Source organism: Brassica napus, chromosome C1, assembly GCF_020379485.1.
Source record: "Brassica napus cultivar Da-Ae chromosome C1, Da-Ae, whole genome shotgun sequence".
Classification (NCBI taxonomy): domain Eukaryota; kingdom Viridiplantae; phylum Streptophyta; class Magnoliopsida; order Brassicales; family Brassicaceae; genus Brassica; species Brassica napus.
In genome coordinates, this window is record NC_063444.1 from 35,336,741 (window position 1) to 35,408,829 (window position 72,089).

A 72,089-nucleotide genomic window follows, 5' to 3' on the forward strand; every position below is an offset into this window, starting at 1 on the left:
TGCTGCCACCTAGAATTTTTGAAGTATCTGTGATTCTTTTTGCCTTTTGACCTGAGACTCAATAAACTAAAACAAAAAATAAGTAAACAAGAACAAAACCAACTTATATTGACACTTACCAGTGGGTTTCCTCCCACCAAGCGCTTGGTTTAAGTCACTAGCTTGACTTGGTGACAGGGATCAGTCGGGTTGATCATGAGGGCTTGTTCCAAAACAAGCTCCACAATCAGACATGTTCAACTTCAGAACTCTGCTCAGCAACCCCTTCACAGCAGCTTCTCCTTTCTCTTTCAGCTCATGTGTGAGAATTATTCTGACTTTAGAGAAAGGTTTAGATGTACCCTTGCACTTTACCTCATACTCAATGGATTTCTCATCACATAAGCGAGGTATCAAAGTCTTTGTAGGATCACCCTTGACCCTTTTCTTCTGGACTTTTTCATTCACCTTTGCATTCCCACTGAGTTTCTAAGTATCAGTGTGAGGATCTCCATCCAGGACTTCTTTGATCTCACTCTTATCTTCAAACTCCTTAGGAACAATTTTCGGTTGTTCTCCACTAACCACTGAGATGCAAGAAGCGTAGCGGATTTGTGATCTGGCTGGGACAGCCTTGTAGATGTTGGAGAAGGAGACTCTCTTATTAGATATGTCGACGACTGCTCCTACTGTAGCTATAAATGACCTTCCAAAGATTAAAGGAATCTCATGATCCTTGCTCATCTCAGCAACCTGAAATTCAGTATGGAGAATACAGTTCCCAACTTGGACAGAAAGGTTGCGAATTGTGCCATAAGGGACTGCCATGGAAGAGTGTGCAAAAGCCAGAGTCACCAGAGAAGGCTCAACATCAACAATGCCCAACTCGTCTACAATCGCTTTTGAGACAAGGTTCACACTAGACCCAGAATCCACAAAGAGCTTCCTTGAATTCCACTCGAGCAATGGAACAAGGAAAAACAAACTTTCCAGGGTCAAACAAGTTAAATTGATTAATTTTCAAAATACATTTGATAATTATTTTTAAAAGATTTTGTTAGAAAGAAATATCCTTTCTGTTTCAAATAAAAATATTTACTACAAAATTAGTTTCTATGTACAATATATTATAGTTTCTCTTTTAAAAATATTTTTTGTTGTTCTTAACAGTATCTCCAAATATCTCTTCTCTATTATGTAGGTCCAATATAATTTAATTCCATATATAAATTTCAAATTTAGAAATAAAACCAGAAATTATGTTGGTAAGTTCCATATATTCACTAAAACTAATAATATAAAATCTGTGTAACTACTTTAATAATGATATAATTTAATTTTAAATAGAATATTATTATATTGAACTAAATATGATAAATTCTATTTTATTTATAGTTATCGTTTATAAATGAAAAAAAAATTCTATTTTATTTTTATATATTTTATAATAATAATAAATCATGTTAAAATAAACTATTATATTGAACTAAATATGATAAATTATATTAAATTCATAAATTTATTTTCATAAATATAAATATTTATGTTAAAAATATAATATGATGACAGAACAGCTTAATATTCACAAACTATATAATACATGTATAAAAAAATTTACATATCTTAAAATTTTGTATATACAATAATATATTATCTAAAATGAATAAACGTAAAAAATATTGTTAAAAGAAAATTTAGCTTTGAAGGACAGTGGGTTAGAATTTAGTATAAATTAAACACAAAACAATTTTCAGATATGTTATTTTATGCATATATTAAATTTTTTAGTAACTAAATACAAACACAATAAGATAAATATATAATAAGAAGCGAAAAATGCATGTAACGATCTTAAACAATTCATTAATTATAACATATAAACTATGAAATTATTGTATTTGAAATACTTATATAAATATTTATATATATGATTAACGTTAAAAATGTATACCACCAATGATCTAAAATAAATATCTATGTATATAAATTGAAAAAATATCCGCGCGGGTGTGCGGGTCAAAATCTAGTTCCTCCATTAAACGATTGTTTTCTCGTTTTTAAATCGTGGTTTTTGTTTATATTGAATTATGTATAATATTTTATCAAATGTATGGTGTTGGTACGTTCATTCCAAAGAAGTTGAACGTTTTGAATTGATGATTGACATCTTCTAAGAGTATGTTATGGTTAAAGATTGATCCAGAGTCTCCATTTTCTGCCAACCTTCCTGATTAATAAAGAAAAGTAAAAAACCTCTTATAACTTTTTGTCAAACAAAACCTCGTATAATTTTTATATCGTCGAATGTTTTGAGTTTATCAACTAAAACATAGGTAAAAGTATACAAGATGATTAAATTAAGGGAAATTTGGCAAAAAGGAACAAAACAACTATACTCTTGTCCCTTAGAATTTAAACCAAAATCATTGTCCCTATAGTATAAACAATAATGAAAATCCAATTTTGCCATTTTCTTTAAAATACAGTTAATAAAATTAACATTTTACTTTAATGAAATAAGAAATATAAAGTAAAAAAAAAAACAGAACTCTATCGTCGTCTCCAACTTCTTTCTCAATCAAAAAGGCGATTTCGTTTTAGCCGTCAGACACCTTCTTTCTCTGGCCCGTCTAAGTTCGTCGGAAAGCTTCAACTCACCGTCACATCTCTTTGTCGTCCTCCTTCTTTTGTCTTTCCTCTTTGAGAACCACCGATTACAATCACTTTGTAATCTCCGCCGATTACAATCGGAGTTGTTCAATCTTCTTAGTTCTTTCTTAGGGTTTCAATTTGGGAGATTTTTAGGTTTGGGTTTCGATTTGTCTTGACTATCTATTTCTGTGTCTATGGGTTTTGATTTTGGTTGCCAATATGTTTTGTTCGTAGGGTTTTGATTTTCGTTGACTATTTGTCTCTGTTGCTGTATCAAGAGTCTTGATTATGACTATCTTGACAATTTGTTCCTGTCTTGAGTCTCTGTTTTTGTACCTGATTAATCTTTTCTCTGGTCTTCACTATAAGGTTTATCTTGTATTTGATTTATCTTGCCGCTGGTCTTGACTATCTTATTTATATTGTCTATGTGTTATAGTCTTGTTATAGTAGCTAATTTATATTGTTAATAATTTCTGTGTTACGATTTTGTTTCTCTTTGTAATGGTTCTTTGAGTTATGAGGCCAATGGAGGAGGAGAGAGCTCGGAGACAGTGGCTGCAGGATGATATGTTGTTGTATAGAGGTTTTATGAAGGTTAAGGAGAGGCGCTGCGCAGTTAAGGAGCGTATCAGTAAAATGAGTCAAGGGTTGTCTTTAAGGTTCTGCGTTTTTGGAACCAAAACCAGAAGGGCAACAAGGTTTAAACCTTTTTCTTGATTCCTCACTTAGCCTATATCCGCACCAGTTTGTTATCTAGGCAAGTTAAAACCTTTGTAGTTATTGTCTGTGTTTATGTAGATAGAAACACACTTGGTATCAGATTGGATTAGCCTTGACTAAAAACCACTACCTATATACTTGTCAGGAGCTTATGATGATGAGGACCTGGAACACTTATCAGTTTTCAGGTGAGGTTACTATGATAGTATAATTTGTTCTGAATTTATCTTTGTTCTTTACAGAGGAGTTGTTGTGTCAGAAGAACATTAGTGGTGGTGTGAAAAAGAATGGTGGTCAAGGCGATGTGGTGGTCGTTGGATTCACGTCTCACAGATTTAGGTTGGATGAAGAAGATCTCTGAGATCCAGTGAGAAGGTGGATTCACGGTTGAAGGGTCGTGATGACTAAGAAGATACACCATCGTTCCAGCTTTCTTATTTGCTCTTCTCGATACAATTTTGAGTCCCCCTGAACTCTGAAAGGCGAGTTGCCCTTTTCTTTTATTATTCTCTTTATTGTTAAGTCATTTATATATGTGCTGAGGCTTGTGTTTTGTGGTTCTGTTTCTAGGTTAGAGGAGATTGGCTTTTATTTCAACATGAGGTACTTTGAAGATACGGTAACAGTTGGTGAATTTGGATGATGTTGAGAAGGTGGTGGCCGTGAGCAAGAGGTGTGGTGGCCATGAAGATGGTTTAGATTTTTTTTTGTTTAGTGTAAACAATTTTTTTTTCTTTAGTTTGATAAACCGTTTTAATTTTGTAAACAATTTTGATTTATAAAAATATTTTAAATTTATTTTTTATTTGTATTTTGGGATTTATTTATTTTTGAATATTTCTTTTAAAAAGACCATATAAATGCTATTATAATGTTTACCCTATAATAACAAACTATTATAAATGCTATCATATAGTAAAACAACAATAGCATGTAAAAACTACATAATAGCATGTAAAAACTACTATAATATACATCAATAGATGTGCGTCCAACAGCAATAGACCAAAGTGTGGAAGAACTAGGAAAAAGAAAATAAATCTCACGATGCACATCCAAAATTGTTGCGGTAACGAAGAAGACTCACATTTTAATTTAAAAAAGAAATAAAAAAAGATTTAAGAGATTTAGGAAATATTTTCTAATCGTTTTTTCCTTAATTTTTGGATCTTGTTTAAAAATCTAGTAGAACTTACATTATACCAATGTTAGAAAAGAGATGAAGTCGTAGATAGGGAATATTGAGTTTATAGATAAAAGAAAACCGCGTAGAATGTATGTTCTGTCAAGACAGATATGAGAATATTTAGTATGTCCTGTAATCTACCAAAAATACAGTACATAGAAGAAATTGTAGATTTGTTATTCTTCCACACTAGATGGATATGTTTTCGGTGTATTGCGCATTCTACGTATGGTAGATCATTGTGTTTTCGGTGTATTGTGCATTTTTCGTATGGTAGATCATTGTGTCTTACCTAGACTGCATTTTCTAAGTCTCTGTAGATGGTAGATCTGGTATTCTAACACTTTTAGCCCATTTTTGAATTTACTATTCCAATTGTTTTTTGAATCCAAAAATATTTTTATATATGCACATGCTTGACTACTTCATATTTTATATTTTTCTTAATTTTTTTGCATTGTAAATATAATGATATGAATTTTTAGTTACAAAAAGGGTAATAAAAGTCCAAAAGTGAAAAAAAATTGATTTTATACTAAGGAGACAATAACATAGATTAGTTGTTCTTTTTTTTCCAAATTTTCCTTAAATTAAACATCTGTTATTTTACTAAGATGAGCCGTAAACTTAGAAAATATATGAGGGTGTTTGATTATAACATGTTGAATTTTTAAAGTTCACTTAATATAAATATCAAGTTGTATTTTAAAATCGTTTTTCAAAATAATGTTTCTTAAGCGAAAATTATTAAATATTAAAACTATTGACATCATCAGTAAAAAAAAAAAGCAAGCAGTTTGTAGTGATAATCCATATTTAGCTTTTGGGGTTAAATTAGGGGTGTTCAATCCGGATATCGGTTCGGTTTCGGTTCGGTTTTTTCGGGTTTTCGGTATTTCGGTTAGTAAAATATAACTACCATTCTAAATCCATATTTACTTCGGTTCGGTTCGGTTTATATACCGTCGGTTTTCGGTTTATTCGGTTTTATACCAAAAAACATAATTCTTTATTTTGGGATCATATTATATGAATTTTAGAGTCTTGTTGTCAACACATTCATTTATTAAAAAATATTATAAGTTTAAATAAAAGAACAAAAATAAAAAATGTTTCTATCATCTAATAAAATAATCAAATCTATAATTAAAATCAAAGCTCAAAATTTTGATAATAAAAATAAAAAACAAAAAATAAAACAGAAGCACGAAGCACAAAAAATAAGTTATTATATTCTTTCATATTTAACGTTCATCAAAGTCATGTTTCTTCTATTAAACACGAAACTCTATTCGTTTATAGATAAAAAAAAATTGTGAAGAATTTCCACTAATTGTTATCATCAAATTTATAATCTTTATTTCAATTTAGTCAATGCTAAATTAAAGCAAAAAGATCAAAAGAAGACTAAGAAAATAAGAAGCATGTTTGCGATGAATTGTTATTTAATTATAGTTCAAGTGTTTTACAAATCAGGACTATTTTACTACTGTAAAAAATATGGTAATAGTTATTAGCAAAAAAATTAACTTATGATTTTCATACGTTGTTATAAAATATATACATATTTACATGTTTCTATTTTTTTATCGGTTTTATTCGGTTTATTCGGTTTTATCGGTTATATACCGAACCATATCCAAATCCTACGGTTTTTTAAAAATCATATCCATTCGGTTTGTATGGTATATACCAAATCTAAACCATATTATCTATTTTGGTTTGGTTTGGTTCGGTACGGTTCGGTTTTGCCATATTGAACAGCCCTAGGTTAAATTAAGCACCAATGATTTATATACAGTACATCAAGAAAGAAAGTAAAAGTATCAAATGATAGAAAAGGAGGAAAGTCGAGAGAAGAAAGCTGGCAGGTATAAAAAAAAGAAGGCGAGTTATAAACGGCTTTTCTTTTTGTTTCGTTTGTCTTTTGTATTTTATACTCAGTACAATATTTACAGCCACTCAATACGATATCTCTAATATATTTGTAGTGTTATGAAAATAAAAGGAAAGTCTGTAATTTTATTAGACAATAAGGACTCTTTTATATAGGGAATTACATAAGTACGAAACTCTAATACAATATGGGTTAGGAAATACAAAGACATAAGAATATGGGCTTCCACCAGACCTTGGTTTATAACACTCCCCCTTGGAACACCATCTCCGAAGTGGTTTGTAATACGCTTTGGATGTTGCCTCATTAAAACCTTACCAGGAAAACCCAATGGGAGAAAACCATGGTGAAGGAAAAAGAGTACAACACGTATTACTCCCTCTGTTGAGTACATCTCTAGATGTCAGTAACGCCTTAGTAATTAGATCAACCAAATCCTCGCTTGAGTGAACTTGGACGGACAAACAACCTGTATCACCAAAATAATTTACCCATTTTCGGGTAGGTTAGTATCAAATGGACCCAAGTCTTTAGTTCCTTGTAGGCAACAAAATATGTATAATCTCGTTCTAGTGCATTTGGGTCGATCATGAGCTATATCTATCTAATAGATTACGGCAAATTATTTATCTAGCCTTGTATGGCTCACCAAATCCGCCAAAACTTATGGCACTTAGACATGGCATTTCGGGACCAAAGATCTCCTCATTTTCTTCATTAGGGTCGAAATTATCTTTTCTAAACTGAGAAACCTTATAATTATGGGACTTGTCAATTCGTAATCTTAGTCCATATCAAACTTCTTGAGCACGTTATTTATGTATGTCATTTGATGCATAAGGATTTTCTTTTCAAGGTACTCAATGTATAATCCAATATATAATCTTGTTTTCCCAAAACCTTTCATGTTGAATTCGAATTCTTTCTTGATGTGTTCTATCTTTTGGGAAATTTCTCCAGAGGTTCCTAGGATATTCAAGTCGTTCACATAAAGATATTCAATATTGTTCTCGAGAACTTAATGTGTTCGGTATTTCGATACCCTCTGGAACTTTCACATAAATTTCGTTATCCAGTGGACCGTATAGATATGTATTTTATTTGCCAGACTTATAAGGAATCGGAATGTCGTTGCATCCACCACATAGGAGTATGTCTCATTTATAATTGATTTCAGGTCTTTGTGAGAACCTTATGCAATTTCGCCATTCTTATTATGTTTTCTCACCAAAGACTTACTTATGTCCAACTGGTTTGACTACATCTCTTCTCTTAAGAGATTTCATATACCACGTCTTATAGCATTATCAATTTCCTTAATAAATTTCTCTAAGTAATTTCTCTGAGTGCACTCTATGATAGACGTTGGTTTCATGATCATCGCTTTTGTCAAGCGCTTTTGTATTCAAATATTATATCATCATCGACGTCGATATTATTTTACCGGTTCCATTTATAATCCAGATATGACATAATGCATTTAGATCTTATTATTTTCAGGTACTTGATCTTTATTCATGGTCATGTCTAAAGTTTCCTTTGGACAACCTTAATTTAGGATCTGCCATTTCAATTTTATGCTCTTCTCATTTTCGAGTAATACATGTATGGAACCGTCTTATCTTAACTAAGTCCAATATCAATTTTATTAGAGCATAACCCGCTGGTATATTTCAGTTTGGGTCATCAAACATGTCTGGCAATTGACTTGTTTAAGTTATGAGAATGATTCATTCTTTGGACTCTTATTCTATATTCATATTTGAGGATCATTATTCATTCTCGAAATCGTTTACCAGCTTATTATTTCTCTCCCTGATGTTGGATATACGGATTTATCTAATCCATGGCTTAGCCTTAATCATATATCTTGTGGCCTTATGTATTCTTATGGAGATTTATATCCAACGTATACACTTAATTCAATTTCAGATCCCATCTTATAACTTTGTGGTGGAACAACTTATTTAAGTTCTCTATATGGGAACATTAATTCTTGACCCTTTATCAAATTCATGGGAGAGTCTCTATTTGTTCTTTGGCTTTATGCGAACAAATTTTGCTGCAACTTATAAGGATTCATAAATCCACCGGTATCACCAATTACTCTTGCAAACTTATTGCAGACTTTGACAAGGATATGTACAACCATATGTCGTCACATATGATGGATGATCAGTCCATCCGTGGGTGATCAAGCCCACGAAATTCCTTGTTTATTTTTGAAATATCATGGTGAATACTCATATTATCAATTCTCTTATTCAAAGGGGCAGCATATCTTAAACCATTCAATAGTATGTCGCATACTTAACCGGAATGGCATGACCGGTTTGCCAATCATTAATCTCCATATAATCTTTCTGTTGTGCAATTTCGTTTTCAGATTTGATTTTGGCCGATTTCTATTTGGGCTATTGTTGTCGTGGATGCTTAACTTATTTTGGGATTTTGGGATTCTCTGATTCTCCCCCTCGAGAAATAACACTTAATGTTCATTTATCTCGTATTGAATCCCAAACTTAGGTAATTTAATATCAAATTTTGTTCTCTTAGACAATAATTTTGAAAACATCATGCATTACATAAATCAAAGTGTGCAACAAATAGTCAGAAATAAATTAAGTCTGATTAGATTAATAGAGATTTAAATTCGGCCAAAATAGATTATTCAAAGACTTTGGCCAAGGAATTTTGGCCAAGGGGATTCGGCCAAGATGATTTTACCAAAATGCTTTGGCCAAGAGATTCTATTAGTTTGACTAGATTTCATATTTGGCCGATAGAAATTTCAATTTGACCAAGCTTTTGCCTTCGGTCAAGGTCTTTTAAAAGATGGCCAAGAGAATTTAGACTTTGCATTTGATCAAGATTTAAGCTAGGCCAAGCTTCTACATTTGGCCAAGGCTTTAAAGATCATGCGATTGTTCATTAGGCCAAACATAAGTTTCGGCCAGGCCAAATCCGAATGGTTCTAGGATTCTTATAGATTTCAGCCAATGAGTAATTTTATGATCAGATTTTAATTTTTAAACAAGTAACCATGTCTTAAAATTTGGCTAAGATTTCATTTAGCCAAAGTTTTGAGAAACGATCCTACAAATGTTCATATGAACATGTATAGTCTTTGTCAAGCCAAATCCAAACAGTTTTAGGATTTGGTAATGTGTTTCGGATTTGCTAGATTTTTCAGCATATGATTCAAGGTTTAAAAACACATATAGGCCATGCAATGTAATCGAATCAAGTTTAGAATATGATGAAATTTTGATCCTACGACCAAGCTTTTAATCATGCGGATATGGTTTCATGCAATCTCTATGTTTTAAAAAAGCAAGACATCATTTTCAATCAAGTAATCAGCTAGAAAATCAGATTTGGATCATGTGAGCATGTGACTGAGCAAATTAAATCTAGGTTCCATGATGCATGCAATCGGATTTTATCTTTAACAATCAATCCATATTTTAATTTCTTAGCATGCGAGCTAGGCGATTAAACAAATCAAATTTTGGGTTTGAAGCATGCGAATCAGATTTGGTTAAGACATATGATTCAGATTTTAAACATATCATGTGATCAAGCAACCAAATCAAATTTCAATCAATAGCATGTGATCAAGGCAATTTCTATTTCTAATAGGATTTAATCATGCGATTTCAATTTCCTAGGTCTAATCGATTTTTAATCAATTAGCATATGAATAATTTCAATCAAATCATGAAATTTTATCCCTAGGTTTCATGTGATCAAATTCTGGAATTCTAATTTAAATTTATTAAGTTTAAAATTTTCAGGAAATTCCAATAAACATGCGATCAGATTTTAGGTTAAATTTCAAATTCTAATTCTAATAGGATTTAGACACAAGAACATGTAATTATTCTTAGTCTAATTATGCAACATCAAACATGTATTTATGCATGAAAAATATCAAGTTATACAAGCATAAAATCGGCCAAGACAAAAACCTTAATAACTTTGTAACAACCTTGTAACAATCTTCCTATTTTTTTTTAAGGGTTCTAGGTTTTAGCATGCAATTTCAGTTTTAATGTTTATGTTTCGATTTCTTACATTAAAACATGTAATTTCTATTAGAGATTAAATCAAAAAATTAGGTTTTATCAATCCTATCAAGTGATTAACAAAATCAGATTTTAAACCTAAACATGCGATTTAATTTTCTATGTCTAGCATGCGATTTTGATTTTAATGTTTAGCATATGATTTGCAAACCTAAAACCTGCAATTTCTATTAACAAACAGATCATACAATCAAGTTTTAATAATCCTAGAATGTGATTAGGTGGCCAAACAAATCAAATTTCAATTAAGCATGCGATTTGAAATTTTATGCCTAGCATGCGATTTCTAATTTTAAAAACATGCAATCAGATTTTCTTAAACAAACAATCATATTTTTAAAGCTTTAAACAGCATGTGAAAACAAGTTTTAGAAAGTTTTCATCAAGGGGGTTTTAATTTTAAAGGTATGCGATTTTTAGGTTTAAGCAAATTTGGTTTTTGATGTTTTGGAATTGTTTTTCAAGCATACCAAGTATGCGATCTGATTATTGACATAATCAGATCTGAAACTATAGTTTTACGTATATGATTCAAGTTTTAGAATTATTAGAATCATATTAGATAGTATAGGTTTATACAATTTTCGGTTTTAAGCATGACATTCGATTTTCATGTCATGCGATTTTAGGTTTAGATTAGTTCTTAGGTTTAAAACTTATGACCATGTTTTACTAAGTTTTAAACATATACTATATGATTTATAAGGATATAAATCGAATTATGTATTCATAGTTGGTTAGGTTTTGATTTCTATGATCACATATTAAGGTATATGTGATCGGTTCTCTCTTGTATGGTTCGAGTTTAATTACATTAAAATCGACCTCTAAGTAATTTTAAAGTTTGAGATAGTTTACCTATGAACTCCTTTTGATCTGAATGGAAAAGAGAGTTTGATCGCACGGACAGCAACTCCTCTCGGCTTGAACTCCTTGTTGATATTAGACTTGCACAGGAGTTGAGTTCGGCTAGAAAATCCTTGTTGGAATCGGATTTGGTTTCCAAATCAAATCGGCGCGCACTGTATCTGTGTGTGAGGGCGCGTCGGTGGTCAGATCGACAAGCGGTTTGCACTGACGGATTCGTCTCGGCGAGGGCTTCGATTTGATATCTTGATCGTTTTCTGGGTTCTCACGGTTTGAGATAACGGCCTTTTTGAAGTTTCGAGGCAGATTCCTTTGCGTTTAGGGTTTGATGATTTTCGGCTGAGTTGAAGAATATTTCGTGGGGGCTTAGGGCTAGAGGTTATCGTGCTGATAACGTGTTATGAAAATAAGGGGAAAGTCTGTAACTTTATTAGACAATAAGAAGCCCTTTATATAGGAAATTACATAAGTATAAAACTCTAATACAATATGGGCTAGGAAATACAAAGACATAAGAATATGGACATTCGAATATGGGCTTCCACCAGACCTTGGTCTAACATGTAGTTTATTATTATTTTTTTATTAGTACGATATTTTTTTATATATCTATTATATTTGTAGTTTATTATTCATTAATAAGGAACTATTATATATTTAGATGGTGAAGCATATATATAGATATAGCTTTGTTTAATTAAAACCAGTGAAATGTAGATCCTGGTTAAAACTTCTACCAGTTATAGCTAAAGAATAAGTAATAGCATCTTGTCATCTTGGTATGTAGGAATCTTGAAGTTGCGAAATCATTGTTGAAGTGCATTTATCTCTTTTAGTTCGGTTGATATGACTAGCCTAGCTTTAGGATCTCCAGTCGTGGCTATTAAATCCTTGCGTCCATTCTAAAATGTAAACATGTAGAATGAGAAAACATGTTTTGCATATCCCAATCAAATGCTTCAAGCTCAGAGTACAATGAAGATTATTTTCTTCTTTGATTTCTTGTACCCATTAATTTGATCTGTCATGTCTTATCTTTCCAAATTCATCTACATCCGCCAAATTGCGCTATAGAAATCCAAGCCATTCACCGGACATACCTTTTCAAGCCAATGGACATATCCATGTAATTAAAAACAAATTCGTTGTATTCGACCAGAATATTTCAAGTTCAAGTTGTATTTATTGAACCAGCATATGCAAGTTTAATAGTTAACGTCATCGTGTTATTTTTTGAGGCTTAATTTTTTATTTATATTACATGTACGTAGTAATAAAACAAGAAAATATATTTTATTGGCAACTGATATTATTTGTGATTCATCTTGAAATGAAAGTAAAATAAAAGAGGGGAAGCGTAGGTAGGTTTGATTAAGTTCATGAAAAGAGCGGCTTAGCTTGTGAACTCCTAAAAACTCATATCTATAATGGTTCGGAAGATACAAAATAATAAGAGAGGTGTTACACATGTGTTTTTACATGACTCCTTTTCAGTATTGTGGTCCTTGCTCGCCTTTAGTTTACGGAAAGAAAGAAATACAGTCTTTTTCCGACAAGAAATTCAGTAATTTGGAAATGAACCAATTCATTATGGGCCATGCATGGTTGAATAAGTTATTCTCAGTTGGAATATCACTGTTCGAATTCTTAGATTGTAAATTCAGCTATGGTTAGAGCAGATAAAATTAATATTTTAAGAAAACTACTATTTATTTAAATTAAAATGTTTTGAAAATGTTAAAGAATTTATAACTGACAAATATAAGAAAGGTTCTAAGAAATATCTCAAAAACAAATTGTAACAATGAACTCTTCTACGTTTCTCTATATATTTTTGTAATTATTGAGATACTTTATAAGTATTTTGTATAGAGATATTCTTAGTTACCCTTGATACTTTTTCTTCTTCTTTTTTTTTCTTAAAGTTACCCTTGATACTTGAAATCAAATTTTATTCAAAGTTCAAATATTTAGACGTATATGAACAAAAACAATTGAAAATTTTTGCAGGTCCTCGAGTAAAAATATAACTGTAGAATGTAAAACCCATTACCTATTAATCTTTATTATTAATAAAATTATACATTTTAGATGAAACTATACATAACTGTTTTCCGTATGTTTTTTTTATTTATAGCAATCTTTTAAAAAAAAAAAAAATACTGTAATGTCAGCTTCAAAGATATATAGAGGAGGAAACTAGAATAGAAACCTACTCTGTTCTTTATAATATTTTTGAATTAAGGCCATATATATAGAACACTAAAAGGTTAATCATAAAATAGTACAAAAAGAGAAAATTTCCTAAAATAACATTCCTAAAATAACATTTATTAAACAAGAAAAAGAAAACTAAATCACTTTAAACTATAATTCTTATGCTTAAATTCTGATCACTAAACCCTAAACTCAAATATAAAATATGTATTTATTGTATAATCTATAATTATATGTTCTTAAAATAATTTAGTTTTCTAATATGTCTAAATAATCTTATAGTTAAAAAGGAGTATACTTGTATTTTTACTTTTTAATGAATGTTATTTTGAGATTTTTTTTTCTTTTTGTGCTATTTTAGAACTAAAACATATGAGGGTATTTCTCTATAATTTTTAATTTCTTAAATTATTATTTTGGTTATTTTTCTGACAAAATATAATGTGTCGTTAGTTACTGCAATAGAAACAAATTATAACGAAAATACATTTGAAAAGCAATAATGCCCCCTTGCTAAACCTTGTGTACACATATAGACATGTGAGATCACTTTTTTCTTTTGAAAAAGGATGTGAGATCACTTTTGACTTTTCTATATAAGGCATCTCATTTCTTCAATTAATACACAAAGATCATATTTACCTTCATCTTTCTACTCTTTCACGTCTTGTGTTTTTAATATATTTCGTAAACCCTAGTAAGTCATACAAGACCAGCTATCTTTCATTTAATACATCCCATACTAAACACAGTGCCCTGCTTAGGTGCCGAGGGGCCTAAGGCGAATGAAGAAAATGGGGCCTTTTTCTATATATGTATTTTCAAATATTGTAATATAATTTTGAAATGAGAAAAAAAATCAAAATAAAAATAAAAATGTCTGTATTCTTTTTATTAAACTCTTTCACTTTCGCCTCAGTTCAAAAAAATATATCTTTCACTAGACTTTCATAATTTAGTTTTTAAATAACTTTTTTATTAGGTTCCTAACAAAATCATAATTGATTTTTTTTTATCTTTTTATGTTTTCAAACATAATTTTGATACCGGTGAGAGAAAATGAAAATGACACAATTGTAGAAAGTATATTTAAATCCTTAATTTTCAAATTGAATAGAAAATATATTTAAAACTAACTGACATTTGTATTTTTATTTATTTATTTATATTTTTTAATTTTCTGTTTGGAGATACATATTTTTGATTTGGAAACTTGACGAGATAAAAAAAAATTTGTTTTCCTAAAATCTTATTTAGAAAACAAGTAAAACTAAAATTAACTTAGGGTGTCAAACTTGGGATGAACACAAATATAATTTAATGTTGTATAGCTATAATCAGTATGATACACAATATTTCATGAAAATGAGGCTCCATAATTCGTATTATCTCTTGGGGGTCTAAGGCAATGGTCTTTTTAAATGTACATTAAGCACGCCTCTGACTTCTAGTGATGTTAATCTTTTTTTTTTGTTACAGGATTTTCTAGTGATGTTAACCGTTAAATTATATTTCATATATATATTTCAGTTTGAGAAAATATTTGTATAGACATGCATGTATATATGCATATTTGTTTAGGTTTATAATAACTTGTGTTCTACGTGTGTTTTTCCTTTCTTTCATGGATATGTTTTCAACTGACTCTGAAGCTCATAGATTATTGTCGTTAGGTCGTGTTGGAGTGATCAAGAAGTTAGACATAACACGTTTATAATCAAGTACAATATCAACATTTGGCGAAAAGAAAAGTACGAATATCAATGGATAAATATTACTCGGTACGTACGTTCTTCCCATCTCAAGCATTAATTTTTCTCGCATATATATTTTAAATTTATGTATATTACCCAACTCCTCTCAGGCATCGAACTTCTTCGGTAAACCCTTAGGCGGTCATGACAGTAACAGCTCCGGTATGATAGACTATACGCTCAACGGAGACCTTCAACCGCAAAAGCAACCAATGCTACAACAGCAGCCGCATCAACTGTCCCCTTCCGAATTTGGAGCAACGCCTTTTTTTGATAAAAAGACATTTATAGACATGATGCATTTTGCAGACTTCGGTCCGAAATTGGCGTTGAACCGGACCAATAACCAAGCCGTTCAAGAAACCGGGTTTGATCCGGTTTGCTTCTTGAAGTTCCCAGTCTTGAAGGAAAGGATAGAGGACCATATTCGAACCCAGCATCTCATGTCTTCTCATAGGACGCCTCAGGAGGGAGGTGAGTGCGGAGGAAACATTGGCTGCGTTTTTCTTGAAGACCAAGACAATAACTCCAGGCGACTCCGTTTTATTAGAGGAGGAGAAAATGAAGATAGGGACAACAATAATGTTACAACAAAGGAGGTGAACAGCAAGAGGAAGAGAGCTAGAACAAGCAAGACCATCGAAGAAGTGGAAAGCCAACGTATGACTCGTATCATGGTCGAAAGGAAACGTAGGAAGCAAATGAACGAGCATTTACGTGTCCTCAGGTCCCTCATGCCTGGCTCCTACGTTAAAAGGGTATGATATTCATAAATATATATGTACAACTAAACCTTGTGAGGGAGTGTGCTTATGCATAGTCGACGCTCCTACTCTAGGATTCAATCACTTGAAGAAGCTGAACTTTGGGCAATTTTATGGGCAGTTGAGAGTATGAAATCGTTGAGGCTTGACAACATAATTTTTGAGTCTTCCTGTGCTCACGCACGGCGCGTATTATATAACGGGGATGGTCAGGTATGTGCTCCTGAATCCTCTCGGGTGTCATATTCTATCAGATCTCAACTACATCTTTTGAGGGGTTGGAGCCTCAACCACATTCTCCCAGCAAGAAACTCTATAGCCTTGAGAATAGCGGAGAGTGTAACTTCTGATCATCGGTACCAATCTTATATAGCACGGAATGGTCCATCTTGGCTTCAGCACGCGATTGCAGGAGAAGCCTAGACCTTGGTCTTAGGAGCCACGTTCCTAGGGTCTAGATTCTTAGTGGCTGTCTCCTTGTCTTAGCTTCATCTTTTAATCTTTCCATATTAGTGTTTCCTCCCTATTGGGTTGGTTTTTTTTTGTTTCTGTTTGATAGGTGTTGACCTTTGTCCACCATGTTACATTTGGCTGTATCAGCCTTTGGATTTGAATGGTATTCTTTCAGTGTTAAAAAAAAAAAAAACCGTCTCAAACTATACGTAAATAAACTGAATGTTATGCATATAATAGGGAGACAAAGCCTCGATCATAGGAGGTGTAATAGAGTTTGTAAGAGAGCTCGAGGAACTCCTACCGTGTCTGGAATCACAAAAGCGTCGGAGAATCTTGGAAGAAACCGGTCATAGGCAAACAAGGGGCATGACCAGGCCAACAAATCCTTCTTCTTGCCCCGTAACTAGGGTAGCTAACCAAACTCAACCGCTCATAATTACCAAAAATATAACCGAGCTAGAGGGCGGAGGAGGACTTCTGGAGGAGATGACGGAGAACAAGTCATGTTTGGCTGACGTGGAGGTTAAGCTACTAGGGTTTGATGCCATGATCAAAATACTATCAAAAAGAAGACCAGGCCAATTACTCATGACTATGGCTGCTTTGGAAGATCTCCATCTCTCTATTCTTCACACTAGCATCACTACCATGGAACAAACCGTCCTCTACTCCTTCATTGTCAAGGCAAGTTCCACTTGCTTACATATAATAATACTAATAGGCGTTTAAGTACCAATATAATTACCAATTTTGCTGTGGCACTAAGATACACATTATTTAAGGGCCTAAAATAAATACATTATATTTGTTCATTAACCTCTTTATGTAGTAACTGCTAAAGGTTAACATGAGGTCGATGTAAACATGTGCAGATTACAAGTGAAACGAAGTTTACGGCGGAAGACATAGCCAGTTCCATTCAGCAAATATTTAGTTTTATTCATGGAAGTACTATCATGTAAGGATTTACATATTTGTCCCTATGTTAATACTATTTCGCTTAAAGATACTTTAATAATTTTATGTTGGTGACCTTAAAAACAAAAGTTGTGTTGGATGCATGTTGGTTGTCCTTTTGTTTTATTTATTTGCACATTTTAGATGTCATTATTTTATTGTGTTAGATTTGGTGTAGCATCAAGACTTAATTAAAATTTATGTTGTGGCATGTTCGCTTAATTTGTTTTTTTTTAGGTGCTAAATGTTAAAAACAATCTTATTTTTTTCCTGTAGAAGCATGAAACCCAAGGTCAAAATACGGTGGATTATCATTTTGATATCTTTTATTGCAATATTAATGAAAATAGAATACATTTAGAATCATTATATGGAAATAATTGGTCATACATTATACTACGAAAAATATCATGAAATAATGAAAACTAAATCTCGATCCGCGCAACCGCGCGGATTTTTGTTTTTATTTATTTTTATATAAACATTTTATTTTTAATTCTAAATTAGTATATATTATAATATATATGTGTCTATCAATTTTTAAAAAATAATAAGTTTACGGTATATTTTTTTATTGAATAGATTATTTCAAACTTTCACATGTATTTGTATCTTCTTCTATATATATATTTTTGGATTATTATTTCATTATTAAAAACGTAACTATATAAATAAAGATTAGTAAAATATTATTTTATTGTCATATTCAAAGATATTGTAACATTTCAAAAATTTAGAATTTTTTTAAAAAATTAAAATTTTCGCTTCATAGATTTATATTATCGAGCAAATAATTAAACATTTAATTTTTGTTTAATTTTAAAAATAGACTATATAGTTTAAAATTTGTTTTCATTGGTTTAATGTAGTAAAGATTAATCATTGTTAGATAATATGATTTTTGTTATTTAAAAAAAAATCATTATAATTTTAAAAGTTAACATCGACAAATATTTAAATGATTAACATATGGAGGTATAGTATTACAACATTAAATTATATCTATTTAATTTATACTATCTGTAAATCCAATGAATCATGTATTGTTTAAATCCAATTATTGATAGCCTAATAAAAAATTTTGGTAGGTCCAAAATTTAAATGATAAAATTAGAGATTAAATGTGACATGACTTTTTAGGAATATGTCAATTAGGTCCATTTTAAAAAAAAATCACACACGAATCAAGGTTGTGACTTCTGTTTTAATATATAAGATGTTAAAATTGAGTAAAAGTAAGTTAGACTAAACATACAATTAAAATATGAATCATAATCACGTGATCACATTTTGACCATCTAGATTTTAATAATCATAAATGTAAGCATAATATAGTTATAATTATATATTTATTATTTTTTATCTTATTTATTAAATTAAAAGTTAATTATACAATCGCTTCTACTAAAATTTTAAATTTCGTTTCGTATATATATGTTATGATTCCAATTTTAAAAACAATTATAAATGATAAAAATATCTTATAGTTAAAAACCTTACTTAACGATCAGTTGTTTGACAAAAAATTATGAACATAACCAGATTGTTTAGCTAATCTTATAGTTAGACTGATATAAATATTTTACTATGAATAACTTAACTTGCTAAATGTAAAATATTACAAATTAGTAATTTCTTATATAATTCCATTATTTGGTATGGCAATTTATAATTGATGTTTTATAACTTATGGGTGCTCATATATTGTTTTATCAAAATATGTAAAATGTTGAAAACCCTTGTCAGATGATTAATTTTTTTTATCTCTTGTATATTACAAAATCTAATTTATTAATTTAAGGTCCTATTTTTTATCTACTTAAAAATGTTGTCATTTAAGTTTTGGACCTATTCACATCTTATTAAAAATAAATTTAACATTTTTTACAATTCGGTTATACAATATTTATCCCATTAACACTAACAGAAATTAACCAATACGATATACTAATCAGATCTAAACGATTATATAAGCAAAAACTCATCATTAATCCAAACATTTACATACCACAGGATCATCTTTAAGTCGACAATGTGTGACGCAAGGGAAGAGCTATGCTCCACACTCATCTCTTTTCTCAGTTTCGTTACCTTCTCAAAGGAATAGCGATTGGCCTCTCCTTCATTCAATTCTGGTCTCTTGACCATACACTGAATACCCTTAAGACTGTGTCAACATAAATCGCTCAAAGGGTTATAAGGGATCACATACATCAGTTTAATGTTGCTTGGAAGGGTCCGAGATGGCTGCGAGAGACAATTAATTCAAAAGCTGGTGTTCTTTTTTTTTTTTTCAAAAGCTGGTGTTCAATAAGAAGACAATCGTAAAGTCCTTTCAATGATGGTTTTCAACTATGGGAGAAGGAGCTCTCTGTGCTCTGTTCTGCATTTCTTCATTTTTGAGCTGTTTTATTCTTAGCTGAAGCTGTATAACTTTTTATTTCTTATTTGAACCATTTTGATATGGTGAACAATTGATGATTCTATTTAGCAAAAAAAAAAAAAACAATTGATGATTCTAATAATAACCAGAGTTGAAAAACAACTTGAACAAATCTGTTACAGATTTTGTTATGTATATTTTCGAAATATTGTTACCAAAAATATTCCTTTTTAATATTTTAAATGTTTGGGCGTATATTGAATATAAATGGATGATTTTTAGGAAAATATTTAAAAGCATTAAAAAGAAGAAAATATACATAAGGTTAGGTATAAAGTATAAACAATAACCACAAAATAGGATAATAAACAATATGCTAAATAAGGTAAATAAAAGCAATACCATATTAATTATCGAAATATATAATTAGTTTAATTTGTTAATGAAATGGTTCTATTATGATTTTCTTACAGTAAATTTTTTACAGTAATTGTTTTTCAAAAATCTGTATGGTAACTTTTATTGTATCCATCCAACCATAACTTAGGAAATAGTTTTAAAATCTGAAGTAAAATCTTATATATATCAATAAACATGTGAAGGAAATATTCCATATCAGAACATTTTAGAAACCAAATCTAAATATTAACCTCAAAATGATAATAATTAAAATTTATATAATTAAAATTTATAGTTAATTTTTGCTAATGAAACAGTTATTTTTGGTTTAGTTATTCTAAGTTTAGTTATACAAATGGTTAATTTTGGTGAATGGAAGTTTTTTTTGACTAAAGATAGGTTTTATTATTTTATAGCAGGATAAAATCCATGCAACAGTCAAAAAGTTTTGTTATGTTATTGTTACCAATTAAAATACGATTACAAATAAATTTTAAAATAAAAGAAACAAAAAACAATCTTCTCAAAAAATTTATATAATAAATTAACTTAATACATAGTTATATTTGTTGATTTCATGATGAAAAACATAATCCGCGTTTCAACGCGGGTCATATTCTAGTATTAGTTTAAATGTTGGCCACCAAAAATAGTTAAGAAGATGAGCTAGTCCATTTTAACTAATAAAACATTAAAACGATTTGACACCTCAATTGAATGGACTATTCAGTCTAAGTTCATAAGCCTACAATTATATATATATATATCAAATTTAAAAATTTGACTGAAAATGTAAAAAATATATATATTCGCCAATATTACATGTGTTCTAACAAAAGGTTAGACCTATATTACTACTCTTTGATGATTTAGTTAAACAATTACGACATGTCATAACAAATGGCACAACTTTGAAAGAAAATAACAAATTCAAGTTTTATAACAAAGTGAAGCAAGCAGTGAGAATCAATTACATTTATGGGGCGTTGTTTCGTCTCGTGGGATAGTACTTCTCAATATTGGATTAATTTATCAGCAAAAAGTTGGGTCAATATCCGAAGTTTCATAAAACTAGTTGGCGACTGTTCTAAGAGCCTTTCTTGATGGGAAATAAATTAGCTTACATCAATGAAATAGTTAATAGTATTCTATTTCGATTTTTTTGGATGTCTTGAAAACCATAAGCAACATCTATTTTCAAAATTACCTGATGAAAAAAGTGTGATTCTAACAATGATAAATCGAAATGTTGAACCATGGTCAGCACATTGACTGAAGCGGTCATGATCTCTTCAGCTTGCACGGAATGAACCAAATCTCCAACTGATTCCACAAGGGCTTTAGTCTTAGATCTGGTCTATGTCCAAACCGAGAATAAGAGTGTATCATCAACTTGTTTGATATCTACTTCATGGGCTGGAAATACTTGGTTTCGACCATCTCAAATTGGCCTCGTTCAAAACCAAATCCGACATGTTCCTCATGCCCATTTGGTTGATGAAAATCCTTCTCCTGGTATAGGTTGAGCTTTGTTCCATCTTCCTCCATTCCAAGCTCCTTCATCGACCAACCCAGCTCGTATTGTGCTGGTCGCAAGCTGGCCCATATTCCTGGCAGATGAGATATTTTAGGAATTCCTAGGTTTGCGCCTATACATAGGGTATCTGCGACATGATTGTGTAATACTGAGGCTTCAGCTCGAAATTCTGCTTCTGAATCTCTGGAAGTCGAATAGCTGATTTGTTGCCGTAGTATTCATCTGGACGATTGTAGTCAGCCAGTGCCCTTGGTCGAGCAGCCTTTTCTACAGGTTGAGCAGCTCCTGTAGCATCAGTATCAGGGATTACATTCTCCTAAGCGTCTAGTTTCTGACATGTTGCATTACGCAGATGACCATCCTGGTCATACAGGTTTCCATTCTCGTCCTGTCTGAGAATAACAATCGCAACCATGTTTCGCGACTGGTGATCGATCGATGTACGCGGTGTAGTATCGATCGATGTCGAACGATGTAGATCGGTCGATGATGAAGGTCGGGTGTTGGTCGACAGTTGGGTGTGAGAATCGGTCGACGTGAAAGCTGCTGCGTCGAGCGATGTGGAACGTTGGTCTTTGCGGATCGTTCGTTCCAATTGAGCAGGATCTTCTGAGAATAGTAGGTGTTTGTCCTTGTTGCTTCTGGTACTGCTAGGCATGCACCTGAAAAGAAAAGAAAAAATTTTGTGTCAGAATGGGGGTAGAGAAAAGAATAAGAATTAATAACACTAAATCTAATAGCGATCAAAGCTCCCCGGCAACGGCGCCAAATTTGATACCACTCAAATTACCCTAAGGAGTGAATTACTCTCTCAAATAAGAGGTTCAGTTGCATTACTTAGGGATCGAATCCACAAGGAGCTAGGGAACCTATTATATCTAGTCAAATTATTAATTCTAAGTGTTTGTTGTTTTATGGTTTAAAAGTAAATAGCAATCCTAATTGAGCAAGTCTATTGCTCGACTAACAAGATGATTGGGGGTATAACTTATTGGAAGATATTAGATGCAGGGTTTCTATTCAGGTGTTAGAGATTATAATCCTATAGATGCCTAACGGTTACATGCATGATATATTAGAGCTCAACTCCTTAATCACAGTGATCAGCGATGGCAATGTTTCACTGGTTAACTAACTAGATCTTGGATCTCAGCTGTCGTCTTTTGATCACAAGAAAATGTCGATCGAAGATCCTATAGAGATATCGATCGATACACCTTTCGCAATATCGATCGATTGTCAGAAGACAATATCGATCGATGCTTCTAGCTAAGCCCTAGGGGCAGGTTGATAATGCTTACTAATCTCCTAGATCAGCGGTTAGCATCTCTCTAGTAGTCCTAGCATGACAGATTAGATTCAGGACAGGATGGTCAAGGATGCTTGACTCATGCTAATTCCTAGGTTCATGTTCTAGTTAGCAAAGCTAAAACAAGCATTAATGAACAATCAATCAATGAATATCACAACTTAGTAAATCTATAGTTGGGGCTAATCTCTCTAACCTATTTGAACCCTGAATCTAACAAGTGAACTACTCAGACATAGCTAAACAATTCATGACACAAAATATAGATAAAAACTGCATAGAAGAGAATGGATAAATCAATGGAGTTCCAATCACAAATCTCTCTATGATTTTCTCTCCTAAAACTCTCTGCTGAAAATAAGAATACAATGGTGGCCAAAAGCTCTCTTTCCTCCTAACACTTAGGCAAGTATATAACTATTAGGTTAAAAACTCGTCAGGAGTAATCTTGTAATTTGGTGAAGCCTTGGGTTTAAAGTCGGCTGGAACCAAGTCGCGCATCTCGCGTCTCGACATCGATCGATGGTACAGGATGTACATCGATCGATCATAATCTTCAATCGTCGAGGCTTCTCTTCTGTATCGATCGACGGCACTGGATGTGCGTCGAACGATTGCTTCTTCTTCGTATCGACCTCTAATGGTCAGCTCGGATGAAACCTCTTTTAAGCTTCTAAATGCTCCATAATCATCACTTTACTCCAAGATACTCCTGAACCTGAAAACATACCTAATAGGATAGAATATATAATATATAGATAGTAAAATACTTATATACCATGGATGAAAATGGGTCAAATCCATGGTATATCAACTCCCCCAGACTTACCATTTTGCTTGTCCTCAAGCAAAACAAACAGGCAGTCTCTCTGAAAGAGGTTTGAAAACAGCAGGGACTTATAGATTTAAAACACAGAAATCATCACATCTACAATTTCGCAAACCACATCTAAAAAGTTCTAATCACAAAAGCACATTATGCATTATCCTAGCTTAGCAACCAAATTCAACTAGTCTACAACTCAGCAAATCCTGTCTGACATTCCCCTCTACTAACCTCATTTCTTAGCATAAATATAAAAGTGAATGCTTTACCTTGGGAGTATCAATCACAGGATGCAAGGATTTTCAGACAAGTATCTGCAACTGCAGGTAAAACTTAGTTCCTAAATTCTCTCTCTCTAATTTCTCTCTTGAGTCAAAGTCTGCTTATATTGCAAGATCAGTGACCAAGATCGGACAGACTTCCATGAATCAAGACTTAATGGTGGTTGCCACCAAGCCATGTTCACTTCTTTTTGACCTATATCCAAGAATTCTTTGTGAAGCAAGCCTTGAAGATTGCCGCATCCAAGTCCCGTTCGAATTCTTTTATTGAAATCTTTATGAATCAAGCCTTAAAGGTTTTAGCCACCAAGTCATGTTCAGATTCCTCCTAACTAAATCCTAAGTCCTAATTAAGTAATAAATTTCGGATTTTTTTTTTTTGATAAAAACTAACTACTCTAGGGTCGAAATAGAGAGAGGAAATGTAATAAATGAATCTACACAAGGCGTTACCTTCCAGACTTGTCTGAAAAATCCGATTCCATGTATACCAAGCCCCAAGACAAGCGATTATGTCAGGTTTAGTATTGGAGGTCAGCTTTGGTTCCTTCAAACAATCAAGGCAAGTGTGTATAGTTGACAGGTTGATCCACTTTAGCATCTTTAGTACTATCTGCAATCAGTAAATCTAGAATGGTGCTAAAGAGTGGTTAGACATTCAAGTATAAATCAATAATAAGATCATAGTCCCTTTCACATAGCTAAGCATAATTTATTTTAAAAAAATTTATAAGAATCAGAATAAATTATATCAGTAAACCTTCCCCCAAACTTAAATTACACTGTCCCAGTGTAACACAGTCGGAGTTATGGTGGAAACTAAATCATAAGTACTCAATGTAACAAGTTAGAAAGATAAACCTGAACGGAGTGGGAATCGATCGATGTGCATCGGTATGCATCGATCGTCGTATGTGATTGTAGGTCGATCGATATCGATGTCGACGTCTCGTCCACGGTCTATATGGTAATCATCCTACTTGGGTCTTGCAATAAATCTGAAAGAATGAAAATAAAAGTAAATACTAGTAACTAAGAAAACCAATTAAAATTACCTAATAGTGGGTTACCTCCCACTCAACGCTTTGTTATAGTCATTTATCTTGACTGTGGAGGTGTATGGCTAGTTGGTGGAAAGACAGCTACTTGTTGGGAAACAAGCATCCACCTCATCTCTGCACATTCTGGACCAAGCTGCAATGAAACTTCTTGTGGCCTCATCATTTCTGGTCCATCTCTCATCCATCTTATGTATTGCATTTGAGATGTTCTGTATCCTTTCTTGGGTGTTTTCAATGCAGAACTGATGCCATCCTATCTTGTCGTAGGCGTATGCTGATAGCTCTTTCAGTTCCTCATGCATTGACTCCATTTTGTTTTGTATCAGCTGCTCGGCGTCTGGTGTAGACGTGGTATCGATCGATGCGACCAAGTGTTTATCGGTCGATGCGACCAAGTGTTTATTGGTCTATGTTGGTGCCTTACTATCGATCGATGCTGATATCTGGTGTTGAGATGTGAATTGCCTCTGAATGGCTTTGACTTCCTTCTGTAACCACTCTGCATGATTATCCAGTCCACTGAGTCTGACGTCGAATGGAAAGTAGATGTCATCACACCGCTTCTCAAACCGGTCATCCATGGTGTCTATAGCTGTGTAAAGCTTTGATGTGATCTGATCAACTTCTGCTGCTGTGTAGGGAAGATGTTCTGTAGGTTTCTTGACGTCGAGCGATGCCCTGCGGAACCTATCGATCGATGTTGAACATTCTTCCTGAAAATCATGTTGATCATTAAGCGTGCCAATGTCCCTATGGACATTCATCATCTGTGTAGACAAGGTGTCCAAGTATCGCATGATAGGTGAGGTGAAACGGTCGTGCATATCCTCGTATGTTTGTAACCTATCTTCCATGGCTGCGAACTTGCTGTCGATCGATGTGATGGTGCAGATATCGATCGATGTGGCTGGTTGTTGGTCCTTCTTGTGAATGGTGTCCAAATCTTGCTGTAGCAAATCAATTATCGTGCTTAACCAATCCACGTTGTTGTTGAGAGGGTTGTATACGTCGTTAATCTTCGTGTTGATGTATGCGATCTCCCATTCATCCTTTTTCTCTGCCAAACTTTCCGGTCCTGCAGGAATTTGGGATGTCTGTGGCTTGATGTCGATCGATGTTGCTTTGTTGGCGTCGATCGATGGTGATGTCGTAGCTTCTTTCTCAAGAATGTGCTGCATACTCTCAATCTCTGTCCTCATCTGTGCCATACTTCTGAAAAGCTCATTGTAACCTCTGTCCAAAGGTTGATAAGTGTCATCTACCAATGTCTTGAGTTCATCTCCTAGTTTTTCCTGAGCTCCACAAATACTAGTCACCATCTCATTAATCTCATCATTGGTGTAGATCTCTGGTGTCAGTTTTGTAGGTGTGAAAGAAGTGGTATGTCTAGAAAGACATATGTGACTCTCCTCAAATAGGGATGCTCTCTCCAGAATTTTTCTAATGTTGTCCATGGTAACAGGGATCATCTCACCAGCTACGCTCCTTGCATATCCAGACTCATCTCTAAAGACACCATATTCGTCCTTCTGTTCCCATCTGAACTTTCTGGCTCCATAGATGTCATAAGCGCGACGTCCACATTCGTAACGTCTGTCGATCGATGGTGAAGGTGCCCTGTCGAACGATGTAAGAGCATCCTTGTCGATCGATGTTTGGCCTACTGGTTGGCACGATTGGTGTGAACCAATTTCTGTTGTGTCGGCCCTTGGATGTTGGTCTAGAATAGTTGGGATGTTGTCTGGAATGCTGCGTTGCTTTATAAACAAGTTGTCTGGTCCATTGGCCAACTGAAGAATATCTGCTATGTCCTCTCTGGATACTTGTAGAATTATCCCATCTATAGCTCTTGCATGGCCATCTGGGTCCCTGAAAATACCAAATTCATCAGGAGTTAGAAAACCGTAATCAATACTCATATTCTTTTTAGTAAATAAAGAAAGTTTAGGTTTAGAATGAGAATCGATCGATGTTGATACTGGAGTATCGATCGATGGTAGACGTTTGTCTGCTGAATTAAGGTTTTTGGATCGAATGCTCTTCCTTGATGTTCCTTCTGATTTTTTTGTGGGAGCATTCATCTTTTCTGCTATGGTGTCGTGAGAAGTAATCTGGGGTGCAAAACTCCTTATATAGGTATTGGTAAACCTACTTGGAATTGGAATATTCGGTTTTTCCTTTTCAAAGGCGGTGGCTTTAATATCGATCGATGTACCTAGTGTGGTATCGATCGATGCATAAGATCGTTTTGCTGGATGAGGGTGGGTATCGACCGATGCTGAGTAGACTCTGTCGATCGATGGTGGAGACGTGTTGTTTAAGGAATGTCTTGAATATCTTTCAACCTGCATAGCAATCTCTATAGCTCTTTCCTTCCAGTAATCCTCATCATACTCCTCAGTAGGATCCTCATTGGATGAAGGAATTACAGTCTCTACTGCAAAACTTTCATGGAATCCACTGTCTGCCCAACTGCCTATGGAATAGTCATCACGTCCTTTTTTGTTGGGTTGTTGAAAGGCAAAGTCTAGATAAAACTGATCTGGTAATGTGAAGTGGTCTATCGGATGCTTCCCGTCGAGCGACGTGGGATAGTGTTCATCGGTCGTCGGTGACTCATTGGAGTCGATCGATGACGCAGTGTGAGTGTCGATCGATTCCGAGTACTCTGTTTCGTACTCTGCTCCACAATGGCATGCTGCAATGTAGCCAAGATCATTTCCAACCTCCACGAGGTTGACCTGTTGTCTCACAACTCGAACTAGGTCATAGTGGACGTCTGGATTTATCAGTGTCAGACACAATCTGTTGGTATTCATGTCACATACAGCTCCTACTGTAGCCATGAAAGCTCTTCCAAGCAGAAGTGAAGAGTTCCAGTTAAGCTTGATGTCCAGGACATGAAAATCTATTGGGACAAGGGCATTACCAATCTGTACCTCAAGGTCTCTTATGATGCCTTCTGAGCTTCTTTCTGAAAAGTCCACGAAGGTGAAAGATTCTGATGAAGGCTCTATTTTCAGACCCAGCTGGTCTGCCATAACCCTAGGTAGTATGCTGACTGATGCTCTTGTGTCACAAAGTACATGGGAAAATTCAATACCCTTCACCACACATGGTATTGCGAACTTCCCAGGATCACTCTTCTTCTTCAATGTGATCCTTAGTTCCATCCTTTCCCTGGCCTGATGAAACATTCTTCTAATGTCCTCCTCAGTCTCCTTAGTCTCTCTGAAGAGCATCCACTACCGGTGTGTGTAATAAACTTCATCAAAAGGTTTCTCCACTGGGATTCTGAGGACTCACTTAGTGAAACCATCCATCTCCTTCTCATTAGATTTCCTCTTAAGGTTTTTAGGAAGCTTCTCCTTTCTTTTCCTTAACCTTCTTTCTTCAGTTGTCTCATCAACTTTCATATGCTCTGGTGTAGTGTCTGAAGGGTTGGTTGTAGGTTCTGGTGGGTTTGCTAAAGGTTTAGGTGGTGGTCTGAGTGCGTTGATTCGGTCACTATCAATAAATGGTAATCGCACTCGGTAGGTGAGAGGTGTCTGTCGATCGATGGGAGGTGAGGGGGGTCGATCGATCTCAGTCTCTCTCTGTCGGTCGACTGATGGCTCATGTCGTCGATCGATTTTGACGTAGAGAGGGGGGGTGGGTGAGGATGTTTTTCTGCGAATTCCTCATGAGTCATGATCCGAACTGCACTACACTCCGTAGTCGATTCAGCAGAAGACGTCGATCGATGGTTAGAGTAATCCGTTGATCGATCTTCGTCATGGTCTGTTAAGCGATGTGCACCCATTGACATCGATCGACACCAAAGTGATCCGCCGAAACTCATGGAGCTTTCAACTTCGAAGTCTCCTTCTCCAAGCTTCTCATGCTTCACCACTTGCCAGAAATCATCATCTATGATGGCATTTACATGGTGTTTTGCTTTCTCAACTCCTGCCTCTCTAGCCAAGTCTTTTTGCCTCTTTACAGTGTCTCTAGTCTGAACCACTTACATTTCAAGCTTCCTCACCTGAGTCCCTAAGGCCTCAATTCTCGTGTTCAGACTGTTGTAGGCGGAATCTATCTTCCCATTGAAGTCCACAGTGAGTTGTTGTTGTCCTTCCAAAACTCTGTCAAGCATTGCTTCAATCTTGCTTTCCTGAGTCTGTGGTGGTGGATTCTGGTAAAATGAGTTTCCATAGTCTCTGCTGTTGTTGCTGAAAGGTTTCTGGAACTGTGAACTCTGGTTACTCCTCTGACCATTTCCATAGAAGTTTATGTTTCCACCCTTGTTTCCAGACCTCTGAAATCCAGTACCTCCAATGTAGTTCACATCTTCTTCTCCTTCCATGTCTACAGCTACTTCTCCTTCAGCTGAGCAGACCTGCTTCCTAAGAAGCTCATGAACCACATCTAACTTTGCTATAACTCCGTCCATCTGCTCTTTCCCTAGGGATGCAACAGACTTCTTCCTCTCAAAGTCAGTGTTCTTGGTGCTGCTGCTGTTTGCTAGATTTTCTATCAGTCTCAAAGCTTCCACCGAATTCCTGGTGTTGAAGTTTTCCTCGCTAGCTGTATCAAGAGCCATCTGATACCTCAAGGTGATACCTCTGAAGAAAGTGCTCAGCAGTTGCACTTCGTTGAATCCGTGGTGTGGACAGTCTCGCTGGAAGAACTTAAATCTGATCCACGCATCTTTGAAAGACTCTCCAGTCTCATGCGCGAATGTAGCAATTTTGCTCCTCAAGTCTTCAGCGCGTGCCTCATCGAAGAAGTTTCGCAAGAAAGCATTCTTGATGTCGGCCCAGGATGTTAGAGACCCTGTGGGTAGCTGCTTAAGCCAGTGCATCGCTTCTCCAGTCAGAGAATACTTGAAGAGCTTGTACAATATGTAGTCCTCGGGGACTCCATCCATACGAATAGCAGCGATAAGATCCTCAAACCTCTCTAGATGGTCCATAGGATGCTCGTGCGGTAACCCAGAGTAGGGTATCTGCGACACTAGTGTGTAGTACTGAGGCTTCAGCTCGAAATTCTGCTTCTGAATCTCTGGAAGTCGAATAGCAGATCTGTTGGCGTAGTACTCATCTGGACGATTGTAATCAGCCAGTGCCCTTGGTCGAGCAGCCTCTTCTATAGGTTGAGCAGCTCCTGTAGCATCAGTATCAGGGATTACATTCCCCTGAGCGTCTAGTTTCTGACATGTTGCATTACGCAGATGACCATCCTGGTCATACAGGTTTCCATTCTCGTCCTGTCTGAGAATAACAATCGCAACCATGTTCCGCGACTGATGATCGATCGATGTACGCGGTGTAGTATCGATCGATGTCGAACGATGTAGATCGGTCGACGATGAAGGTCGGGTGTCGGTCGACGGTTGGGTGTGAGAATCGGTCGACGTGAAAGCTGCTGCATCGAGCGATGTGGAACGTTGGTCTTTGCGGATCGTTCGTTCCAACTGAGCAGGATCTTCTGAGAATAGCAGGTGTTTGTCCTTGTTGCTTCTGGTACTGCTGGGCATGCACCTGAAAAGACAAGAAAAAAATTTGTGTCAGAATGGGGGTAGAGAAAAGAATAAGAATTAATAACACTAAATCTAATGGCGATCAAAGATCCCCGGCAACGGCGCCAAATTTGATACCACTCAAATTACCCTAAGGAGTGAATTACTCTCTCAAATAAGAGGTTCAGTTACAGTACTTAGGGATCGAATCCACAAGGAGCTAGGGAACCTATTAAATCTAGTCAAATTATTAATTATAAGTGTTTGTTGTTTTATGGTTTAAAAGTAAATAGCAATCCTAATTGAGCAAGTCTATTGCTCGACTAACAAGATGATTGGGGGTGTAACTTATTGGAAGATATTAGATGCAGGGTTTCTATTCAGGTGTTGGAGATTATAATCATATAGATGCCTAACAGTTGCATGCATGATATATTAGAGCTCAATTCCTTAATCACAGTGATCAGCGATGACAATGTTCCACTGGTTAACTAACTAGATCTTGGATCTCAACTGTCGTCTTTTGTTCACAAGAAAGTGTCGATCGATGATCCTATAGGGATATCGATCGATACACCTTTCGCAATATCTACAACTGACCGCTGTCGAATGCTGCTGCGAGTTTAAAAGAATGGCATCATGCCCTTTTGTCTCTAATCCACTCTGATAGCTCCTAATTCACCAAGTAGCCACTTAAATACCTTATATAGATAAATGTAGTTTTAGGTAACCTAAACAATATCTAAATGCTGTCTAAATGATCAAAAAATGCTAAAAATCATCAGTATATTATTTATTCCTTCCTGCATATAGAGAATTTTGTTACCTCTACTTAGTGCTTAATTACCCTTCTTCACCGAATTAATGACTATATACGTTTACCTCTTGGTAATACCATCATAAATGTGCTGAAATAAATCAAAATCAAAAGAATTGCATATTGTTCCCCTCAAAAAGACCATCATAAATTGGCTTTGTTTTTTTTACCTGAAAACTTAGCCTTCTGTCTTGGAAGAAAATAGAAGTGAACAAAGAGAAAGTCGACCAAGGTAAAGCAAAAACTGTTCTAATAACAAGTGCTTTTATTGAGTGTAGCATTGGCAATTGGCTATAGATTACTGAAAAGTACTGTTTCGTTTCAAATTTCAATTAGCACAGGGTCTGCTATTCAAACAGAGCGTCTTGGAAATTGGCTTACAACTTTAATTAGAGTCAAAATGTCATAGTCAAAAAATAAAACGTATCAAAAACAATTGTATATGTTCTCGTTAGTTTTAAACAATTCGTAGACTTGAAAAGGAAACAACGAAAGCAACCAACTTTACTAGCATTGTTCGGCTTGGTTTCAGTCTGATTCGAATTTAACGTGATAGAACCGATGAAACTTAAAAGTTAAAAGAAGGTTAAGTGCAAGACAGAAAAGGAGTAAAGAAGCTTCAAGCCATTAAACTGAATAAATATAATTTTTGTACAGCAAAAAAAAAGAGATTTTAAATTATAAACTTAGAGCCGCTGGGGACATATGAATAAACAGTCGCTTCAATCTTGTAAAATGTGATTGTGTTTTATAGTCTAAAATGAGCAACACTGCATATTCAGTTTGCGTATAGTTTGCTGAGAGTCGATCAAGTTACGACCTACCAAGCCCATCCACATATATAACCATTCCATTTTTGGATAAAAGTGGAAACTCATTACCAATAAGCTAATTTGTAGACAAGCCATTAAACAGTGTCATTCTTTAATTTATGTCTCTATATCCAATTTATTATCCTCAACTGTAATCTGTACCTCTTTTCTTCTTCTATATAATCCATTCCAAACCATGCATCTAAGCAATCAAATTAGACCCGTAACAGCTTCAATATCTTTTCAAAATTCTAAACACAATCGGCCGTGAGAAAAACAAAAATGGCCATGAGTTTCTCATCACTCACCAATCTCGTGCTTTTCTGTGCAGCTACGTTGCTTCTGGTCCACGCAGGTGCTCGCAACTTGCAGCAAACTCAGACTCTACCTGTTCATGGAGCTGCTTCTCCTACCAAAGCTGAGTCTCCTACCTTCAATGCCCCTCTAGACGACCGTAAGAATTTCATAGTGGGCGGTGCTGCAGGAGTTGGGGGATTCATGGGGATGCCTGGTGGAACTGGTATGACGTTGCCGCTTCCATCCGGGACACCGCTTCTGTAACGCCCCGACCGCCCACAGTTAATGGGCCACCCACGCCCGCTCTCTCGGCCCGTGGGCCCCATCCCATCCGACGGTCGGTCCGTTAATTTCTGAAGGCTCGAAATCATTGTTTACTGACCCTGCAATCACCACCCGACCTTTCCCCGTGCTTTGGCCTCACTCACACGGTATTGCGAATCAATTCTCGATAGGTCACCCATCCTTCCAGTACTCCAGCTCAAGCACGCTTAACTCTGGAGTTCTAAACGGATGTGTGATGGAAAAGGTAAGTCAACTTTGGTGACATAGGTAGTCAAATCAATTCTCTTAAGCCTTTTCACATATCCCAACTCGGGATGTTACAATTCACCCCCTCTCAAAGAACGCAACGTCCTCGTTGCGCTCCATGACAGGTCTCAAGACGCCTCTCAGGTCAGAACGGAGATGGCTAACCAGCTCTGATACCACTTGTAACGCCCCGACCGCCCACAGCTAATGGGCCACCCACGTCCGCTCTCTCGACCCGTGGGCCCCATCCCATCCGACGGTCGGTCCGTTAATTTCTGAAGGCTCGAAATCATTGTTTACTGACCCTGCAATCACCACCCGACCTTTCCCCGTGCTTTGGCCTCACTCACACGGTATCGCGAATCACTTCCCGATAGGTCACCCATCCTTCCACTACTCCAACTCAAGCACGCTTAACTTTGGAGTTCTAAACGGATGTGTGACGGAAAAGGTAAGTCAACTTTGGTGACATAGGTAGCCAAATCAATTCTCTTAAGCCTTTTCACATATCACAACTCGGGATGTTGCAGCTTCTTGGTGGCTCCGGTGCGTTTGGTGGTTTGGGCGGTGCAATGGGTTTTCCTGGTGTTGGAGCTAATGGTGGAGGTTCAGTTTCAGGAGGTGGTCTAGTGTCTCCATGAGAGAGTGAGAGAGAAATTAAGATGGTTGGTTTCTACTTTCTAGCATTAAGATGTGTTTAGTTTCTTTTGTACGTGATCTGAGTTTCGATCATATTTTGTTCTTGTTGCGTCTTTGTTGTCTTTGGCTGAATTTCCTCATCATTTGTTTGTTGTTGTTGTCGTTATGCTTGTGTGTTTTCTCTAGTAACTTTCGTTTTTATTTGAATCTTATCACTTATAATATGATGTATGGTAAGTACTTGACCATAAGATCAAGTGCAAGTCGAAAGAACAAAAATTACTTCAAAAGATAGTGGCCAGGGCCGCAACAGTACTAATGACTTCGACACAAGGTTTAATATTTGTCCAAAAGCCTTTAAAATCATCTTATTTTCAACTAATGGCTTGTCAGAGGACAAAAGAAAAGAAAAACAGTGAAGCAATTTCAAGGAGTGAACTTTTGGTGAACCATGTATATAGGCATGGGCATAAAATCCGGAACCCGATATCCGAACCGAACCCGAACCGAAAAACCCGACCCGTTATCCGACCCGAAACGTAAAAATATCCGAACGGGTCTTGTAGGGTGGTACAAAAAATATCCGAACCCGAAGTGTTATTAACCGAACCCAAACGGGTAATCCGAAAAATCCGAAATTAATAGTCAATATAAATATTTTGAAATATATATAAGTATTCCAATTATTAAATTCAATATTTGTGGTAATATTATATATAATAATAAATATTAAAATTCTAATAAATGCTTTAAGTACACAATTAGTTATAAATAAGTATTTTATAATTTGCTCATTGAAATAAAAAGTCTACTCTCTATAAGACAATACATATTTTTTCATGCTTGATTTAACATTTTATTGTTATTTTATCAATTTTATATGTGATAGATTAATTTTTATTTAACTTAGATGTTTTTCTTAATGTTTTACTTCAAAAAAATTGTTTTTTACTTTGGTTATATCCGAACCGAACCGATATAACCCGAATCCGTACGATATATGATTACTTTATGGGTTTTATGATGCAATACAATTTTGAACCGAACCCGAAGTGTTATTATCCGAACCCGACCCGTACTAATAAAATTTTAGTATGGGACCTAGAAGCGTAAACCCGAAAATCCGAAAACCCGAAAAACCCGATCCGAATGCCAACGGGTACCCGAACGCCCAGACCTACATGTATATCCATTTTCTTTTTGACAATTTGATACTCGATCATTATATTGTCTTTAAGTCCAGCAAATATAAGCTAACTTAATAGAGCTTGATATGGAATTGCAGGAATTTCTACTTGGATTTGCTGTTAAACGTTAATTCTACTTCAAAAGCGTCTTCTTGTTGGAATTTTCCAATGTAGACCGGCCTCTAAAAAAGAAGTGTAGTTACACGCAATGCATTAATTAATATATTAGCTGCCTAAGAAATATAAATTGTAGGCTCTTGTATCAACATTACTATGAGTATAGAGATTTGGGTTGATCTGCTTGAAGACTTTGTTCTTCTTGTGCTAAAAAATCTGCCTTTCCTGTATTTACAAAACTCTCATGAAATACACAGTGTCATAAAGTGGGACATCAAACCAAAAGTAAACCTGCTTAGTTACATTTATCGCCGTCTAAATGTAGTAGATTCTCTTTGCTTTATAGTGTTATCTTCAAAGACTTGCTTCCACATAGGGATCCATATTTCCCGAGCAACTCTGACCGCATCCAGCTTCTGCTTCAGCCTGATTAAGATCACAGGCAAAACCGTCTTGTGGTCTTCTCTTACAACTGCAAACATATCTCCACGGTATAGCCTTTCGATGCATCTGTAGAACTTCACACCAAGATTTTCCAGGCTCATCTCCTCCTTTATAACTTGTTCCGCACTCTCCACTGCGCTTTTCAGAGCTTCCATCAACATATCACTCTCAAACATGTCCTCTTCGCATCTCGCCACTGCTTCTTCGTACTTGCTCAGTTTCTTACGTCTCGAAGCACCTTTAAATTGCATCACAGCGTACTTGTTGTTCAGTACCTTGTTTGAGACAGGACACTGTTCTTCCTCAGGGATAAGCTTATAGCTCGGTGTCACTCGTTCTAACTGCCTTGACGAGGTTCTTGCTTTCTTCAGAGACCTCTCAGTAGTTTGCAATAGTCTTCTCTTCTTTCCTTCCAAATCCATCTTGTCTAAGCCATGCGTTACGTCTTTCACCAACTCTCGCTCCTCAGAAACCCTAATCTCAGCAGCATCGGCTCCAATCTTTTGATCTTCTTTCGACTTGTTACCTACTTTAGCCCTAACCCCAAGACCATCTTCTCGTATTTCACCTTCTTCAAGTTCAAGACCCGTATCTTGAACGTTTTGTTGGGTCTTTCCACGTTCATCTTCTTGACCATTGTTTTTGAACAAAAGTGAAAGAGACTTACGAAACTGGCTGAGTTTGATTTTTTTCTTACCAAAGTCTTTAACGGAGGAGACTAACTCTAGCAACTCGGAAGGACCCAGTCCCTTACTGACCATCTTACAGAAGTTCTTGAGCGACTCAGCCTCAACCTCACTGAGTGCTTTATCTTCATCCTCTTCTTCATCTTCTTCTTGAGGCTTGTTGAGAAAATCTGTGAAGCATCGATGAAGAAAGTCGTCCTTCTTGAACAAAACCAGAGCAGATGCAATGAGTTGGGTCTTGTCGATTCTTCTGCGGTTAGAATCTATCAGCAAGGAGGTGAGCGTCTTCAAATCCGTCGGAGTTAGTCTCTCTTTGAAGATACTCCATAACTCGAGCGCGTTCTTCTTCTTCTTCTTCACCATCCCTTTCTCTTTGAATCTTATTTCTTCCTCGTTACGCACGCGACTACTCTTATAACGATGCTGTTGAGTAGTCATGTCTATTATATCTCCTTATATATTGGATGATAAAAGTTATTTAAATCACCGCTTTTACTTGTGTTTATTTATAAGAGAACTTTGAAAAAAAGGAGAACTATATGTATATATAGGTAATAAAAGTAAAACCTCGGTCGAATCCTTTAAATCTAGCCCGCAAGTGACGATAAACCCTAGAACCGCGGGATCGACCTTCGATCTCACCATTCTACCAATCGGCTTCCTCTTCCTAGCTTTGGTGATGGAAGCGTAGGCTATCAATTGCAAATTTTCGAATCAGGGATTTAGCTTTGCGGCGGTGTTAATCTGAGATTGGTGCTTGTTAACGCTGAATGAAACACGCAGAAGACGATCAACCTACACCGTTGATCGAACCTGCTATGGTATCGGAGCAGCCTGCACACGAATCCGACAGCGATTCGGATGATGATGAATCCGATTACTTGTCAAGGAAGCCAATTGGTCCTGTGGATCCGAGCAAGTCCACGGCCTCTGGAGCTACTGCTTGTGTGCCGTCTACGTTTGTGGTTGTAACGATGGGAGAAAAGTTCCTAACGGTGGAGCTTTGGTTAGGGTTAAGGTGACGCCCGGTGTAGGTGTTGGCGGTGAAGAGCAAGAAGGTGTGGTTAAAGATGTTGGAGATGGGAGTTATGCTGTTACCTACTTTGTGCCCAAGAGAGGTTAACTATATGGTGAGTGTTGAATGCAATGGGGATGCCATTTTGGGTAGTCCTTTTCCTGTCTTCTTTAGCCAAGGTAAAGGTTTTTATAATATTGTTTCTCTTGTGGTGTTTGATGTTAAAGGTTCTCTCTTTATGTCTGTAACAGGCTCCTCTTCTTCTTCTGCTTGATTGATTGGCTCTGCTCCACCTTCATACTCAAGCCTTATAAACCAAACAATGCCGAACTACACTGGTTCGGTTTCTGGGGATTTCTCCTGGTCCTTCTGGTGGTGTTATTCTGCCTGGTGCCTGGAGTCCCTTAGTGGTAGATGTGCTAACACTATGTGCAAGTTGAGTCATCCTCCTCAGAGTTTGCTCATGACTGCTATAGCTGCAACAACAAGCATGAGTAATCTTAGCCAGGTACCTATGGCACCTTCCGCTGCAGCGATGGCTGCTGCTCAAGCTATTGTCGCCGCACAAACCCTTCAAGCTCATATGCAAGCGCAAGCTCGATCAAACAAAGGCCCTTTAGGTATTGTGTCCTTTCATTGTTGGAACCATTGAATTTTAGTTTGCTTCCGTTGTGATACTCATGAGTCGTACTAGTTTATGGTTTAGGTTCCCCGGAAAAAGAAGTAAAGGGGGAAGCATTGAAGAAATATCTCCAAGTTGGCAACCTGAGTCCACAGCTTACCACTGAACAGCTTAAGCAGCATTTTAGCTTCTGTGGCACAGTAGTTGACTGTTCTACAACTGATTCAAAGCTTCTTGCTTATATAGAATACTCAAAGCCAGAAGAAGCAACCGCTGCTTTGGCATTAAACAATATGGAAGTCTGCGGTAGGGCTTTGAATGTTGAGATTGCAAAATCTCTTCCTCAGAAACCATCTTTGGATAACTCTTCTTCATCCTCACTACCAATGATGATGCAACAGGCTGTTGCGATGCAGCAGATGCAGTTCCAGCAAGCTATACTGATGCAGCAAGCCATGGCTACTCAGCAGGCGGCGAATAAAGCTGCTACCATGAAGTCTGCCACCGAGCTTGCAGCAGCTAGAGCTGCAGAGATTAGTAGGAAATTGAACCCTAATGGAGTTGGAAATGACGAAAAAGAAGCTGACCAGAAACCTAGGTGGGCTTCCATGACTATGATAACATTGTCATATCTTTTGAGAGATGAACTGATAGTCATCACTCTTGTGCAGGTCACCATCTAACTCTCCTGCCAGGTCTAGATCGAAGTCAAAATCACCAATTAGTTACAGGCGAAGGCGGAGATCTCGGTCTTATTTACCACCGTTTCGTCGCCCGCGAAGTCATAGATCAAGATCACCGTTAAGATATAACAGGCGATCAACTTATGAGGGGAGAAGGCGATCATATAGAGATTCCCAGGATATTTCTGAAAGTAGGAGATACGCGGTAGATAAGATCCGCAAAAGAGAAAATCCAAGCAGGATGATTCGGAGTTGTCAAGACATCGACGTGATAGCTCATCTCGTGGGGATAAGAAGTCATCCCGTGCTGGTTCCCGATCACCAAGGCGACATAAGGAAACTAAATCAACCGCAAGAGATGATGAAGAAACCAAACACAGACGTAGAACACGTTCAAGATCTAGAACAGTGGAAGATTCTGCAGATAACAAGGATGAAACTAGAGAGGAGGAACTGAACATCGCAAAAAACGGTCAGGGTCAAGATCTCGTGAAGGTCGGAAAAGAGCCAGAGACACATCCAGAAGTTCTGATGATACTGAACGGAAACACAGGGGGAGGTCCAGGTCTAAATCATTGGAAGTCAGTAATGGCTCTTGTGAGGATATTAATGTTGCTGAAGGAATGAAGGAGGACAGGAGGGGAAGGTCTAGGTCTAGATCATTGGAAACTAAACACAGGTCTTCTAGGAGAAATGAGCTGAAAGAAGATAAAGGACACAGGATCACGGAGAAGGAGGTCCAGGTCAGGATCAGTGGAAGGTACGTGTAAGGAGTCTCGGATCAGGGACAAAAAGTCCAGGCGTCGTAGTAGTGGAAGAAGGTCGAGGTCAGTGTCTTCTGAGGGTAGGCATAGGAGAGAGAGAAGGTCATCCCCTGGATACTCTGATGAAAACAAATCATCATCAAGACGTAAGGGACACTCCAGGTCGAGAGAGAAGAGGGACAGTTCAAGAGAGAAAAGATCAAAACGTCATGAAAGATTGAGGTCAGCTTCTCCTGAAGACTACAATGGACGAGGCGATAGACCTTCTCCTGTTAGTTCTGAATGATGGCAGACTGTCCTTTGGCTTTTTCTCCAATTGATACCATCTACTTTTCTATTTTATTCTCAATACCACTTTCGATAAACTGTTGAAAAATTATAGAAATTGTTCCTGCTTCACTAATCAGTTTAGCTGAACAGCTACATAGATTAGTGATAAATTAGGAGCTAAAAAGATGTACTATCGTGTCAAACATGCATGCTTTCTCTTTTTTTTTTTTGAAACACAACATGCATGCTTCCTCGTTACGATAAAACTGTTTATAGATTTGATTTTCATCAACATGTGCAGACCGTCCTCTTGGAGCATCTCCAATGTACACCTCTATATTTTCCTCTAAAATAAAAATGTAAAAATGTTTCAATGTATGTTTCTATAATAGAGTTCATCTATTTTAGAGGAAAATATAGAGAAAAATTACTTTTTACTTCTATATTTAGAGGTAGAAATATCATATATCTATATTTTCCCCCATAAATAGAAGAATTCTATTATAAAATTTTCTCCTATAAATACATTGGAACATTTTCACCTTTATAATAAAATTTTTCTATTTTAGGAAAAAATATAGAGATAGAAATATGATTGGGTAGGAGATGGTCTTAGGAAGTAACATTCACTACATATGAATCCAAGTCGAATCCATGTAAAAATAAATGATTGTAAAGGGAAAAAAATGTTTTAACCCTTTCGAAATATTGTATAGTTTTTGTAATCAAGATTTATGGATCGAATTCAGCCTAGTACTTATGAAGCTTATAGTGATCAAGATATATATGCTCTCTAAACACTTTCCAGCAAGATCATTATCCCATCATTTATTACATAACAAACCCACATATATATCCAATTATACCGACAAATATCTTTCTATAATAACATACAGCTGTAAGAATTTAATTCCCACTTCGATCCCCCTTAAAAAAGGACCGCCATAAAAAACATTAATGATTTTTTTTTGGCATTTTTAAAATTAAAACGGAAAAATACAGAAATCTGTCCCTGTAAATAATTTTCTTTTCGGGTTGTAAAGAAATAAAAACAAGCATGTGATGTTGATGAAGAAGGATGCCATTATTTAAGCGGAATCATCGGCGTGAGAGTTTTCCCTTTTTAGCCTCGGCTGTATCCCGTAATAACCAACGTACCATTTGACGAACTTCCTTAACCCCGCCGCGAGATCCGTCGTTGGTTTATACCCAAAGTCTTTATACGCCAAGCTCACGTTCGCATGCGTGTAAGGCACGTCACCGTTCCTAGGCATTTTGATCAGATGCTTCTTCGCTTTACTCCCCAACAATCCTTCCAAGATCGAAACCAGTCTCCCGACAGGAACCGGAGAAGTGTTCCCGAGATTGTAAACACGTAACTGAGCCGGTCCTCGCTTCTTCCCGCCGCTTCCCGTGCTTTTCTCCGCCGTGTCCAACGCACCGACACATCCTTTAACGATATCGTCTATGTAGGTGAAGTCACGCGCCACTTCTTGATTGTCTTGCGTTCGGTAAATGTCGATTGATTTCCCGTGGAGTATGGCTTTGGTGAAGAAGAAGTAAGCCATGTCGGGTCTTCCCCAAGGACCGTAAACCGTAAAGAACCGGAGACCGGTTAAAGAAAGACCGTAGATGTGATTGTAAGTGTGGGCTATCTCCTCTCCTGCTTTCTTCGTCGCCGCGTAAAGACTCGCCGGCTGATCCGTTCTGTGCTCTTCGGAGAACGGGTTCTCGGTGTTTAGTCCGTAAACGGAGCTGGACGAAGCCCAGACGATCGCGGGCTGAGGATTAGCTGCTTTAGCTACTTCGAGGAGGTTAACGAGTCCAGCGATGTTTGAGCTGATGTAAGACTGAGGGTTCTTCATGGCGTAACGAACTCCGGCTTGAGCTGCTAAGTGAAGGACGTGAGTGAAAGGGACGACGTCGAAGAGCTTACGCAAGAGAGGACCGTCGTTGAGATCTCCTTCCACGATGAACACCTGGTTCTTCTCTAACAGCTCTTGTCTTGCTCTTTTGAGCGATGGGTCGTAGTAGTCGTTGAAGTTGTCGAATCCTAAAACTCCATCCCCGCGTTTTCGAAGCGCGATGGAGCAGTGGGATCCGACGAACCCGGCTGCTCCGGTTACGAGGACGGAGAGGCCGTGCGGTCGTTTTGGTGTTGAGGATTGTCTCACGCGCTTCTCCCACGCGGCTCCTTCGCCTAGGGAGGAGGAGGAGGAAGAGAAGATGCCGGTTGATAAGAAGCTGCGACGGTGGAGATGGTGTGATGCGGCGGAGTGGCTGTCGGAGAGTGGATGGTAGTTGATAGCGAAGACAAGGACTAGGACAAGAGCGACGAGGAGTGTTGCTCGGAAAAGAACTTTAGAAGACGCCTTGAGAACTTTGGTGCTGTGGATCTTGCGGAGGTAGCTGTTGTACCTCTCCAGCTTCACCGTCTTGCTTGTGTCCGCCGACGACGCCGACAGTGGCATTTCGTCTTTTTGATAGAAAAACTCTTAACTGGTTTTAGATTTGTATGTGGATTCTTCTCTTTGTATCAAAGGGGCTCGAAACAATGTTAATTCGCAAAATGATGTTTGTTTTTTTAGAGGGTTTGAGAGTTTCTTTTTCGAGCCCTGGAAAACTAGCAAGGAAAGATCTGATGATTATAAAGAGAATGAGAGAAAATTTCGTGGTCGGGAACTACCTTTTCCGTAATTAAAATACATAATAAATCAACGAGTTAATTTCTAGAATAAATAAAAGTACTGTTGCATTTTACCCAAAAAAAATACAAAAAGGACCGCTGTAATTGTGATGGTGACGTTGGTTTTTTCACACGAGTGTTTGACTGTTCTCCATTAGTATACAATATAGGAAAGTTCTTACAGAGTTTACTTTTGCTATCATTAGAAAGTCATTTACTTATTTTCTAGTCAAAGATCTATCTGTTTACTAAGGGAAGACGAAATATTTCCACAGCAGCACTATCATATAGTAAAAAATATACATAATCTTTTAATCTCGGCACCAATTAAGTATAACAACCTACTTTTACAAACGATGAAAGTTTGAAACCTGTTTCCACACAGACCAAGATTAGGCTTGGTTTTAATGGTTTATGACATTAAAACTAGTAAACCAGTTCGTATCGGTTGATATTGGTACAACCTGGCACAAACTAAGATCCGACTAGAGATCGATTTAAACCTGACCCGAAACCCTTTTAAAAGCCTCCAAATTGATTTCATCCTTTAAAACCCTAAAATCTAAAAATCTAGAGGAGATTTTGTTTCCCACAGAAACAAATCCATAAAGAATGAGTAATGACTCTGGAAAACAGAAAGAGACAGAGAATTGTCGAAATTACCTGATTGAATCCATGAGGAGGAGCAACGACATTCTTCGCGAGAGAGAGACATCGGAAGATGATTTGGGAATTTACGTTTTTAGGGTTTCCAATTGGCTTAAGTCGGGTCTTGGGTCGGATTATTAGATCCAATTGTATTAGGTTGATTTAATCCGGTTTTTATATTCTCTAATCGGGTCATTTTTGGTTTAGTAAGGTTAGCCATTGGTTAAGTTTAAAAACAGAGAACACTAACCATCTTAAAATTGCTATTTGTTGGTATTAGTTCGTCCTTCAAAGTTTAGAGGGAAACAGGTTTTGAACTTTCACGTATGTGGAAATAGGTTGTTATACTTAACTGATGTGCCATTAGTCCGAAATTAGAAGATTATGTACATTTGTTACTATATGATAGTTTTGGTGTGGAAATGAGACGTCTTCCCGTTTAGCATTAACTAATAACTACTATTAAGCTTTGCACCAAAAAAACCAACTATAAGTTGCTTCATTACTACTAGATATCAAAGTTTGTTGTTTTCTTTAACTTTGCAGAATGTATGTTTATGATTTTTTTAAAGGCTGCAAACAGTAGTCAATAGAATTGTTATTTATCATTTTTTATAATTGTAAAGACGAGAACAAATAAATTTCAAGAGATATTAATATATAAAAAATAATTTTAAATGAAATAACAAATATACTCGATTTATCTCAAATTTCATGGTATCAAATCATAATCCATCATGATACCAAATGCATTTGTACAAAAATCACCATCATTTTTAGTATAATATTCCTTAAAGCATCTTCAATTCATTTTTATTTTTCTCTATAATAGTATTTAGAGACAAATCAATTTTATCTTCTAAAATATATCTCTATTTTCAAAAGAATAAACAAGTTTTTTTTTTCTTTTACTCTATGAAAATTTTATTTTAAAAATATACATTAGAGTAAACTTTATTTTAATTATAAAATTTCTCTATTTTAAAGAAAAAATATTAAAATACATTATAGATGATCTTATGTTTCATCACCATCGTCATTATAGAATTAACTTGATTTTTGCGTAAATTTTTTGATGTTGTGAAGACGAGTTTGTAGTGTAAAATATATAACTAATTCACTCTTTATTAAAAATTAAATCTAGTTTAATAAGTGATATATTAAGCTAAATAGATTTTAATATACTTAATATTTTCTTAATTTATGTAAGAGTCTGTCAAAACGAAATTGTTAGAGGAGATAGAATATGTATTTGAAAGAGTATGAAAAGGTAGTTAAGATCATCTTCGATATTATAAAACATGAACTAATTAACTAAGTGATTTAAAATATAGTAGGGACTGTTCTATGACTTAACAGTAAAGTGTGTGCATACTTTCATATGGATTTTTTTGTTAAGAATAATAAGACGAGTAAAGTATGGACCTTCGTTGTCGAAGTATATAACCAAATGATTCTAATAACTAAGGAATTTTTACAGATTGATTAAGCAAGAGGACAACCCCACTTCTGTCTGTCTTCTGGTGAGAAAATGACAGTATTGTGCCCATGTGACTCCCTCCACATGTTCTTACGTGTGAACAATTGGACGAAAAATCTTCAAAAAAAAAAAAAAAAAAAAAACAATTGGACGAATTTTTATTTGCTGACTTATTTATTTCTTCCTACATTATGTTTTTATATCATAATCATATATTGTGAAATCGGGGTGGGTTCAACTTAATTTAAGAACAGTACATGTAGAAAATAAATGAAGCCTTTTTGACTTGTTGGTTGTCTCTACGCGTTGTCAAAACTCAAAAGATGTTTACATTCTACGCAAACAAGAAAGAAAAGTTTAAAAGTATTCATAGACTGAAGCTTAAAAAATTAATGTTAGAGATCTGAACAGATCCTTTGATTAAAAAAAAAAAAAGATTTGCCTAAAAATGTATACAGTTTGTTATACTCGACTTGCAAGTAGATCTACAAACTATAAAATCGATTTTACAGATAGTGTAACAAGTTCAAAAGCGATAATTCTTTCCAAGTAATAATATACTTTATTTTTCTCAAAAATATATTACATTAATACTCCTTGACTTAATGTTTCTAAGTAATTTTCAACCGTTTATATAATATTTTCTATCAATATAAATTTAGACTACATACTGTGAATTTGACCCAAAAAACTATCTACGCGTGATTAGCAAAACTAAAGCATTATTTCAAGCAAGAATGCACCAATATTCATCCTGAGCAGAGGCTATAATCATCTAAATTACCATATAATAAGGGTAAATTTCCCAAAATATTTTTAAAAAACCTTTTTAACCAAAAGAACAGGCAAAGAAGAAAATGATCAAAAGATGTTTTATTAAAGAAATAAAAATTAAATAAATAATAAAAATGTTTTTTATTTTCTAAAATAAAATTCAAATTCAAAAATTTTATTCAATTTTTTATTTCCGAATATTTTTAATTTTTTTTTAAAAAAAATTGAAAACCAAAAATTCTTTTTCAAAAATTCATTTTCTTCCAAAAAAAATAAAGCAACAATTGTTCCAATAGTTTGTTTCATTTCTTTATGGTAAAAGGAATATTTTAAATATATTTCATCTTTATTTTACCATTAATAACACTTTCCAGTTTTTCATGTTTACTAATGTTATTCAATTATTTTATTTTAACAATAATCTAGCACAATTACTATTTACTATGAATTAAACATGATCATATTATAAAACTATTACATAACATACATAAGCAAACAAAGAACATCATTTTTTATAAATAATCATCGTATATATATTTACATTTGTCTATAAGTTTTAAAAAGTAATTTGAAGAAAAAAATAAGTTTATTTATCTTTGATTTTTCTTAATTTAGTTAAGAAGACTAAATGAATATTTCCATGATTTTTGAAATAAACACTCAATTAAGAAAAGAACCATTGGAGCAAAAATTTCTTCAAAATTAACTAGAAACAGATAATGAAACACTATCGGAAATGATCATAGGACAAAAAATTACTGGAAAAACGTTAGAGAAATCTCTTTAAAAAAAAGCGAATAAGTTCCATTTTTTCTTTGCTTTATTTCTAAAACAGTAGAGCCAAGACTGACCTTTTTCTTTACCCAATATTTCTTTTGCAAGATTAAAATACATGCATTTTATATAGATTACTTTAAAAGTAGAAATCTACATTGAAGTTAGAAAATAAAACAAAACCAGATCAATGGTTTTCTCTGACTGATAATATCCCCGAATTGAACAAAATAATTTCAAATAAAACGTTTGCCTATTACAGAAGAAGAAAAAAAAAACACAAGAAAAGACGAGGCTGTTTGGACAAGTTGGAAAAAAACGTTAGGTTAATTTTTCAAAATGAGAAGAAAAGGTTGGGCATGTTAAAGTTAATAGCGCGCGGAGAAAACATGTGGTTTCTTAATTGTAATCATATCATTGCTTTAAAATGCTAATTCGAAGCTTCTTTCATTGGAGCGATATTATATAGGTCCCTCGTTATTACTATCTATTTTTTCCTTTTCGTTATCATTTTGGTTGGGTGTCAATATTCTCTTTGATTACGAGACATGCTACTTGCTGATAATATAGATAGAATAGTAGTAATCCATGAAGTACTTTTTAAAAAGTAAAAATTTGGTTGAGAGGAGTAAGAAATTGTAAGCTGTCAGATTTTAAACTTGGTGGAAGTATGTATATCTCTCGAGAATCTACGTAAGATATTTTAGTTTAGTCTGACTTCGGTTTGCATTGGTCTCTAAAAGTGAGCCCATAGCCTCGTTCGTTGCCTTCCTAGAAGATTCACCATGTTCTTCCTTTATCGCAGAAGCTCGTGCTGATTAGTTTTTTTTATTCTTTAAAAGGACAGCCATAACAATATTTTATCACTCTATTTGTTATGAATAATTTCGCTGATGAAAAAATAATAATAAATAATAATAATTTCGTTGATGTTAAAGATCAGTATGTAAAAAGAAGAAGATGAAAAAAAAAAAGATGGGTATGTATTTTACTATTTTTAGTAACAATTAATTGATGTAAGGGCATGTCACCGACAAAACCTTCCAGAATTATATATTCCCAAGATCAGCTATAATCTACTTTACTATAATTAAGCCAACTGATTATATGTATAAACTCCATAAGTGAATATTTTTAGATAAATTAATAAACGCGATAAATTAATAATTTTTAGTAACTCTGAGCCCGTCAAGAATTATATACAATTCAGTAAGATAATAATTTTTTGAAAAATATTATGTAAATATAAAATCCCAATATAAAAATAAATTCGTTTATATTTACAGCATGAACAATCAAATTTGTAGACGACGATGGATTCCAACGTCCAATGTGACCAAAAAAAAAATATTGCAGTTTTGAAATGTTGGCACAACCCTTTAACGATTTGAGATATATGCGACCTGCGACCTACGACTAAGATTACGTTCGTTTACGTGTCGCGCGACTTGCGACTTGCGACTTGCGACCTACGACTAAACCTGCGACCTGCGACTAAAACTATGTTCGTTTACGTGTCGCGCGACCTGTGATCTGCGACCTGCGACCAGTCGCACGATCAAAATTTTTTTAATTTTTAGTCGCTGTTTTTTCGGGCGACTTAAATGGGAATCCGCGACTGGTCGCGCGATCAGTCGCGCGACATCAAAACGAACAACAACCTGCGACTTGCGACTTGCGACCAATCACAGGTCACATGTTACGCGACAGCAAAACGAACAACAACCTGCGATCTGCGATCAGTCGCAGGTCACATGTCGCAGGTCGCAGGTCGCAGGTCACGCGATATGTAAACTAACACGGCCTATGTTGAGATAATTATCTTGGTACGCGAGAGAAGGCGAGTTTGGCTTTTCAAAAGTGGTCCAGCTTAATATTAAGATAGCGGGGGATGGTCTCTTAGAAGATTTTAAATCTATTTTGGTTACATTTTTCGAATATTATGAAGATTTGTTACTATTCACGTTAGATGACAAAACCTTTGTTTTGTCATAATTTGAAATCTAATATCGAATTGTGATATACTTTTTTGGAATCAACATATTTTCAGTAACAAGTTGGTTTACTGGGACATGCTTTCTTTATAAATGACACTATGAATCTTGATTCATGCATTCGCACATGTTATTTGTATATATATAATGTTAATATTTATTTTCTAAAAATTTAAGATTAAATTGTAAATATTTTGGTGTTATTTTCTAATTCTATATTACTCCACGTCATTTGACAAAAAAAAGAATTAAATTCTAAACATTAGGATAAACGTGTAGAGAGGTGAGAATGTGAGAATATGATATTTTGTAGTTTTAGTTGAATATATATATATATATATAATTTTAGGTTATAGAGATTAAACAAATTGGTTGTAAATACTTTTAATGAAAAAAAAAACGATTTTGTATTAGACATTATGTGGTTTTAGGTGTTCTAAATATATTATGTTTTCATATTATTATTTGATTGGATTGTATTGTTTATAAGAAATATAATAATTATAGATGATTTAAATATTATTTTTGCCTTAAATATAGAAAACAACTAATCTTAATTATTTTGATACAGATTTCATAATAGATTTGATTTTTAAATTTTGATTTTGTACATACCAAGCAATATAATAATTATGTTATATATAGTAGATGAATGTTAAAAAATATACAACAATAAATTTACGATTTGGTTTAATAAATTAAATGAAGCAGTGGGTATACATATCATAGATGGAGTGTATGGACAACCCTTAGGATGGACCTTTAAATTCACCCTACATTCCATTACCAATCAAAATGTCACGTAGATAATTAATTAAAATATTAAATTTATTTAAAAATAACTAAAAAAAAGAATAATGCTAATTTTAACAACACTGACGCCGCCAGCTAAACCGTAAACCCGAAATCTTAAATTCTCTACCCTAAACCATAAATCGTAAATCCAAACGGCCAAACCCTATACCCTAAACCCAAATTCTAGACCCTAAACCCAAACTGTATACTCTAAACCCAAATCTTAGACCCTAAACCCAAACCGTAAACCTTAAATCAAAACTCTATACCCTAAACCAAATTCTAGACCCTAAACCCAAACCGTATACCATAAACCCAAATCTTAGATTTAAAATCTAAACCGTAAATCCTAAACCCAAACTCTAAACCAAGACGCTATAAGGTTTGGATTTTAAGGTCTAGGATTTAGGTTTAGGGTATATGGTTTGAGTTTAGGGTTTATAGTTTGGGTTTAAGGTATACAGTTTGGGTTTAGGGTATACAATTTGGTTTTAGGATCTAGCATTTGGGTTTAGGGTATAGGTTTTAGGGTTTGGCTTTAGGATTTAAGGTTTAGCCGTTTAGAGTTTAGAATTTAAGATTTAGCGTTTACGGTTTAGCTAGCGACGTTATCATCGTTAAAATTGACGTTATTCTTTTTTTTAGTTATTTTTAAATAAATTTAATATTTTTTAATTAATTATCTACATAGCATTTTGATTGGTCTTGGAAGGAGAAGTGAATTTAGGGTGAACTCTAAATTTTGTTTGAGAGTATGTGGCTTTAAAGCGCATGGAATCATATTTAAGTTTTGTGGTGTAAAAACTATAATATTTCAAGTTTAAGTTTTTTGTAATATAATCATTTATATTAATTTTAGTTAATTAAAAATTTATTGTTAGAATATTATTAGTTAAATAAAAAATACATTTAATAAATTTTCTAAAGAATGTTAGAAATATAAAATCACACATCAAATAAATCATGATTTATGATTATAAAAAAGCGTCGGTGGTCACAACCACATTTCAAGAATTAAAATTGAAATTAACTACAACTAATTTGAAAGCGATTTGGGAAAGCAGTGGAGTCGCCTATCTTTGTCCCTTCGAAGGCTTTTCAGTTGAAAACGGAACTCTTTGTCGGTACGGTTATACAGTCTGATTGATCTGGATCGTTTTACATATAATTTGATTCAACCAAGACTATAATCTTTTGTAAACACAAACGTCGCAACCTACCTACTCTTCAACAAAGAATATTCTTGGCTCTGAATTTGAGCAAATTAGTTCTAAATTGATAAGATTCTTAAGAAGAAAAAAACAAATTTGTTAGTCTCGTAAACATATGTGTCGTATTTTCCAATAAAATCTAGCGGATACAGTTGGAATTGGCGATGTGAGGTTCTAGTCTTACTCTGTAGCCTGCTTAGGTTAGATGAGGCCTAAGGCAAAATCTTAAAAGAAAATAGTTGTAGTGAGAGAGAATTGAACAAGAGGTCCTTCATGACACACATAAACTCTACTTTACCACTACACTATAGCAAACATTTTGTAGTTTGGAGCCCCCAAAAGACTATATTTATCTAGGGGCCAAAGGCAAAAGCCTTTTTTTATTACATGGTATGCACGCCCTGGTCTTACCTCGCATTACGAACAAAGCCGGCTCACCAAGGCCAAGTCCAACCACACGGTAAAACAGCAAAATAGTGTGTTGATTTGAGCCGGGACAGAATAGCCTAGTGGTAAAACACTAGAGTGAACTGGATCCCAAGGCACACGGGTTCGACTCCTCTGGGATTCTAGAGAGCGCCCAGTGACAAAAAAAAAAAAAAAAAAGTGTGCTGATTTGATGTTTCTTCTCTCCAACTCTACGGTATATCAACGACATTTTAGTGTTATTCTCTTTTTTGCTACAGTGTCACGTCAGATTTGGTGCAACACTGTAGTAGATGACAAAAGTTTTTTTTTTGGTTAAAACTGTTTATTTATGTATTATTTAATTATATTTAATTACATTTGATTTGTATGATTAGTTTACAATTGAATGAAATTTTTAATTGTTATAAAATATTAGGTTTTATAAAAAATATAAAATTAATTTTAAAATACATAACAAAGTTTAATTCAAACATTTGTAGTTGGAATATTATAATATTTAGATCTAAATATGTTATAATTTAACTTTTGTATGTGTGTTTAATTAATTAATATAACAGTATGTATTAATAATAATGTTATTATATAATGTAAATACATTTAAATATAATTATTATTTTGTTGCAATTTTAATATTAGTTAATATATTTTAGTCATAAAATTATTAATATTTATCAAAACTATTAAAAATAAAAGAATTTGATTAATAGTAAAATAATGAAAAATATTCATTTTTAGTGTAACATTTGGTGTTGTGGTTGGAGACACAAAAACATTTAGTGCTAAAACTACACTAAAATAGTGTGATTTTGACACTAAAATGGTGTCATGGGTTGGAGACGCCCTAAGGTGCTATCCTGGGATCTTAATTTCATGTCTTCAGGTATTCTAATACTCCTAGAACGCGATTTAATATGTATACTAGGTAATATGATGTGATTATTAGTTTCGTTATTTTTAATAAAAAGACATTAAATCTGTTTAATCTGGATATTTGTTCGGTTTTAAGTTTTTTTTTTTGGTTTTTAATCTTCTAAAATATAACTATTATTTTAAATTGATATTCATTTTAGTTTATTCGGTTAAAATGTTTGATTTTTTGGTTTTTTCCTGTAAAAACCAAAAATTAATATTATTTGTTCATTTTCATTTTATGAATTTTAGATAATCGTCATGTCGAACCAATAGTTTCATATTATAGTTTTTAAACAGATAATAGTTTAAAAAAAGAAAAGAAAATTATTAAGACAAATCATTTCACTACAATTTGGTCGGTAGTGAAAGAAACATTAAGAAAAAATATTTCAACTTTCAAAAAAATTAGATACTTCAGTTGTGGTGAATGCTTAGTTACAAGGTCCTCACATTAAGGTGCTCACATCAAGGTGTACATGTATGTGTATGTACAAAATATATAAAAATAGTTGACAAATATATAAAGATATTGTTAATGAATATTAAATAACATTTTTTGTTAAAAATAATACATGAAAGATAAAATTAAAATTAATTTAAAATAAAATAAAAAAAGCCTTGACATTAGTCATTTTTCATATAAAGAAAATAAAATTGTATCCGTAAATAGGGGTGAGCACAGATAGAATATTTGAGTATTTGGAAGCATTCAGGTCGATTCGATCTTTAGCCACCTAGATATTCAGTGACTCGGATATCCGAAATGTTTTAGAATTTAAAGAATATCCGATTTGATCCGTAAATAAAATAAAATTTTAAAAATAATTGAAATTTTAATAATAATAATTTATTACAAAAATAAAACATTATTTAACCTTTTAAATTCTAGTACCTAATATAATAAATTTAATTCATAAATATATTGTAAAACCGATATAAAGTATAATATATATAATGTATATATATAATTCTTTACATATATGTATATATATCTATATAACAGATCGAATTAGATATATGTTCCTAAAAATATTGGTATTTGTGATTTGTTTCTTTTTTTTATATTGTATTTTAGCATTTGATTTGTTTCGTAGAGTTACGGATATCCAGATTTTTTGGTTCAAATCAAAATGGATAACGAATCGAATAAAAATTTATGAATATTTTGCTCAACTTTATCCGTAAACAATAAAAATAATATATATATAGTTTGGCTTTTGATTCGTTATCTATTTTTACTCGAACCAAAAAATCCAAAGTTTTATTGGAACCATGTATGTGAGTTTTATATTTAAAAAAAGCACAAAGTACATAGTAAGAATACATTTATGAATATAGTTTGAATGCGTTAGCATACTTATTATCAAATCATTGTGAAACTGCAATTTTTTTATTATAGTGTGAATGCATTTATTACAATGATACTTTTTTACTATATAAGGGATAATATTGATAAATCTGACATAGAGTGACATTGCTTTGTCAAGAAGAAAAGCTGAAAGTGTTTTGGAAAGTTATGTCCAATAATAGTTCCATTCAGTAAGTTATTAAATTGAAAAGTATCTAATAATTTTTAATTGCTATATGAAGATAGCATATCTCTTTTTACAAGCTGCGGACAAAACCCAAAAAGTAAATTAACCAATTGGGTAAAATATGCTCATATGACTTTTATGCTCGTTGATTATTTAATTTTAGTGGAAGTTCCAGGTGTACTAGCCGCGTAGATAAGAGAAACAATAATCATTACTCTTTGACGAGTAAAAGTTAAAAAAACCAAGTGAATTTTCCCCCCATATAATATTGAAACTAACAAGGAGGAATACATGTTCCAATTGGCAAACATTGTTTAATCGCTGCTGAATTATGGAAAAAATAACTAAGTTATGGAAAATTTAAAAATTTCGGAATGGCAAAATATATATTATATTAATTAAAATATTTTATATGATATTCATTTTGTTACGAGCAAAAACACACCAAAATTAAACTAATTATTAAAAATAATTTACTTATATTATAAATATTTAGCTTATTTTAATATGTTTTAATAATATATTGACATCTTTGAAAAAAATATAATATAATATAATTTATAACATCAATATTCTTAAAATAATATACTAAAACACACTTTTCCATTTAATGAATTTTAATCTTTATATTTTTACCAGCGAAAACACAAACTTGTATTTTTGCATTTTTTTTTCTTTATCCCGCAACGTAGAAACTTGCAGAATCGCATTTAAAACGTCAATTTTCTATTCCAAAAGGCTCCAATCGGGGCCACATTGTTGTAATACACAGACCAGATCTAAAGCCAACGGACAACACAATATCCTGGAAATGAAAACCCGTACATGAGAGACGAGATGAAATAAAATAGAAAACACTCTCGACGAAAAACAAGACGGATCAGATCAAAAATATGAAAACTGGAATCAAACCATAAACGATTTAAAGCAAATGAAATTTAGAATTGTTTTTTTTTTCCCGACGATTAAATGCATGTGGAAACTAATTTATTTTTGTAAATTAAATATTTTAACTACTAACAATTTTTTATATACCATGCCATGCTACTAATCATTTGTCCATGTAACTTTTTTTTTTTTTAGTACAAGAAATACAAAAAAAAAAGTGAATTAACGACGGTTAGCTAGAATGGAATCAACGTGTTTATAAATCTGGCCAACGATTACTGGATGTTGGTTTGAAAAACCAATGTCGTCTTGGATGTATCGTTTAAAATTTCATGTTTTGTTGCGCTCTACTGCGAAGAGTGACCATTTCTAAAGATGAAATCATTCTGATTAACTAATGTGAATCAGTAATAAAGTGGTCGCAGTACTGATACCACTCAAATTACCCTAAGGAGTGATTTATACTCTATTAAATAAGAAGTCAGGTTGTAGTACTTACGAATCGAATACACATAGAGTTAGGGAACCTAAGAATCTAATATGATTTGTTCAGGATGGTTTAATGATTTAAATGTAAATTGTAGTTTTTATTGAACAAATGTTTGTTCAATTGATTGGTTGAGGTTTTGGTTCTTAAAAGAAAATAGCTAGACTTAGGGTTTTTATTCAGGAAACTTGTGATTATAATCCTACAGATGCCTAATGAGTTGCATGCATGATAATGTAAAGCTCAACTACTTAGTTAACAAGTCAATCAGCTCTCGCATGTTTTGACTTGTCTATTAACTAGATCTAATGATCTCAACTATCGTATGTCGATCAATTAGAAAGTGTCGATCGATGATCCTATAGGGATATCGATCGATACACCTTTCACTCCGTCAATCGATTATGCAATAATGATATCGATCGATTATGCAATAATGATATCGATCGACGCGCTCCTAGTTAAGCATTATGCGCGGATTGAACGGTAGCTTACTAAGCTCACGAGATCAGCTCTCGCCTTACTCATAGCAAGAAACTTAGCTCAGTTAGAATGTTTTCAGGATGAGAATGAAGCTCTCGCTTTTATCTATCAATCCTAGGGCAAGTTCTAGGTAGCTAATCTAGAAACATACATTAATGAACAATCATAATGACAATTACCACAACTCAACAATCTATAGTTGAGGCTAATCCCTCTTAACCTATTTAAACCTAAAATCTAACAATGGAACTACTCAGACACGGCTAAGCAATTCATAACAACAATTAGGTAAGAAAACTTCATTAGAATAGTAAATAGATATTAATAGAGTTCCAATCACAAATTATAACTTTGGATCTTCTCTCCAATCTATCAAAATCCTAGAAAACCTTGCTGTGAAAATAATAAAACAAGAAAGCACCTCATTGCCTCTAACATGGTGGCAAAGCTTATATAATTAGGTTAAAACTCGTCAGGGGTAATCTTGTAAACTGGTGAAGACTTGGTCTTCAAGTTGGCTATGACCAAACGGGCTTTCAGCACGCTTCGCTATCGATCGATGTCAAGACATGAACATCGATCGATTATTCCTCTTCAATATCGAACGATGGTCGAGCTCGATGGTCATCTCGGGTGCTTGCTCCAAATATCTCCAAAATGCTCCAAAATCACCACTTATCTCCAAATCACTTCTGATCCTATAAATATGCTAAATAGACTCTATAATATAATAATTAATAGTTAAAACACTTATAAACCATGGATGAAAATGGAACAAATCCGTGGTCTATCAACTCATCCAGACTTACCCTTTTGCTTGTCCTCAAGCAAAACAAACATGCAGTCTCTCTGATTCACATGATTTAAAACTTAGGATCATCACCTCAACAATATTGCAATCCACATCTAAAAAGTCCTAATCACAAAATCACATTATACCATATCCTAGCTTAGCAACCAAATTCATCTAGCCAGGAACTTAGCAAATCTTGTCTGACATTCCCCTTTACCAACCTCATTTCTTAGCATAAATAAAAGTGCAGGCTTTACCTTGGGGGTATCGATCACAGGATGCAAGGACTTTCAAACAAGTATCTGGACCTGCAGATAAACATTAGTTCATATCCCCTCTCTCTACTAATTTTCTCTCTTAGTCAAAGTCTGCTTATATTTGCAAGATCATTGACCAAGATTGGACAGACTTCCATGAATCAAGCCTTAATTTTGGTTGCCACCAAGCCCGTTCACTTCTCTTTGACCTATATCCTAGGATTATTTGTGAAGCAAGCCTTAATAGTTGTAGCCACCAAGTCCTGTTCTAATCCTTTACCTATAGAATTCTTATGAAGCAAGCCTTAATGGTTGTAGCCACCAAATCCTGTTCGAATTCCTTCCTAATAAATCTCTAATAGATATATATTATAATTCTTTTTTTTAAATTTGAAAATAGAGAGAGAAAGGGTGATAAATCTATTTACACAAGGCTTTACCTTCCAGACTTGTTTGAAGAATCTGATCCCATGTATACCAAGTCCCAAGACAAACAGTTGTGTCAAGTTTAGTGTTGGAGGTCAGCTTTGGTTCCTTCAAACAAACTCAGCAAGTGTGGATATTTGACAGGTTGATCCACTTTAGTATCTTTAGTACTATCTGCAATCAGTAAGTCTAGAATGGTGCTAAAGAGTGGCTAGATAACAAACAAAAATCTAAAAGTTCATTATCCCCTTCTTGACTCAATAAAAACTTTTTTTTTTGAAAAACGTTGTTATAAGTCTCATAAATAGATTACTATCAGTAAACCTCCCCCCAGACTTAAACTACACTGTCCCCAGTGTAAATTCAATCGGAGTTATGGTGAGAACTAAATCATAAGGACTCAATGTAACAAGTTAGAACGATATACCATACCGGAATGGATGTCGACCGATGTAAGGATGTTGATATCGGTCGCAACAAATAAAGCAATATCGATCGATGTTGAAAGCTTCTCGTCGGTCGATACTCACAGCAATCGTCTACTCGGTTTTTTTTAATATATATATGACCTGCAATAATTAAAAACCAACATAAATAGTATATTAAATAAATATTACCTAATAGTGGGTTGCCTCCCACTCAGCGCTTTGTTAATGTCATTTAGCTTGACTTTGGAGGTGATTGGGCTAGTAGTGTTGAAAATTGGAACTTGTCGAAAAACAGGTATCCATCTCTTCTCTGCGCTTGTTGAACCATGTACCAGTGAAGTCTCTAATTGTTTCATCCCCTCTGCGACATTTTTCCTTCATTGTTGCAGTTGTGTTTTCCATCCTCTGCAATCTATCTCCAAGACTCTCAAGGTTGAACTGATGTCTTCTAAGTGTGGCGTAATTGTTAGCTGAGATCTCCTCTCCATGGTAATATGTGTCGGACGTGTCTGATGTCACCTTTGGTACTAGCCGGCCTCGATTTGTAGCGTCGTCGACCGATGTTCGTTGATGAATGTCGGTCGATTTGTTTTTGCGTCTGTTGATCGATGCGGATGCTTCTTGTCGACGGGCAATGTAACTCTGAATCTCCACCAATTCCCCATGCATAGCTTCAATCTTGGAAGTCAAAGTACTAATGCTAAGATCCATTGGGAAATAGATGTCATCACATCTCCCATCAAGCCTCTCTTTTGTAGTTTCCAGAGCTCTGTAGATCCCCTCTACCAACTGATCTATCTCTTCTCTGGTGTTAAAATCTTGTGGAGACTTCATCGGAGGTGAGTGTGGTGGAATGTTGTCGACCGATGCTGGTATGTGGTTATCGATCGATGTGTGTAAGCGATTGTCGGTCGATGGAAGCTGTCCTTTGTCGATCAATGTAGGTCGAGCAATGTCAATCGCGTGCTAAATTCTGTTTATGTCTTGCTTCATCTCATCCATGCAAGTAGTCAGCCAACTGATACTATCATTCAATGGATAGTAGACATCATCAAGTTGCATCTGGAAGGCTTCTTTGTTCTTCTCTTGTTCTCCACAAACTACATAGAACATCTCATTGATCTCGTCCTTAGTGTAGATCTCCGGTACCAGTTTTGTCTGTGGGAATGAGGTAGCATGTTCAAGAAGACATATGTAGCTTGGCTCATCTCTCGAAGCTCTTTCCAGAAGTCTTCTGATATCTCTGTTTTGAACACGAATGGTGCATCCCTCTAGATCTTTGGCGTATCCCTGATCATCTGTGTAGACTCCATACTCATCCTTCTCTTCCCAGTAGAATTTTTGGCTACCGTAGACATCAAAGGCTCTTCTGCCGTATTCTGTCTGTCTGTCGACCGATGTTGGGACGTCAACGTCGATCGATGGTCGAGTGGGATGGTGAGACCTTTGTTTGAAGCTTTTGTCTGTGCCACCAACTGTGTCATAAAAATCCTTTGTAACCTTCTGTTGGTGTTCTGGAATGTTGCGTTGATGTCTGAATAAATTGTCTGCTCCATTGGCTGTCTGAAGGATATATGTGATATCTTCTCGAGATACATGCAGTGTACGTCCGTCTATTGCTCTTGTGTAGCCATCTGGGTCCCTGAAAATACCAAATTCGTCTGGAGTTAGATACTGGTTATCAGATTTATCTTTTTCGCTTACAGTGGTTTTTGGTTTAGAGTGGATGTCGATCGATGTTGTAATATGAGTTTCGATCGACGCCGAGTATTTTGTCTCTTATTCCACTCCATAGTGGCAAGTTGCAATGATTCCTGGATCATTGATTCTTCTGGAGGTCGTATGTGGCTTCTTGACTGGAATATGGTAGTAGTGGGCATTAGGATCGATGAGTGTTAGACACAACTGGTTGGTTTACAAGTTGCAAACTGCTCCCACTGTTGACAAGAAAGCTCTCCCAAGTAATAGAGAAGAGTTCCAGTTGAGATTGATGTCCAAGACATGAAAATCAACTAGAACTAGGGCATTACCAATCTGCACCTCTAGGTCTCTTACAATTCCTCATGAGTTCATCTGGGAAAAACCCACAAAAGTGAACAATTCCTGCGAAGGCTCCACCTGCAGACCCATATGGTCTGCTATAACCCTAGGTAGGATGCTGACTGATGCTTATGTTTCACACAAATCATGTGGGAACTCAATATCCTTCACCGTGCATGGTATTGCAAATTGTCCAGGATTACTCTTCTTCTTCAACGTAACCCTCTTCCTCATCTTTTCTCTAGCTTCACAGAACATTCTTTTGATGTCTTCTCCTTTCTCTCTAGTTTCTATGAAGAACACAATCTGTGAGTATAATAAGCCTCCTCGAATGGCTTATCTAGAGGAATCCTGAAGACTCTTTTTCGGAAATTTCCTTTTCCTTATCATTGGCCCTCCTCTTCAGATGCTTCTCCACTTTTTCCTTTTTTTTCCTTAGGGTTCTTCCCATAAGAACCCTATCGACTTCCATCGAATCTTCTCCATCATCTGAAGGTATCCTGACGGTCTCTGGTGGGTTTTTTTGAAGGTTTAGGTTTGGGCCTGAGTGTATTAAGACGTGCAACATCTATCATTGGCATCTGCACTCGGTGCGTAATAGGTGCTTGTAGATTGATGGGCGTTGGAGGTTGTCGATCGATATCGACATCTGTTTGTCGATCGATGGGGGTGGCAGCACGTCGAGCGATTCTTACGTTATCAAGGTTGGGCGGATGTGGGTGTTTTGCTGCGAACTCCTCGTGAGTCAGAATCCTCACGGCATTGCAAGATGCGGTTGACTCCGTAGGTGTCATCGATCGATGCTATGGAGATCCTGTCGATCGATTTGGACTTGGGTCCGTCGATCGATGTTCGTAGTCTGGCGTCGATCGACACCAATGTGATCCGCCGAAACTCATCAGACTTTCTACTTCGAAATCTCCTTCTTGCAGCTTCTCTTCCTTAACCACTTGCCAGAAATCATTCCCAATGGTGGCATTTACGTGGTGTTTCATCACATCAACTCCTGCCCCTCTTGTCAAGGCTTCCTGCCTCTTAACAGCTTCTCCTGTATAAACAACCTGCATCTCCAGCTTCTTCACATGAGTGGTCAAAGTTTCAAACTTTGTATTCAGGTTGGTGTAGACAGAATCAATCTTTCCATTGAAGTCCACTGTCATGCGCTGCTATGCCTCAAGAACCCTATCAAGCATCTCTTCAATCTTGCTCTCTTGAGTAAGCGGCGGTTGCTTCTGGTAGTGGGAACTCCCATAACTTATGTTGTTGCTGTAGTTGTTGTTGTAGGGTTTCTGGTATTGTGAATTTTGGTTGAAATTACCCATATTTTCATAGGAGTTTCTGTTTCCACCCTGGTTTCCAGAACCTTGGAATCCAGTTTCACCAATGTAGTTCACCTCTTCTTCTTCCTCTGCTCTACCCTCTACAGCCGCTACATCTTCAACCAAGCAGACCTGCTTCCTAAGAAGCATGTGAACATTATCCAGCTTTTCCTTCACCTCATCCATCTGATCGTTCCTAAGGATGGTGGCAGATATTTCCTCTCAAAATCAGTGTTCTTGGTGCTGTTGCTAGATGCTAGGTTTTCAATAACCTTTACTGCCTCCTCTGGATTCCTGGTGTTGAAGTTTCCATTGCTGGAAGCATCAAGAGCCATATGGTACTGCACCGCGATGTCTCTGTAGAAAGTACTGAGCAGCTGTGCTTCATTGAATCCATGGTGTGGACAGTCTCTCTGATAAGACTTGAATATGATCCAAGAGCCTCTAAATGATTCTGCAGGCTCGTGAGTGAATGTAGCAATCTTGCTCCTCAAGTCTTCAGCACGTGCTTCATCAAAGAAATTGCATAAGAATGCATTCTTGATGTCGCTCCAGGATGTGAGAGATCATGGTGGTAACTGCTTAAGCCAATGCGAAGCTTCTCCGGCAAGTGAGAACTTGAAGAGCTTGCATAAGAGATAATCCTCAGGGACTTCCTTGACCTTAATAGATGATATCAGATCTTCGAACCTCTCCAGATGGTCCATAGGATGCTTGTGAGATAATCCATGGTAGGGTATCTGTCCCACAAGTGTGTAGTACTGTGCCCTCAACTCGAAATCCCTCTGAATAGTGGGAGGACGAATGGCTGATCTGTTGGTGTAGTATTGATCTGGACGGTTGTAATCAGCCTACGTTTTGGTTCGCGCAGCCTCATCTACAAGTAGAGTAGTGCATGTAGCATTAGCTTCATGCTCAGGGATTGCAGCCCCCTGAGCATCTATCCTCTGACCTGCTGTATTACGCAGATGACCTTCCAGGTCATGCAGGTCTCTCTTATTATCTCGTACAAGTATCAAAGTCGCAACCATGTCTCGCGGCTTAGTATCGATCGATGTCTGTGATGGAGTATCGATCGATGTCGGATGGAAAATGTCGGTCGATAGAAGATGAGTGTCTTCGGTCGACGGTGGTGAGCGAGTATCGGTCGACGGGACTAGTGTATGGGTCGATGATGGTTGAACGAAATCGAGCGACGAACAAGTGTTGTTGTCGATCGATGAGGAGTGTGCTTCTTTGCGGATTGAACAATCCAAACTTGCAGGATCTGGTGAGAATAGCAGTTGAGTTTCCTTGTTGCTTCTAGTACTGCTGGGCATGTACCTGAAAATCAAAGAAAAAAATTATGTTAAAAACTTAACAAAAAATTAGATCGGATAGGCGATCGAAGCTCCCCGGCAACGGCGCCAAATTTGATACCACTCAAATTACCTTAAGGAGTGATTTATACTCTCTCAAATAAGAGGTCGAGTTGTAGTACTTAGGGATCAAATTCACAGGGAGCTAGGGAACCTAAGAATCTAATATGATTTGTTAAGCAGGATGGTTTAATGATTTAAATGTAAACTACAGTTTTTATTGAACAAATGTTTGTTCAATTGATTGGTTGAGGCTTTGGTGCTTAAAAGGAAATAGGTAGACTTAGGGTTTTTATTCAGAAAACTTGGGATTATAATTCTACAGATGCCTAATGAGTTGCAGGCATGATAATGTAAAGCTCAACTACTTAGTTAACAAGTCAATCAGCTCTCGCATGTTTTGACTTGTCTATTAACTGGATCTAATGATCCCAACTATCGTATGTCGATCAATTAGAAAGTGTCGATCGATGGTCCTATAGGGATATCGATCGATACACCTTTCGCTCTGTCGATTGATTATGCAATAATGATATCGATCGACGCGCTTCTAGTTAAGATTTATGCGCGGATCGAATGGTAGCTTACTAAGCTCACTAGATCAGCTCTCGCCTTACTCATAGCAAGAAACTTAGCTCAGTCAGAATGTTTTCAGGATGAGAATGAAGCTCTCGCTTTTATCTATCAATCCTAGGGAAAGTTCTATGTAGCTAATCTAGAAACATGCATTAATGAACAATCCTAATGGCCATTACCACAACTCAGCAATCTATAGTTGGGGCTAATCCCTCCTAACCTATTTAAACCCTAAAATCTAACAATGGAACTACTCAGACACGGCTAAGCAATACATAACATCAATTAGGTAAGAAAACTTCATTAGAATAGTAAATAGATATTAATGGAGTTCCAATCACAAATTATAACTTTGGATCTTCTCTCCAATCTATCAAAATCCTAGAAAACCTTGCTGTGAAAATAATACAACAAGAAATCACCTCCTTGCCTCTAACATAGTGGCAAAGCTTATATAATTAGGTTAAAACTCGTCAGGGGTAATCTTGTAAATTGGTGAAGACTTGTGCTTCAAGTTGGCTATGACCAAACGGGCTTTCTGCGCGCTTCGCTATCGATCGATGTCAAGACATGAACATCGATCGATTATTCCTCTTCAATATCGACCTATGGTTGAGCTCGATGGTCATCTCGGGTGCTTACTCCAAATATCTCCAAAATGCTTTAAAATCATCACTTATCTCCAAATCACTCATGATCCTGTAAATATGCTAAATAGACTCTATAATATAATAATTAATAGTTAAACACTTATAAACTATGGATGAAAATGAGTCAAATCCATGGTCTATCAAGTACCAATGATATATTTTTTTCACCTGAGTGCCCATATCATACTAGAGGTGAGATTCATTTGTGACTCCTTTGGAAAACTTGGAGTTCTATAGATACATCTGGCAGTGCAAAATTCAACGCATCACTTGTTGGAGCATCATTCATCCGAAATATATCAATTCGACATGTGAAAACTAGTTGTTCAACACTCTAGAATATTTTATCTCGTGGAAGATCATTAGTTTTTACTTCTTAATTGGCGGAAAACCAAGATCCATTTTCTCAAAAGCAATGTTTTAAAAACCGGATTGCAGATTAACTCGGTATAGTATAGATAGTTCAACATGTTTTTTAATTTAAAATATATATAAAATCATGTTTTACGAATAAATAGATTCTGATTCGCATTTTAAAAGCGAGAAAATATTTTTTTAACAAAATATAGTTGATGAAACAAAAATGTGTTAAACGTTTTTGTTTTAGTATATTTAAAAATATATATAATTATATTATGTTTATTTATATTAGTAGGAAACTTATATAAGATACTACATAATTTATTTTTCAATTATTTCAGTTCTTTTTGTTATGAATTATTAATAAAATCTCTCTAATTTATTTGATTAATTTTGTGTGATATTTTGAACAATTTTTAATTATAAAGCTTACTTGATGTCAATTTATTAACTCTAAAACTTAATTTATTTAAAAATATTCAATTTGGTATAAAATCTTATTTAAGTGTAAATGAATGTAATTGTCTATTTATGAAAATATTAATAAAATAATCTGTTAATTTAAATGATTTCATATTAAAAGAAATTAGTTTCAGTATCTAAACCTGAAAATACTTATATATTTTCTCTTTTTCATAAATGTTTTTGAGTATTTACTTATCAAATAATTATAAAAACTTAAGAAAAAGTTATTTAAAAGATGAGAACTAATTAATGTTTATATTGTTTTGACAAAAGATTAATTATTCTATTATTTTGAAACATAGATAGTAGTATAATGTTGTTTCCATAATTACTTTAATGTATTTTAATGTTTTCATCAATCATAAATGATATTTTATGTAATATAACCCAATGTTAAAAATTAGATCAAACATAATGTTCATTTTTTAATAAAAAAGATGAATGTTGTCTGATTAAATTGTTAATACACAACATTCAAGTCACCATATATTTCTTTTTACGACAAAATCCCAAACCGTATATCTATAGTCTATAGAGAAGTTATAAACAGAGAATAATTTATATGACAAACTAAAAAGAACTTTTAGCGTTTTTAGTTAGAGAGAATTATAAAAATAAATGTGGAATTAAAAATAAAATAAAATTAACAAATTTATAGTAAAAGACTAATAACAATTAAAATCATTAATTATGTTCTGATTTTACAACCGAATTTTTTATTTGATCCGGATCACCGATTTTACTAGTTTTTAGCCATTTTCCGGTTTTTATCAAATTTAGATTTTAGACTGAACCGGAGCCGACTTATTAAATGAGTCACAGTCGGACCGGTTTGACCAACCAATCTGGTTTAGTTTTCAAAACACTGTTCAAAAATCAAAATCAGATATTTACTGAAAAATGGACCTAATCATTTAAAAAATTGTTAGTATGAACCCGGGCAAAGCTCTTGAAAAAGACATATAAAATAATTTGGTGTATGCTTTCCAAATGAATTAAATTAGCCAAAGAAAAAATCTGCATAAATTCTTAAAAATTATTTTTAAAATTCTCATACGAGAATATATATTTTTCAAATTAATAGGATCACTCTGAAGCAGAAAGAATTTCTGAGAGAGCTCAACATTAAGAGGTTGAAGGTCGTAAGAAAACAGTAAAATTAATAGTTTCTTCATTTTCATCTTATCTTGGATAACTGAGAATTAGTTCTCAAATCCGGTCACAGAAAACTTGACCATGTAACTAACAACTTAACAGTAACACAAATGATTAGCAATCTTAACAAACAAGGAGTTTTATCATCACATAATGACTTGGATAAAAACATAATTTATGGTGAATTGTTTTTTACAACTTTTCATAGAAGATATACAATGTTGAATAGTGAGTTCGGAGTGTTAATTAATGAGTAAATGAGGCACAAAGCAGAATGAAAATCTCTTTTATATTAGAAGTAAACCGGAAAAAGATTACAAATATGAAGCAAATTTAATTATGGAATCGACCTATCTATACAAGAGTATCAAGGTTGCTAAGTTAATATCTCCAAAATTTCTCTCTAGGAGTTCTTGGGAGAAAATTTTGTCCTTTGCTCGGTAGACGAAGCTCTTTTTTTATAGCTGCAGGTAGTCTGGGTGAGACAAAGACAACACAACATGCTTGCTGATGAGGTAACATATTCAATTTTGGTAGGTGAGAGATCACATATTCTCTGCGACACATATTTATTTTGTGTAATTCTACATTTTTATTCTATATATGTTCTTTTAAATAGACATACTTATTTAGTGTAACTCTACATTTTTATTCTATGTTTTTTAAATAGAATAGAACACACCAAATTTTTTTTTTTTAAATGTGAACTGTTCATCATCTCTTGTGTTGAAGAATACAAAGCAAAGGGCCAAGTAAAAAATGATTTGTGAAAATTTAGTGGGATTTTCGTTGGAATTTATAAATAAAGAGAAAAAAACAGCACAAGATGTGGAGGAGAAGAAAAGATTGAGGGAGAAAGTGGAGGAGATGCTAAATGGCTACAATGGTGGCAATGAACACACCAGTGCGGGTGAGAACGATGTTACAGTTTGTAGTGATTGAGGCGGAGAATGAAGTGAATTGACTGAAGGTGGAGAATCATTACTAACCCGTCATGCCTCCTCGCTAGGGTACTGCTAGGAAAATACTGCACCAAAACGGCCTTTCTCAAGGTCCAAGCCCCATCCTCAATGTCACATGGTTGGAGGGGTATACTTCATGGAAGAGATCTCCTTATTACTCATCTCGGGAAGGCGATAGGAAACAGTGAAACTACCTCCCTGTGGTCTGACTCTTGGATCTGTCCTGAGAGAAACATCAAGCCTTTTGGTCCAATCACAGAAAAAGAGCAGGACCTAATGGTGTCAGATATCTTAACAAGAGAATCAAGGGAATGGAATCAAGAAAAGATCGAGAATCTATTAGCTGAACTATCCTCTCTCATCTTAGCTCTGCGACCTAGTGTTCTTGGGGCTCATGATTCCTTCATCTGGCCACTGCAAAAATCAGGAAATTACACTGCAAAATTAGGATACTATTCGATCCAAAATCTCAAAAACCAATCGACGCAACGACTCTTGGGAGAGAATACCTGTAACTGGAAGAAGCTAATCTGGACTCCAACCATGTCTCCAAAACTTAAGTTCTTCCTCTGGAAAGTTGGCAACAATTCCCTCCCCACAGGGGAGAATCTACAGAAGCGGGGGTTACTAATCAACACAACGTGCGCAAGGTGTGGAGAAGTCGAATCGATCTCGCACATTCTCTTCCTCTGTAGATATGCAAAAGATGTCTGGAGTATAGGACCTTGGACCAACTGTCTCGAGCCCTCACCGCAAGCATCTTTCTTTGAGATCCTCCAGACAACACTAAGCTTAATCCCTCTCCCCCCATATGGATTTGTGGGCAACGCCTTTCCCTGGATCTGTTGGACTCTCTGGACCTCTAGGAATCTCCTCGTATTCGAGAACCGAACACAATCTCCACTGGACACTCTCAACAAAGCAATCCTAGCACTAAAGGAATGGGAAACGGCCCAACCGATCAAGACAACGACCACAAAGCAACCACCTCTCCTGCGACAAGATCAACCTCTTTCCCATCAAGAACTCTTTTGTAATACAGATGCCTCTTGGAAAGCGGAGGAGAAAGTCGCAGGAATGGCTTGGATCATCACTGATCGCGCATCGACGGAACTGTTCCGAGGATTGAGCTTCCAAAGACATGTATCATCTCCTTGCATGAGTGAAGCCCTTGCGATAAGAGAAGCACTCCTCCACACTGCTTCGCTTAACCTACTCCATATCTATATCCGCACAGACTCACAAGAGCTCGCTAGAGCCATCCAATTTCGCCGGCGATCGACCGAACCCTACAGGGTTCTCTCTGACATCGACGATTTAGCTTTCTCTCCCATCTTTTCGTTTTTTCTTGTCGTTTTGTGTTCACGCCTCGTACCTGTAACGCTTCTGCAGATGGGCTGGCTAAGGCCTGCTTATCAAACTATCTTGCAAGAAGCCCAACTATTCTTTAATTTTCTTTAATGAAAATTTTCACTTGCTCAAAAAAAAAAAAAATTGACTGAAGGTGGAGCTATGGAATAATGGGCGAAGAGGATCAGTGCCGGCTCAATAAGAGTAGGGGCTTTTGGGCAAAATTTTGTTGTTATGATACAATTATCAATTTTTTTTTTCCAAATTTTTTTTAAAACAAACTAATTTAAAATTATTATTAAAATAACCAATTTTAAAAATATATTATACTACTATTCTTTACTATCTAAATATAAAATAGAAATTGTATTTAATATATATATATAGAGAAACAAAAGAATCAACAAAAAAGTTTGGAGTGGGCCCTGGGGTGTCACACCGAGTGCCCCCTATGTTAAGTCGGCCGTGGACGGAGGAGTCGATGGTTGAAGAGTTTGATGACGGTGGCGTCAATTTTTACACCGGTTTAATCATCTGCTCTCGATCACCAAGTTTCTTTTGGTCAAAAGCTTGTTAGTGAGCTACAGTTTTTTGGTTATACACTCTAATTTCCAATTCACGAAATCTGAAAGCTACACAGTTAAAAAAATGGTTGCTCAGTCAAACGTGTAGATATAATCGTCAACTTTAGGATGGGGAGCCATGGGGCCCTAGAGTTAATGAAAGCACAAGCTTGTAAACTCATTACTCAACAAACATTCGGAACGCAAACATTTTGTTTGACTGATAGCCATAGAATGTGGCGATTAATCCATGCATGCAAGATATTATAAGGATAAATCGTGCCAATTATATTGATGATATGGGGTATATATGAGGAAACATTTGACCACGCTTTGAATGTCCTTTATTTTTACAAACATGCATGGGCATGCATTATCATGAACTGTCCTTTATTTTTAAGAATGTCCTTTCTCATTGACTCCAACGGGTACATATATTTTTGTCTTAGGCCAATATAAAACATGGATACATAGTAAGAGTCACCCATGCATTAAGCTAAAAGAACCACAAACAGTCCCTTCACACCTTGATCCGATATTCTCAAACAACAATATGTCAAGGTGACGGCTTTTGGAAGAGTTTAGAATAGAGCTGAGGATTTCTAGTGGATCTTGATATCTGATATCCGCACCAAACTGAACAAAAAAATCAAGCTCGTACTAAATTTGATCTGTAAATACACGGTGGATCATATAAAGCAGGTATTTCAAATGTGTGTGTATTAGGGAAAAAAAAGTGTGTGTATTATCCGTATCTGTTCCAAACCTGAACGGGTAATCAAAAATCTAAAAAATACAGAGAATACAAAAAAACGAACCCAAATATCTGAACTGATATTTGAAATGAGTATTTATTAACTTAATAAGTAACTTCAATACTCAATTTCATATTTATTTTAATATGATATATATAAATAACTAAATTAGAAATATTATTAATGAATCGAAAAGAGTTTGAATCCAAAATGAGTATTAAATTGAGTACTAATAAATTTACTGAACCCAAAGAATCACAAGCTGAATTATCTGACCCACAAATATATAAACCCCAAAAGGAACCTAGAATGTTGAATCCGAAAAAAATCTGATATGTACTGAACGCATATGAATCGAAAAGAGTTTGAATCCAAAATGAGTATTAAATTGAGTACTAATAAATTTACTGAACCCAAAGAATCACAAGCTGAATTATCTGACCCACAAATATATAAACCCCAAAAGGAACCTAGAATGTTGAATCCGAAAAAAATCTGATATGTACTGAACGCATACATGAACATGTCTAGTTTAGGTCCAACCTTGGGAATAGGGTGGATCTGTTTACAAACAGAAGATATATGGATGACGTTGGGAGCCAAATGCCAAACCGGAGATGCAAGGGTTATAATGATCAAAATAAGTAAATAACGGCGTTGCAACTGATCCATGCTTAAGATCACTAACAAATGATCGTTGCAACTACAGCACATTACGCATTAAATGTGGCAATAAATTCTTCACTCTACTTGTATTTCTTTTTTCCATAATCCATGCTTACAGAATTTTAGAGCACCATTAGTAATGGTCTCTAGAAAGAATACCACATAAACAATAATAATAAATTATGTTAAAGTAAAAAAGAGGAGAACAAAAATATGAGGGACGATTCTTCATAACGAAACTTTCAACAAATGGTAAGGTAAGAGATCAACTCTATTTCTGTTAGTGTATTTCTTTTTCAGTTCTTAAACTAAATCAGATAAATACATTGTGTTAAGAAATTAATATAAATGCACAAAAAATTGTGCTTGAGAGACTCCTCCAATGTTGTTGCTCTTAGGATCTGAAACAAAACAACGTAAGAACAATAATAGACCAAGATCCTGTCTTTGATTTTGTTTCATTTTATATAACCAACTTTGAATCGAAATTAATATAAGCCAAAGGATGTAGTGCCCTCAATGTAAAATCGTGCGCAATCGATGGTAATATTAATCGAATTCAACGAGTGTAAGTTCAGCGAGAATTCAATGACCACTTGGTGTTCAACTATCATGTAGATTAATATAATACCTATAGCATTTGCTGCTGATCTTCAGTTGCAATACGTACCTTGACTTATAATGAAACCCATTTCATAAGACTGTAATTGTTTACCTCTACATATTTAGTTTACTTGAATCGTTTGTTTTCTAGCAATCTTGGCTAGAGGCGGAAGTTGTTTCTTCCCTGAAGTGTGTAAGAATTGTAAGTAGTAAACTAAAACTTAAAGCATATTATTAAAAACAGTGCAAAATTAATTACTTAAGAAGAAAATAAGAGTTTTTTTTTATCTACTCAAATCAAACGTTAGAGACATCATCTTTATTTTTGGGTTCTAATTGTATTCATTATTTTGATCGTTTTAGTGTGAAGATTTCAGTTTATTTTTTATTTTTTTGTTCAACTAAAGTTTGCATTAATAAAGAAAGAGTTTGGGTTTAGCCCTAGAAGGCCCATTAAAATGTGAAATTAGAGATGAACGAAGTCAAAGTTTTGCTAACCCGTCGGCTTCTTGGTTCTTCAGGCGAGGAAGATACGAGAAGGAGATTGAGTTAAACACAGAGGAGATTTGGTGGATATCACTGACGATTCCATAGATTTTCTTGTTCTGCGTCGATGTAATGATAGCTTCGATGAGCGTTAAGGAGTCGGAGTAAACTTTGAGGTTGGAGAACTCAAGGTTTGCTGCCATAGCGAGACCCGATCTGATTGCTAAGGCTTCAGCCATCAGCGGGTGGGGGGGGGAGACGAAGTGCTGGATCTCGGTTCCTTGTCTCGCGATTCCACCGTTTCCTTTTTTGAAGATCCAAGCTAGACCGCCCCTTTTTGAGTTAAGATCCCAAGAGGCGTCTGTATTACATGTGATCGTTTGTGTCTGGTCTTGCTCTGAACTGCGATTCAGCTGAGCAGTTCGAGCCTCTGGATCAGGTAACGTGCTAAGTCGATTGCTTTCCCCTCCTTGTGCTTTATTCCATTCTCTTGCAAAGCTGACACCTTTTGTTGCTACATCCTTAGGGTTCGAGCTTTTGCCTTCAAACACAAGGCCATTCCTCGCTGTCCAGATTGCCCATAGTATCCATGGGAGGATAGTGCTTCCTACCCCAGTTGGTGGGAGGCAGTGGGCTGTTTTGAACTTAACCAGCATCGTCTTCAGTGTGTCTTCCGCAGCTAAGTGAACTACTTGTTTTAGAGGTACATATTCCCACACTTTTTTCGCAAAAGGGCAATGGAAGAATAAATGCATTATGGTCTTTGTCTCTTTACATCGAGGGCAGCTTAAGTCTGAAGAGATTCCCCTTGTCTGCAGGTTTTCTCCAGTAGGGAGAGCCCTATGTATGGTTGACCAGAGGAAGACTTTCAGCTTTGGAGAGAACCTTCCTGACCAGACATCTTTTACCCATTTGAACTCTTCTTCATTTGGAAAAAATTGTGAGGCTTGTCTTAGTGCTGCAGCAGTAGCGTACCGTGATTTGGTGGAGTAGATACCCGACTGCAGGGGTTGCCAGACGAAGATATCTTGTGCTCCCTTGGTGCTGGGTCGGAGTGTTTGGATTTGTGAAGCCAACTCAAGTAGGATCTCTTCGATTCTTCGTTTGTTTCATTTGAGATCCGTTGTGAGAAGGTCTGATACCCGTAGGTCCAACACTGTGCTCGTGCAAGGTCCAATTGGTTTCACATTCTTATGCAGTGAGATCCATGAGTCTTGCCAGACCCTCGAAGTTTTATTTCAAGAGTTCGAGTTCGTGGAGTATGCTTCGCCAACCGTGAGAGCAGACTGTAGGTACTGAAACTTCCAGGAAACTTTTGATGTGACAGTACTTCTTCAATAGGATTCATGAAAGTAGGCAGTTAGAGACAGTGAGGATTCTCTATGCGACTTTTGCCAATAGTGCTTAATTAAATAGTTGGATATCTCTTAGGCCGAGACCCCCTTGTGCCTTAGGTTGAGATAGGATGTCCCAAGAAACCCAACACATCTTCCTTTTCCCATCAGGCCCATCCCACCAGCATCGTGTCAAAGCAGTCTGGATTCTTTTGCATAGAGATATATGCAGTAGGAAGCAAGACATATGATATGTAGGGATAGCTGTTAGGACCGATTTTAAGATGGTAAGCTTCCCTGCTTTTGACAGTCTCTTTGTGGCTTAGCTTGCTGCTCTTTGGCGTATCCTATCAACCATTGCAGTGAAGAGATCTTTTTTTCTCATTCCAAAGTGCTCAAGCAGCCCAAGGTATTTACCTAAGCCCCCTTCTTTACTGATATTTAGGATGGCTTTTGATGCTTCTTTCATCTCTATTGGTGTTTTCGAAGAGAACGTTATGGCTGATTTGTTTCTGTTTATTTCTGCCCCGATGCTGTTTCATACTCTGAGAGTATTTTCAGGAGGTTGTTGCAGTTTGCAGCCGAGGATTTACAGAAGAACATGATATCATCTGTGAAGAGCAGATGATTCACCCTAGGACATCCTCTTGCAACCCTGACTCCCTTGAGTTCACCAGAGGCAGCTGCGTTTCGGCAGAGACCTGACAGGACCTCCCCGCAGAGTATG

At 35.3% G+C, this 72,089-nt stretch overlaps 4 protein-coding genes, 1 long non-coding RNA gene and 1 pseudogene across 6 annotated transcripts; 4 read left to right on the top strand and 2 right to left on the bottom strand.

Annotated features, from left to right (window-relative positions):
- Window positions 1–1,641: 1,641 nt before the first annotated feature.
- Window positions 1,642–3,835, top strand: LOC125580703. Of its 2 annotated transcripts, XR_007318447.1 has the most exons (3): window positions 2,511–3,332; window positions 3,500–3,542; window positions 3,614–3,835. It is a non-coding gene; the product is annotated as an uncharacterized LOC125580703 (long non-coding RNA). The 2 variants fall into 2 exon arrangements; XR_007318446.1 differs by having other exon boundaries at window positions 1,642–3,332; window positions 3,500–3,633.
- An 11,398-nt stretch (window positions 3,836–15,233) lies between these two features.
- On the top strand, window positions 15,234–18,019 carry LOC125579963 (transcription factor FAMA-like). Its single transcript, XM_048743883.1, has 2 exons — window positions 15,234–15,304; window positions 15,416–18,019. The coding sequence occupies exons 1-2, from the start codon at window positions 15,234–15,236 to the stop codon at window positions 16,125–16,127; spliced, it is 783 nt and encodes a 260-aa protein (XP_048599840.1). The 3' UTR covers window positions 16,128–18,019.
- A 14,728-nt stretch (window positions 18,020–32,747) lies between these two features.
- Window positions 32,748–33,923, top strand: LOC125579964. The gene is made up of 2 exons (XM_048743884.1): window positions 32,748–33,022; window positions 33,824–33,923. Exons 1-2 carry the CDS (start codon window positions 32,748–32,750, stop codon window positions 33,921–33,923), a joined length of 375 nt encoding a protein of 124 aa, XP_048599841.1.
- Window positions 33,924–35,129: 1,206 nt separating this feature from the next.
- LOC106374309 (paired amphipathic helix protein Sin3-like 2) lies at window positions 35,130–36,946 on the bottom strand. The gene has a single exon (XM_013814366.3). The coding sequence runs from the start codon at window positions 36,802–36,804 to the stop codon at window positions 35,542–35,544; it is 1,263 nt and encodes a 420-aa protein (XP_013669820.2). The 5' UTR covers window positions 36,805–36,946; the 3' UTR covers window positions 35,130–35,541.
- Window positions 36,947–37,136: 190 nt separating this feature from the next.
- LOC106375583 lies at window positions 37,137–39,849 on the top strand (annotated as a pseudogene).
- A 658-nt stretch (window positions 39,850–40,507) lies between these two features.
- Window positions 40,508–42,423, bottom strand: LOC106375581 (UDP-glucuronate 4-epimerase 6-like). Its single transcript, XM_013815534.3, has one exon. The coding sequence runs from the start codon at window positions 42,189–42,191 to the stop codon at window positions 40,809–40,811; it is 1,383 nt and encodes a 460-aa protein (XP_013670988.1). The 5' UTR covers window positions 42,192–42,423; the 3' UTR covers window positions 40,508–40,808.
- Between the last annotated feature and the right edge of the window lie 29,666 nt (window positions 42,424–72,089).

What these genes read in the sequence shown, in the direction of transcription:
- LOC125579963 (XM_048743883.1), top strand. Translation starts at nt 15,234, where the DNA reads ATGGATATGTTTTCAACTGACTCTGAAGCTCATAGATTATTGTCGTTA. An exon ending in CGTGTTGGAGTGATCAAGAA is followed by an intron (nt 15,305 to 15,415) that starts GTTAGACATAAC and finishes TCCCATCTCAAG; the next exon opens with CATTAATTTTTCTCGCATAT.
- LOC106374309 (XM_013814366.3), bottom strand. Translation starts at nt 36,804, where the DNA reads ATGACTACTCAACAGCATCGTTATAAGAGTAGTCGCGTGCGTAACGAG.
- LOC106375581 (XM_013815534.3), bottom strand. Translation starts at nt 42,191, where the DNA reads ATGCCACTGTCGGCGTCGTCGGCGGACACAAGCAAGACGGTGAAGCTG.
- LOC125579964 (XM_048743884.1), top strand. Translation starts at nt 32,748, where the DNA reads ATGGCCATGAGTTTCTCATCACTCACCAATCTCGTGCTTTTCTGTGCA. An exon ending in CCATCCGGGACACCGCTTCT is followed by an intron (nt 33,023 to 33,823) that starts GTAACGCCCCGA and finishes GGGATGTTGCAG; the next exon opens with CTTCTTGGTGGCTCCGGTGC.